General features: G+C 45.9%; 1 protein-coding gene and 1 non-coding gene across 2 annotated transcripts; both read right to left on the bottom strand.

Moving 5' to 3' along the window:
- Positions 1-17,065: 17,065 nt before the first annotated feature.
- Positions 17,066-40,413, bottom strand: Tmem72 (transmembrane protein 72). The gene is made up of 5 exons (XM_032907408.1): positions 40,185-40,413; positions 24,526-24,592; positions 20,954-21,025; positions 19,465-19,604; positions 17,066-18,207 (listed from the first exon to the last, which is right to left on the bottom strand). Exons 1-5 carry the CDS (start codon positions 40,252-40,254, stop codon positions 17,729-17,731), a joined length of 828 nt encoding a protein of 275 aa, XP_032763299.1. The 5' UTR covers positions 40,255-40,413; the 3' UTR covers positions 17,066-17,728.
- Positions 40,414-71,352: 30,939 nt separating this feature from the next.
- Positions 71,353-71,487, bottom strand: LOC116904721. The gene has a single exon (XR_004388414.1). It is a non-coding gene; the product is annotated as a small nucleolar RNA SNORA17 (small nucleolar RNA).
- Positions 71,488-71,788: the final 301 nt, after the last annotated feature.

Genomic DNA, 71,788 nt, shown 5'->3' with positions numbered 1-71,788 from the left:
CTCTGCCCTTTACTTCCTGTGTCACAGACTGTCTATTTTCCTACCTGCAGCCGGCTAAAGATGAGCAGCCTGCAGTTCCTCTTCAACTTAGCCTTTGCCTCTTATATTCTTAGAGAGATCCATTCTGCGCCACCTAGGGTTTCCTGTGGCTGGTGACCTGTTGGAATATACGTTTCTTCCCGCCGCCCAAATGTTGAGCATTGTCAGAACTGAGGTCATTATTTGGGTGCTTCTAAAGGTTTTGACAAACGAAATGCACGAAATTCCACCCTAAGTCCAACTTCTCCAATCCATCCACGCTCAGCGGAAGAAGTAACTGGCCCGTGGGAAGGGTGAGTCTCCCCGGCTCTCCAGCATGAATCATGTTCTCTGCCCCAATTCATGCTGTGGCCTCGCCTGACTTGGGATATAGGCCTCAGGTGTCCCCAACCCTCCTTGTGTGTTTGACATGCGCTGCTGGTCTGGTCTGCTGGGTGAACTGCTTCTATTTCCTCTGGAGAACAAACTGACTTTCACAGAGACTCCAGTTCCTTAAGTAGGAGGGGCCGTCCTGCTGCTCAGTATTGGCTGCCTCTTATGGTGGAGACTGTGGCTACCCACAGTTGCCTACTGAACAACCTCTATCTCCTGTGAAGAACCGAGGGAAGGAAGGAGGGGTAGGGGAGGGAGAGACATTTGAGAGAAGCCCACCCACTAGGAACAGCAGCCTACTAGTGATGGATCACAACTGCCCGTGTTTCCGTGCTACACTCAATTCACAAGAATAGGTAACTGATAAAATATCGGGGCACAGCACACATCGCTGTGTTGTAGCTTGCAGAAGTCTTGCTTTGTTATCTATGCTTCAGCTGTGTGTTAGATTATGGCATAAAATGTGTACCACCGTGGGAAAAAAAACCAAAAACTAGTTTCAGTCAACCTTGAAAATTCTCATCATTGTTTTCCTAGTTACTTTGAAGCTAGAAGTGGTCTTCACACTCACTTCTGGGCATGGAGAGGAGACAGAATTCAGGGAAGAGACTTGAGGGAAGGGTGGAGAAAACTTTAGTTTTCTCAGTAGAAGGAAGAGCTGTCTCCCTTGCCTGCTTGTCTCGTGTGGATATAATGCAGTGTCTGGGGCACTAGCAGCCGATGTGAGAGCATAAGACAGCATGTCACATGCTTTACAGGGAGTGAATTGTAAAGAAAAGGAAACTCGGTCTGTATTAAACATCTTAGAGTTACTGTACTGTCTTCAATAAGGCTTCACAACAATGGTGGAGTAATACGTTTGACCCGTGGCCAGTGTGACGGCTCCTTCCCAGTTGGCCTCGCCTCCTCAGTGTCCTCCTTCCCTTCCTGCCCCCATCTCCCTCCCGTCTGTTCTGGTCACACTGAATGTGGCTCTCAGTCTTCTGCACTTGGTGTTCCTTTGTTCCCAAGTCTCTTCTCCAGACACTGCCAGGCTGACCCCTCACCTCCTTCAGGTCTTGACTCACTGTTTCTTCCAGATCGTCTCCAGCCCTCAGTAGTCACCCCCAACCCACCCATACTCCTCTTTGTCTTCCATATCTTCATCTTGGGCTCCCCTCAGCCGCTGAGCACCCCGGCTATCATGGGGTCACATCAGTACCCAGGATGCTTTTGGTTTTCTCAGTAGATTCAGGAAAGACACGGACTCTCAAAGTCCCAGCTCCACTCCAGGTGAGGCATGGATAGTGTGAGATTGGGGTTCAACCTCTCGTAGCATTTTATTGGGGAGTGTATTTTTATCTCCATGAGCAAGGATCGAAGGACCCCTTCCGGTCTCAGGGGCTGAGGCCTCACAGAAATCTGAAGTACCATAGCAAAGGCGGCTTTGAGGAATTCTTGCAAGGAGCTGGTGGGAGGCCCATTCTTACAGCATGCGGCCATTGGGGTATCTTTAGGAAGTGTCATAGTCCAGGGTGATTTGTGGGATCTGTAAAAAGGCAAATGGAAAAATTCCCGACCTACTCTTTCATGTAGGAGCCAGAAAGAGAGAAGTTCAGCTTGATTTGTAAGTGGGGGAGTTTAAGGTGCCCTGGGCCCTGCTAAAGCCCACAGCATAGACCGAGATGAAGCTGCCTCCCCAGGTCTGACCTGCTCTAGGCTGGCTCGAGGCATCTTGGCACCTGCTCCTGTTCTAAGGTAACTGGGAAATCATCTTTGTCCCTCTGTCCGGGGCCTCACGTGCCGAGATATAATTGATACATGAATTCTGAAACATAGGAGCAACGGTTTGTATATGCTCAGCCAAAGGAGTGACACTATTAGAAGATATGGCCCTGTCGGAGTAGGTGCGCCACTGTGGGCATGGGCTTTAAGACCCTCATCCTAGCCGCCTGGAAGTCAGTATTCTGCTAGCAGCTTCAGAAGAAGATGAAGATGTAGAACTCTCAGCTCCTCCTGCACCATGCCTGCCTAGATACTGCCAAGTTCCTGCCTTGATGATAATGGACCCTCTGAACCTGTAAGCCAGCCCCAATTAAATGTTGTTCTTTATAAGACTTGCCTTGGTCGTGGTGTCTGTTCACAGCAATGAAAGATTTTCATATAAATGACCTAAGATGAAAATCACTTTACTTTTTTCTTTCCTTGTAAGTTTTCTATTTCACATTTATTTAGTGTATATGTGTAGTCAGAGGACAACAGATGTGAGTTGATTCTCTCCACCATGTGGGTCCCAGAACTTAGGTCATTAGACTTAGGGGCAGGTACCTTTCCTGCTGAGCCATCTTGCCTACCCACCCTCCTTTTCTGAGACAAGGTCTTATATAGCTCAGACTGGCCTAGAACTCACTATGACTATGTAGCAGAGGATGGTTTTCTCACCTCCACCCCTCAAGTGCTGGGGTGACAGGAGTGCATCACTGTGCTTGGCTCTGAGAACCGTTTTCAAAGCTGTTCTTTTAAAAGAATAAGTTGAGAAAGGTGGTGGTGGCACAGGCTTTTAATTCCAGTACTTGGGAGGCAGAGGAAGCAGAGGCAGGCAGATCTCAGAGTTTGTAGCCAGCCTGGTCTAGAGTGAGTTCCAGGACAGCCAAGGCTACAGAGTAAAACAAACAGACATCAGACAACCAAAAACAGAATAAGTTGTAATTTTTAGTTAAAATTAGTTATTGACTTCCCTTGGCCTTGGGAAGATGGCTTTGTGTGGCCTCATGTCTCCAACATGAGATTCAGAATAAGCGTCTTTTCTGAGCAATTGTTCAAGAACCGAAGTGTGATCCCAAAGGGACATCTGTGGCTGGTGACTGCACCTGATCTGCTGGAGTCCCCATCACATGTGACTGCCAGTGCTACTTGTTTGGGTTTGGTCCTTGAGCATTGTATTCTCTGACTGTGCAGCAGGTTTTGTGTGGGCTTGGTCTTGTACTTCAGGTAATTGATTCAAAATTCAGCATTCTGCCTATCCACCTGTTTCTCTGTCAAATGGTTTTCAGCAACTCCATTTGTTAAAGTGCAAATAATAACTCTGGGCTGATATGAAATTCTCGATCCACATCAGAATCTGGTTGAAAGGGATCATTTATTCCCCAAATGGACATAAATTTCAATGACATACTCACAACTTGCCTTCTTGGGCTTGTTTTTTCCCCCTTTATGGAAGAAGTGTTTTGGAATTGCCTTTGCACCCCAAGCCCCATAACTTCTTTAATGCTAAGCGAGCACTGGGTTTTCCCATCTTAATGCTAGCTAGCGCTGTGTTTTCCCAGGAGCCTTTACCAGGTCACGTGACAGGAAGTGCAGCTGAGAGCAGAGAGAAGCAGCGCCTGGGAGTCCTTCCTCCCTTAAGTTCTGGAGGAAGAGAACAAAGGTGGAGCCAACATTTGGTCCCAAAACGTGTGGGAGTAAGGGCTGACCTGAAGTTACCTTTGGAAAGCACCTTTGTTAGCTGTTCTTCTCACCTTATCTTCCCGTTCTAGAAATACAACACATTGAAAAGGAAGGTAACGTCATCCAAGACTACCAATTAGAAGGCGGAGGAAGGAAGGGATTGCCTTAGCTTTCTGAGGCTTGCCCAGCCTTCCAAGCTCTTGCCCGACACCATCTGAGATCCTCACCCCCATCCTCCAAACCACTACTTAACACTTGTGCCTCACTAGGCATCCGCACTTCTGTCTCCTTCACCCCAGAGGGTGTGGGTTTCTGGAAGGCTCAGGCAGCGGGGTGGGGGTGGGTGGGGGTGGGACTGTCAAATGCTGTTATCTACATTACCATTGCTGTGGATTGCCGCATCATTAAAAGAAGATGCAGACACTTCGGCATGCATGGGTCCCCAGCCTGGTGCATGTCTATAGAATTCATCTTAGTGACCACAGAAAGTGGCTTCATGTTGATCCACATTTTTTTTTTCTTTTTTCTATTTTTCGGATCTGGGGACCGAACCCAGGGCCTTGCGTCTGCTAGGCAAGCGCTCTACCACTGAGCTAAATCCCCAGCCCTTGATCCACATTTTTATTCCTTCTATAAACCACTGGGCTCAGGGAGCCACAGCAAACAGCTTGAGGGCAGGAATGATTACAGGAGGACACTGCTCTTCACAGAAATCATCAGAGGGGATTGTTCAGGTCCCCACAAAGAGTCTGGGGTTGCCTGCGAGCCCTAGTTCCTAAGAATGGGGAGCTTCTGAGACACAGGAACCAGGATCTTCCCTCAAGCCAGGATGTGAAGCCATCAAAGGAAGCAGAGACCTCCCAGAGGGAGAGACAAGGACCCTGAGGGAATACAGATCACTCGAGTACACACAAGGGCCATCTGTCCAGCTCTGGGTGTCTTTTAACAACAGAGAATCCTGGGGAATTCACCAAAATTAAGAGGCTTCTAAGGAATGCAAAACATTCCTAGGGCTGGGGCAGGCTGGCCTCCAGCCTGTGGCCTTGACATGAAGAAATAAAAGATGTTTCAGTTGCATCAACCTCCCCTCTCTGGGCTAAAGCCCACCCTCAAAGTTGCGACAAAGATTTGTGTGCTGGGGGAAGGCAGAGCCATAGACTTGCTGGACTTTTGATGCTTTCTCTTCACTTTGGAATGGGCACTGGTTTTACATCCCAGAAGATCTCTCTCAGCAAAAAACGATAAACATTGTCATTTCAGCCGGGAGAGCAGAATGACCAGTAGTTCATTAGGATGCACCAGAGCGATAACACAGAAAAGACATGTATACAATCGAGGGTCGGTGTTCTCCACAGCTGACCAAATGGAGCTCAAGTGTAAGCAGGAAAAGCATTGACTGATGTATTTATAAAAGATAAAGAGAGAGGGGATATGTTCTGTGGAGGTGTGGAGGGGGTGCCTCAGTGGGCTCAGGCTGAGGCATCTCATCCTCCTAGGGGACCAGCCCCAGAATGGTATAGCATAAGTTTATTCAGGGAATGGGGAGGGGAGTCAAGAGGGTAGGTGAGGCAGAGAAAGGCAGAGAGAGAGTACAGAGCAGAGAGAGAGAGAGAGAGAAAGAGAGAGAGAGAGAGCACAGAGCAGAGAGAGAGAGAGTACAGAGCAGAGATAGATGAGAGAGAGAGTACAGAGCAGAGATAGATGAGAGAGAGAGAGAGAGTACAGAGCAGAGATAGATGATATATATATATATATATATATAGAGAGAGAAGAGAGAGAAAGAGAGAGAGAGAGAGAGAGAGAGAGAGAGAGAGAGAGAGAGGAGGAGAAGAAAGGCCATGAGAGGAGAGAGAGGGGGAAGGGAAGGCAAGAGCAAGAGAGCAAGGAGGGGAGAAGCAGCCCCTTTTACAGGTCAGACATACCTGACTGTTGTCAAGTAACTGTGGGGCGGAGCTTAGACAAAATGCTAACTGCTAACAGTAACTATGCTAACACTGTAGGATTTCCCGTTATTAGTCCCTATGCTTTACAGTGAGAATCCCTTAGGTTGTGTTCACATTGTTTTATGGAATGAGATCAGTCTGTGTATGGAAACACACAGGTGACTTGCATGGACATACCACACCATTTCATTAAGGGTTTTGGGTATCAGCATCTTTGGGTATACACAGTGGACTGAAACCAGTGGCCCCAGAAAGTGGCTCAGGAGCTTATGGATTGCTGAATGGAAAGCCTGTTAGGCGGGAGATTAAGACAACAGTTATGTTGCAATCTGAAGTCTGCACACCAGTGAGTTTGGAACTCAGCCGACTGCTGAGCAGAATGGCTGGCAGTAATGTGCTTGTGTTATTAAAACCTTAGGTTTTCCTCTGGAGGCCACAGACTGGTCAAGTGAGACCCACCCACACTGCAGAGGCCGATCTCTTTATCCAGGGGCTTATTAAGTTATATGTTAACCTCATCTAAAATACTTCCACCATAGCAACCTGACTGGCATTCGATCCAACAGCTGGGCCTCTGGGCCTATAGGCCAGCCAAGCTGCTACATGAAATTAGCCATCACACACAGTGATGGCCTATTCTGGAGTGTGACCAATAGTCCAAATTGCTTCATGTCCCCATGAGGAAAGACTTCATGCAAAGTATGAGGCTATAAAAGGCCTTCCAGGACTGCTCAGGATAGAACCATCCACTTTTCCTTATATGTCAGTTATGCGGCTCTCTATGTAGCTCAGGCTGGCCTTGAACTCACAATCAGGTAACCATGCGCAGCTTGAATTTCATGCTTTAATGTATACATCTGTGTTATGTGTGGGAACTCAGGGGACCTTTGTGCCTCCTTGGCTTCATAAGTTTACATTATAGATCCCAAACATTTTCTGTGCAGGGGCAATGGATGTTTTTAAGGTGCTGCAACCACTCAAGCAAAAGTAGCCATCAGCCATAAGGAAATAAATGGGTGTCGCTGTTTGACAATAAAACTTTATTTATAAAACAAGCAGAAAGCCCAACTCCATTTATTTTTCTCTCTGCCAAACCTGTGGAAGGACACACAAGCTGCACTGTGGCTTCAGACTCTTTTAGGTATAAAGAAACAAACAAAACAAAGAGGACTCCGTTATCTCACACAATGAAAGGCCCAGACACCATCGTCTTGAGCTTGGCTTATTCAGTGTCTCAAAATTATCTTTAGGGACTATAGTTTGTTTGCCATTGGCCATCTTCAGCATTTTGGTCCAGGAATTCCTGCTGTATCTGAGATTCTGGAAGACACATTCACATTTGGGGGAAGAGGGAGGGAAAGCCACAGCTCCATCCCTGTGGTGCTGGGGGAATCCTTCCAGAGGGGTCCTCTCACTACCTCTGGCCACAGACAGGGATGGTGCCTCTCTGAGGCTGGTGACTATACATCTGTCCAAGGGGCAAGTAGTGCATGGGGGGCTTCAGAATCTCCAGGTAGCAAAGGCTGTTCCTGGGAAGAAGCTCAGCTGGAGACAATGGAGGGGAGTCATGTGCTGAGGCAGCAGGTGAGGAGGAGGAACAGAGGGAACTGGGCCGACAGACAGATGGAAGGCTCAAAGGGTACTGTCTTTGCAGATCACCATGCCCAAGAACCACAGCTCTAGGGAACTGAGAGCCTCCCTGCTAGAGAAAGGCAGTATGACCATGGGGCACAGCGAGCTGCCCATAACCACAGCATTAGGAACTGAAAATGGGGGAAAATGAGGAACAGCCCCTGGGGCTAAGGGGGTTGGGCTGGGGCTGGAGCTTGGGTTAGGGCTGGGGCTGGGGCTAGGGCTGGGGCTGGGGCTGGGGAGAGCCTGAAAGTGCCTGAGCAGGAGAATAGATAGGGTCTTGGAGATGCTGTTCGGGCTGGTGTCGTCTGTCAACTTTACTAGAGAGCCTAGGTGTGGAGGCTGCTCCTTAAAGACACTGGGCCGAGGAAGTCTTGCTGAACCTAGGATTCTTATCCCAAGTTCAGAGATGGCAGTGGAGGGGCCTGGGGTAGTTGTTACAACACTTTCTGCCCAGCAGAGGTGGGGGAGGGGCACTCCAAGCTGTGAGCAGGAGGAGGAGGTTCATCTGGCAGCAGGGGAAGGACTAGCCTCTGCTGGTTGGGGAGTGGGCTAACAGGTGCTCAGTGCAGCAGACCCACAAAGCGACATGAACTCAGTTCCCTAAAAGGCTGCACCTAAGTTGAAGGTTCTACAGGTTGACCAAACAGAACTCCATGATTGTAGGGCTTGGATGCTGCAGACCAGAGCTGAATTTTTCCTATGCTGGCTGTAGTCCGCTCGTTACTGATTTATCTCTCACCTCTGTATCTGGCTTACCATCACTTCCCACCTTTACTGTGAAAGCTGCTTCCCGTCTGTAGTCTACAAAGGTGAAAATACGTTTGTCTATTCTGGGAGCTTTGGCAAGACGGCCCTCGAAACCCCCACCTCCTTCATCCTCCCTGTTAACCATTTCCTGTCCTCTTCTTCGTCCACTCTTTGATAAATGGGAACACAGGTGACTTAAGTAGAAGGGAAAGTGTCTACTCTGGACTGAATGCTTGTGTGCCCACCGGCTACCCCTCTACACTCAAACTCATCTGTTGAAGTCCTGGTCCCCAGTGTGATGGTGTTGGGAGGTAAGGCTGCTGGAAAGTGACTGGGTTATTTGCATGGAGGCAGTGTCACAGTAAGAAGAGGCACAAAGAGATGATTTCTACCATGGAAGCTGCATGAATCAGGAAGCAGGCCCTCCCAAGCCCCTTACCACGCTGGTTAAGCCTCGAGCTGCCAGAACAGTGAGACAGACGCCAGTGTGTGCTGGTTAAGCCTGGTTTGCACTGTTTGTTTGTTTCTGCTTCTCAAGTCAAGTCAGGGTATTTGGTCAAAGCTCTCCACACTTGGAGATGAGGGGAGACAAGAATAAATGTCTGTCCACCTGACATAGGTCACCGATGGCAGACCACAGAAACAACTCCAAGTCCGGCCTAGTAAGCCAGTGAGTTTATAGATATTTTAACTGGAACATGGACTCGAAGGCAGCTAGACCACTAGAAAGTCCAGGCTAGTATCAGTGATGACTCTCAAAAGCTGCATCCCTGGGCTCCCTGCACAACTTTAAGGCAGAGTCTCCCCTCCCTGTGCATCACTGCTCTCACAAGGGGAGGGGCCCATGGATCCTGTAACTCTGGCTTTCTGGGTCTTCTAAGTTTCCTTAGTCTGTGGGTCTTAAGAGCTCCCATCTTCCGGCGGCTAGAAGGGAGTATTCCAGGGGCGACACTTCACAGCAGGAAGGGCTTCTGGGTGGGCTCGAGAGCCAAAAAGTAGGTGAAAGGCACCCAGAGGTGAAGTCTATGGCCAGCCCAGCCTTTGGTCTCCTGCGGGGAAGATGTAGTACTGGGTTCAGCAGCTAATGTGCACATGACGAAATTCTTCATGCTTTGCTTTCCCCATCTCAAGGTGGGATGGAAGCAAGCAGACGGGGACTTCCAGACCACAAGGGCCAAAGGGGATGAAATGTCCTAGGCAGGGCACACACTCAGGGCCAGATTCTGTCAGTGTTTACGGTCCTTATGATCACACCACAGCATGAGGAGCTGTCTCTTGTCTCTGTGGAGGATAATCTGATTGCTTTGGACTATTGCCTTGGGCCACACTCCTCAGGTCTCAGGACAGGTGATGGCGGATCTGACCAGAATTCTGCGCTTACTCTAGAGGGAGGCCCAGGAAACACATGAAAGAAACAAGACCTTTCCAGACTCAGGAAAGCTGGAGTGTAGTAGAGTCCTGGGGTTCCACAGCATGGTTATACAAGCAGTAAATAAGGGGGAACGGGCAGTTGGACAGGGATGGATGACACTCCTGAGATCCCACACCCATAGTGAAATGGTTTTATAGTGATGCAGCCCACTTCTGAATCATGCAAGCTCATGCAAGCAATTCCCTACCTGTAAGTAAAACCAATAAACAACTGACTCATGAGGCTAGACCTGGGTGGAATCCTTGTTTGTCTGTTGTTGGTGGCCGACTAGAGTGAAAAGACTTTTTTTCACATCTCCCCAGGAAAAGCCACACAACAGATACAACCCACCTCTCCTTCCTCCATTTTCAAACTGCCCAAATTCATCAAATATAGCACTTGTGATTAATTGTGAGGCCTTATATGCCTCCTGAGCCACTCTTAGCATACATCTATGGGATCAGGCAGAGTGCTAGACTCAGCTCTTTAACCCGAGTACCTCGTGGAGTACCCAGTCCACACAGTAAGTACTTAGTACCTATTTGTTGAGCTAAACTGACTCCTCTCCTTAACATGGTCTTGGAGCTTATACTGGCTCTGATAGTCTGAGATAAAGGAACATTCTTGTTCCACTCTGGAAAGAGGAACAGCACTTAGGGTTTGAAAATACATCGCCCAGTTTCCTGGAAGCCGGACACTCAAGTGATAGTGGTCTGGAGGGAGTGGGTGTGGCCTCAAACAGAGAAGCTGCTTGGGGACAAATGAGTCATTTTTCACTTATCTGCTCTTTGAAGAGCATTTTGATTTGAGACTTCCTGGCGCTTCTGCATCTGTGAGTTGGTGAACAGCCCCTTTGAAAGGCTGCTCAGTCAGCTCTTGTATGGCCTCTACTTGCACAGGTTGCTTTTAAGAGATTAAACGAAGTCTCAGAAATTCTTGCTATTAAAAAAATCAGTTTATTCTAGATTCTGGATGCCCCCTGGGCTTGCTCTGTTGCCTGGTCACAAGTTCTTTATTAATACGCACAGCAGGGATGCCTCCAGTATCGAAGTGGCAGGACTGTTAGGGAGGTCTCATGGAGGAACAACATAAGGCCTCAAATCTTAGCAGACCTGTGCTACTCGGAGCCTTTTGCCTTTGGGCAATCTAATCTCTCAGCAGCTGTTTCTTTCTTTTGTCAAACTGTGAAACCCAGACTATAATTTAACTGAAATTCCACTTCTTATTTCCATGGGCAAAAGTCATGGCTTAGTTCTTCCCTCTTTTTCCTCCAATGACAAGTTATTTGGTCACTTCAGTAAGTCTCAGGAGAAGCCTCATTCCAGCTATCATGGGCAGTCCTTTACCCCTGAGATCTCACCCTTTCTTCCATTTCTACTCTGTAAAATACCCTACAGTCCAGCAGGCAGGCCAGCTGTTTGAGGATCAGGTGATAGGTTAATCTGTCTACACAGACAGCTTGAGACTGGAGCATACACAGGGTATGAGATGCAGGTTTTTCTTCTTCTGGGATTTCAGCAAGGAGTGAGGGGGGCTAGGACCCAGGAAAAGAGGTGTAGTTACTTTCTCAAGCAAACACACCATTGGCTGGGATAAAAGACCTAAACAGAACTCAATAGAATACCTTGTGGCCTAGAGAGACAGCTGTGGGCTAGAAAACTGACCAAGAAGGGAGAGCATTGTCTCGGAGTGGCTGTAGGCACTCACATCTCAGATATGTGGCAGTTGAGGGCAGAGGGATTCTGTGATGATATAGCTTACATCATTACATCTAAGCCTCAGAGAATCTCAGGGAAAGAGGCTATAATTAATCCCCCTTTACAACAAGGGGAGCGGAGGCTGACAGGAGATCCACAAGCTAGATTACTAGTGAAGAAGAGACGCAGGGCTCAAGACTAGGGCTCGTGTATGTGACAGGAAATCCTCACCAATGTGTGCCATGTTCTCACAGCCATGGAAAGGAATGAGCAAGTGAGCGAGCGAGCGAGTGAGAAAGCCGCAGAGTGAGTGAGTGAGTGAAATGGGTGAAGCAGCTCTCTTGGACTCAGAGTGGCTCAGAAAACCCTCTTCCAGCAGTAGCAACAACAAGAACAACAAAACCAAAAAAAAAATTTAAAAAACCCACAAAAAAGCAAAAAGGTTACTATTTAATAAAATGTACTCCCATCTTGGAAAAAAATGTGAAATACTAGGCACTTAAATCTCTGAGAAAGATAGGGGTGCACAGCAAATGGAGAAATAGTCACAAACGGTCAATGACAGTTGAGGCTTGACTCTTTGGCCATCTGAGGGTCTTCTATTGCTTCCTCCTCCTCTTCCTCCTCCTCCTTCTCCTCCTCTTTCTCCTTCTCCTCCTCTTCCTCCTCCTCTCCTCCTTCCCTCCTCCTTCTTCTCCTCCTCCTCCTCCCTCCTCCTCCTCCTCCTCCTCCTCCTCCTCCTCCTCCCTCCTCCTCCTCCCTCCTCTTTCTCCTCCTCCTCCTCCTTCTTCTTTTCTGAGACAAGGTCTCATGTTTCCCATCCCCATTAGACTGGAAATTATACGAAGACTAGGATGACTCTGAGCTCCTGAGCTCCTGCTCCTACCTCCCTAGTGCTTGCTGTATTGTACTCATGAAGAAATGCCCTGACTTTATGAGGCAGGGGATTGGACCCAGTGCATCATGGCTACTAGACAAGTGTCTACCAACCAAGTTATACCCTCAGTTTCCCCTCTAAACTGTGGTTCTATTTTGAGAGAGCAAGATGTTGTGTCCCTCATGTCTCCTGTCTCTGTGTTTCTGAAGTTCCATTCCAGGAGGCCCAGCAGGATGATGGAGCCTCCACCCGACCCCTCTATACGACTCCAATAGAAGGAGTTCATATCTTTTTGAGTACAAAGCCAGAACAAACACAGCCAAGTCACAGACAGTGGAGAAAGATTTACTACCTACAGCAGGCAATGAGAACATCAGAGTAATTAAAAAAATCAATTCCCCCCTCAAACCAAGAGAGCATAGCACCTCATCTAGGAAATGTATATCCATTAACATTGTGGTGGACTCTTCCTGAGCATGCTCACTTTAAGGTCATGATTTAAGAAGGAAAAATAGTAGACATATTTAGGGCATGTTTGGTTCAAGGTCATGGTAAGGTAGGATAGAAAGACAGGGGAAGACTATGGGAATGTTAGAAGGGAAAAGTAGCCCTCACTTGGAGACCTAGTTGGTGTTTAAAGAAATTCCAATATAACTGATAAAACCAAAACGGTTTACCGGAATGCTGGTTTTCCTGAAGACATCTCAGGTAAAAATGTTATAAAACAATAAATAAAGCATGCATACACAGGGCCAGGGCATTGTAACCCCGAGTTAAACCTTTTTAGTATCCCGTCTCATCCCTAAACCCAAATGATACACCCCATAATCTCACCTTTTCATTTCATATACAGAAGAATACTCTTTAACACATGGACTGCTTAATATTTAAACTTTGCTTAATCATTAAATGTTGCTGTGAATGATATCTTAAATGATACCCTTGGAGCAGTGGGTCTTAGAGAGCGCTGAGTCCTACACACAGCTGTTGTGAAGACACTCAAGTGGGGACTGGAGATCTCCTTTGGACTGACATCACATATCAGTTACTTAATGTCCTTCCCCCTTCTTCTTCTCATCCCCCTCTCTCTGCAAGTACTTACATATACATGGTGTACTATCCTTATCTTTATCTAATCAACTCTATAACTTTATTCCACTCTCAGTTGTCTTGAAGTACTTCATTGCTTTGTAGTCTATCCTCTGGCTTTGCCTCAATGGAAGCCACTGAGGGAGGGAGCTGTTAGGCCACTGACTAGAGTTGCAGCCTCTCCATCCCCAGGGTAGCACCTGTTTAAAGGATAGGAACAGAAAAACTCCTGGGCACACTCAACTTGTATCATAAATCTGCTATACATTGAGATATAGTTGAGAATAAGGAAAAGACGCTTTTGATACAGAACATGTTTTAATATAAGGATCTGCCCTTAATGCTGCTTGCTTCCCTTAGAGTCTCTATGTCCTAGCCCCCAGTCATCTCCAGGAAACTCCACAGCCTTACATATGACAGCCTTGATTGTTCCACCTCATCTGACTCCTCAGGTAGAGGCTCCAGACTGGGAAGGACAAGCTGAAGCATTGAGGCCTGCTCCCTCGTATGCTCACCCAACCAGGAAAGGCATCCCCCAGGAAAGCCGGCTTTGCTATTGAGGACTTGTCCAGAAAGAAAAAAAGGAAAGCTCAGAGATCTTCCCAGGGGAAAGACCTCTTTCAGAACAGGATGAGAAGAGCTCCGTTCACACCGTATTCTCAGGAACATTGTAAATCCATCTCAGGGAGAATAAACCAATAAAAGGGTGTTCAGAACTCCATGGTACTGGTAGCAATAGACAAATTGCCAAGTCCTCACTTAATAGAGAACTAGGCAGAGAGAGCCAAGGAGAATCCTGTGGGATCAGCCTATCTTGGGAGATGCAGCAACTGCTGCTAAGTGCAGGCTATGCCCAATCTGGAGCAGTCAGGTCAGGGTGTATGGAGGCTCAAAATTATTTGACCTGCATGCAAATCTCTTAATAAAGGGTTCATGCTCTACAGGCTCAAAAGGGGCTAAGAGCAGATTCCAGCCAAATACAGATTAGGAACGACTACCCAAAACACAAAACTTAAACCTTAAACCAAGCACTGTCTGACAAGCTAGCACACCAGGCCATGTCCTCTTAGGAGTCAGAGGGAGGCTATGGAGCTGTTTGTCCCTGACTGAAGGCAGGGGCAAACATAAACTAGATGACTCCTAGCCTCTCTTCCCTCCACATTTCAGTGGCAAAGGGTATCTAACTGGTCCAAGGGATTAACCATAATGATTGACCAGTAAATGGCTCTTACAGACCCAGAAGACTCTAGGTAACCATGCTAAAAGATGAAAGGGAGAAAAAAATCTAAATGGGGACATCAAAAGTTGAACACTGTGGAAAGAAATGGATTGAATTCACAGAACTAGTCCAGCCAAGACAGTGAACAATTGGATAAGGAAACCAGATACCAGATGGGGAGGAAGGCAGAACCTGCACCCGGAGATGCAACATGTAGCCACCAAGATGGTCTGGTGCTAACAAAGACGTTTTAGATATACTAAGAAACAAGAAAATGTACCACATGATCAAAAGGAGAGAGCAAGAGACCAGCTTTTAAGAATCCACAGATGTTGGTTATAGTTAGCCAAGACTCCAAATGGTCCATTGTAAATTTGTCCAAGAAACTAAAATAAATCATACTAAAGGTGAAAAAAGTATGATGCAGAAAGAGAGGGAGAGAGAGGGAGAGAGAGAGGGAGAAAGGGAGAGGGGAGAGAGGAGAGAGGGAGAGAGAGAGAGAGAGAGAGAGAGAGAGAGAGAGAGAGAGGGAGAGAGAGAGAGGGAGAGAGGGAGGGAGAGAGAGAGAGGGAGAGAGGGAGAGAGAGAGAGAGAGAGAGAGAGAGAGAGAGAGAGAGAGAGAGAGAGAGAGAAAAAGCTGATGAAGAAGAAGTTGGGAGAGAAAAGGATGGTGCTACAAAGAACTAGACACAGAGACAAGGAGAATCCTGTGGGATCAGCCTATCTTGAGAGATGCAGAAACTGCTGCTAAGTGCAGGCTGTGCCCAATCTGGAGCAGTCAGGTCAGGGTGTATGGAGGCTCAAATTTCATGATTCAAATGATGACGTGCTCAGAACAGTAAAAGTTACAAAGATACCAGGCAGATTAGTGGTTTTATAGAACAGAAACTGGAAGGCGAGGAGTGAGTCTTAGTGGTTACTGGGTTGGATCTTTCTTTGGGGTGGGGTGGGGTGATGAGTATATTATGAACTTGAGATAGATTAGACGAGTATAAAAATCTCAGACCAGAAATAGACTAAGACCCACTTAGCTGTATGGTTTAAGTCGGTCAATTTTATGACAGAGAATTACATCTGAATAAGGATGTTTAAGAAAAGTTTAAGAAAAGCTACTGACCAAGAGCCACCGATTTCTAACACTGTACAAGCTGATGAGAGACTGCAGTGGTTTGGATGAAAAATGTCAGTCACTCATCCAGTTAGTGACACTGTTTGGGGAAGTTATGGGAGCTTTACGGGGTGCAGCCTTGCTGGAGGAAGTGCATCCGTGGGGGTGGGCTTTGAGGGTTCACAGCCTCATGTCACATTGCCCTCCCCACTCTCCCTCATTTCCCGTGTGTGGATGAAATGTGACCGGCTGGCTTCTATCTCCGGCTGCTTGCCAGGTCGTCTCTGTTATCATGGACTCTAGCTCTCTGGAACTGTCAGCCACATACACTGTCTCTTCCTTAAGTGGCTTTTGTCCATGGTATTTTATCTCAGTGTCAGAAAGTAATGAATACAGAGACTCAGAGAGAGTACGTGTCTCCTCTTGGTTAAGGGATTTCTTCCCTCTGGCCCTTGGCCTCAGTCAGGATGCAAGCTCTGCTCCCTGAGTTCCAGCCTTGCAATCTGGAGTTAAGAGTCACCTCCTGGGTCTGCACTGGCCTCGCCTCACACAAATTCAGTGTCATGGTGGTGCTCTCTTGTTCTTCCTCACTGTTAGGTCCCCATAGTAATGGGGGCGTTCTCCTATATTCCATATATTTTATTTTCCCCTGACTGCACTATCCAACATCCTCCATTGGAAAAAAAAAGTCAAAGAAACAGTTTAAATACCCCCGTGGTCATCCATCAGACGTAGATCTTTTGACTCAAGGGATGAGTTGAGTAGGCCTTGCCTACTTACTCCAGGCCCCCTGGCCTGCTTTCCGCGTTCACTCCTCACAGTCTTAGCAAACACATTCTCTATTGCAAAACATGTTCTGTCCATCTGGGTTGCTGGCTGCGCTAAGTACCAGGCTAATACTGACTTCTAGGTTGCCTCATGTCTACATGTTTCCAAAACAAAACCAAGCAAAACAAAACCAAAAAACCTCATAGGCACTGATCATTATACAATGAACACGTTCTTTATCTAGACTATAAAGTGTATGCTTTGAGGCTTACCCATCCGAGGGCTCTGAAACAGGTCCCCTCCTCAGACACAACTCTCAAATCCCTATTGCTCACATGCTGGGTGTTAGCTAGGAAGAATAACATATCTCTTTTTCCTGGCAGTAATCCTGTGGACTAAACATACTATTTAGAATTACAAAGTATCTTGCTAATCTTTTCTCTGAGAAATATATAACTCAAATTCACTGCCACCTCTGTAGCTCCAGGATGCAGCCATACCTGGCTGCCCACAACCCTCTCCCCTTCCCGCTGCTTCCTCCCCTCCTGTCTATTTTGAGAGGTCATCTCCTTAATAGAGGTTCTTCTCCCAGGTATCTAAGCATGGCAGAGGTACTTCCTGTGCCATGTGGCTCTCTGGGGACAGGCTCCCAGATGCCCACAGGCTCTCGGACTCTCTTATACTGAACCATCTACACCATCTACTTGGACTCTGAGCGTTGCCCATACAGTTGGATGGGGGTTAAACGAGGGGAGGGCAGGAAGCTCTGAGCTAGCCTTCTGGAATGAGAGATGCTCTTCTGGTCAGCTTGTCTGGCAGTGAGCACAGAGTGGTATTGTTTTCCTGGGAGATTCTGAAATGCCTGCTGCCCAGCCCAGTCCCAGAGTATGCTGAGAATGTAGCCCACTGCCAGGCTGTTCTCAACTGAGATCCGAGTCTTCCTTTCTCATATGTCCTCTGAGCAATCTCGATTCTGCTGCCAGTATAGCCCTTGGCCTTTGGCACCAGTAGGCTTAATCACAAGCAAAATGTCCCATAGAGTTCTTACTGAAGGCTGAACCCTTTGTTGGGTGCAAGGGTGAACTCATGTTTTCTGTTTCTTCAGGGCTTAGAAAGTTGGGTCAGCAGCCTCGTGGAGAATGAAGCCATGGTCTCTTTCACTACCCCTTGCCAAGAAGGAGCTTGTGTTGATGCCACATGGCAAAGCTTCATTTGTGCCTTGCGGGAGGTCACCACAGTCTTGGTACACTTGGTACACTATGTCACTGTTCTGAGTGCCCAGACACCACGAGGGTGTGAGCAGCTGACCAACAGAGACCCTGAGTTCCCTGCAGGAACTGTGACTATTAGGAATCTTCTGGCAGGTCCGTCCATCTGTAGACCTCTAGCTGAGAAGCTCAGAACAGGTCAGCGGCCATGAGAGAAGGCAGAAAGAGTGGGGTCTGGGAGGGAGGGATGATGGGGGTTGTGTCAGAACTGGTTTCCTCTGGCCCACTGTCACTATCACCTAGACCTTCAGTGAGCGATGGGATGATTCTGACCACACTGTCTTCAAAGTGTACCTGCTTTTTCTTGGCCAAGGAGTCAGCTGGCTCCAGCGCCAGTTCCATTAGGGTGTCTTGGGCCTGCAGGACACGTGGCTTCTTGGTCCCCTTCAGGATGCTCTTCATGTGGATGAGGAATGAGCCGGGCCCCTCCTTGAAGGCCTCGTGGAAAGTATAGGTTTGCTCAGTGTCCCCAGAGCCTGTGGTACTCACAATGCTGCTGGAAGGGTCCCTGTACTGCTCCGAGGGGGGCATCACCTCTGGGGCAGCCTTTTTTTTCTTCCGTTTGCTCAGCAGGAAGTAGGCCAGGCCAGTGATGATTAGCATGGAGCCTAGAAAAGATGTGGAGGTCAAGACACTGCACAGAGATGCCATGGAGGGCAACCAGAGGCGGGGCGAGCCCTGTCCACAGTACCGCTACTGTACCTTACTGTAGTGATCAGCACCCTGATAGGTCAGGCCTTCACACACCCACACCAGACTCGGGCTGACATGATGACACGACAAGGCTAAAGGTTCAAAGAGACTCAGTGCTGTGTGGGGCCAGGGTCCCAAACAAGGGATCCGTCTGCTCTCTATGCCCCATGTCCCCTTCATATGGAGAGTTGGTCTTGGTGCTGACTACATCATTGTCCTCAGCTTCCCTCTCGGGGTGGATTATCGAGGGCAGGTATGTAATGGCTTTGCTAGATATGGATTCTACTGGGGATGTTGAGTTTGTTGGATGTCTTCTCGCTCCCAGAAGTGTGACAGTTCCCCCCAGTCCCCACCCAATAAGCTCGGGGAGGGTGAATCTCTCATGTTCAGTGGCACAGGGAATACTGCCCATGAATCATCTGGGCCAGTCTGCAGGCTCTGCTACGGTCTCCTGTAAAGAGCGCAGCCCATCCATGGGAAGCCAGGAACCTGACACCGCCAGTGCCCACCAGGCCCAGGGTCTCTCCAGTCTGCCATTGTCAGAGGGGTAGGGCTGTGGCTCACTCAATGTCAGGGTGAGTCCTTCTGTGGCTTTCCTCAGGGGCCATGGCACCTATGCTAAGGAAGAGAGCTTTGTCCTCTCCAGTTTAGTCTGGGAATCTTTCGGTCTTTCGGATGGGCTCTGGGAGGGCAGTGTATATATAACTAAGGGGGAATCAAGAGGAGGGTAATAGAACGAAGGTCAGAGACAGACGTGCAGAGGGGAGGATGCCGGTTCTGGGGTTAGAGATTGAGCCGCCCTGCGAGGCGCTAGTGGGAGGAACAGAGGAGAAGCTGACATGTCCATGTACCCTCCTGACACAGCCTAGAGCTTAGAGCTGAGTGGGTAGGTATCCAGGACATGCTGTCTGGGCTGAGGACTAGCCACCTTATTCTTTGAAAGTGGCCAGAGAGAAGACAACCCAGGCTCCCATCAAAGGTTCAACCTCTGGTGTCGCCTCAGGATTTTCCTGCTGCTTGGTCAGCAGAGTGGACATCTGACAGTCATGCTCACATACTGGGTCAGAGAGGGTCGACGGGCTGGCGGGGCTCTGGGAGACAGAACCTGGTCCTCCTACTTAGATCACATCCGTCCAGGGCCCACATATGTCCACTAGCCCTGGTGCTCCTACCTGGTATGGTCACATGCCAGACCAGAACAGGGTGGAGGAAACAGGCCACTGACAGCAGCATGTAGGCGAGGAACTTCTGGAAGCAGCCCAGCCAGTGGGCCTTCTCCTTTGCTCTGTGTGCCAGAGACCCCGGCTGACACCTGGGGGAGGGGGTTCAGCATCATCAGGTTAGTAGAAATCATTACGTCAAAGTCCCAGCTCCACAGAAGGCCATGGGACCTGAGGCGTAGCCCTGCACCCTCTGTGATCGCTGCAGTGGTTCTTGACAGAGTATCTGCAGGGGTTGGAGTCACAGAAGCCCAGGGTCCTCACAGTAGGTTTTATGGTTAGGAGGCTTGCTTGGACCACTCAGAGGGCTCACAGGTTTTCTAAATGCTTCCCTCACCTATGCATTCCTTTAGCCATGGTTTTGACCACCAGGAAAGGAAAGTTGGTGAAAGTCTTTTCGGGGGGAAGTCTTTAATGTACAAGTAACAGTATATTGCAAGAACCATCATCACGAGACCACTGTGTGGACTGAACACTGTACACTGCACACTGCACGAGGAATAAACAGGCTGGGATTCAGCTGTACCGTGCTTACTATGCCTTGTCAGGCACAGGGCAGAACGGGCCTGGAAAAGCTTCATTTTTCTTTTAACTGACGCACAGGAATGACCCAGGGTAAAGGCAGAGCCCTGATGCTGGGCAAGTTTCTTCAGGGACACCGCCTACAGTTTTCCTTACAGGCAAAGTAAGACAATGCCTGTCTCGGACCTCTGATGCTTTTAGAGCATCACTGTCCACAGAACCTTGTCTGGTATAGCTCATTGGCGCCCTCTGGTGTCAGTCTGTGGGTGTACATGTACGTGCACACAGAAAGCGAAAGATGATGCTGAGAGGACTCAGAGACTGAAATATTCCTTCGCATCCCTGCAATATCAAGAATCCTTTGAGGTAGAATTCAGCAGAAAGGGGAGCATGGGAAGCAGTGATTAGCCCCCAGGGTGCTAAGGTCTGGATCTCACTGACTGGGGAACTCACTCTCTGGACTGAGCCCTTGCTACACCGATGGCCATTTTCACACAGTGAGCATTGGCTGGGCAACAGTGGGCCTTTGTGGTCTGAATGCTGGAAGACGCAGAGCCAGTTTCTACACACAGCTCTGCTCCCTGCAAGCTGAGCCTTCCGCAGGGTCCTCAACTTGTCTTTGCAGCCTGGACGCTGGCCCAGAGACTGAATGTCCTGGGGTAGGGAAAGCTGATTTTGCCGGGGAGTCTGGGTAGGGTCAGGCCCTGACTGGATCTGACTTGCTGAGGATAGCAGATAGCAGGTGACTGAGTTGTGCTGACCAAACCAACTCCAGGCCTGGGCTTCCTGCTTCTGGAAGGAGACCCAGTCCACCATGGCCCCAGAAGCAGGGCAGCCTCAGCCATGGCCCTGCAGGTGAGGTATCTGTCTGGGGCTGGACTGGGTAGGGATGTAAAGATTACTCCTGGAGGCTACTCACTTGAAGCAGATGGCCAACAGTTGAGCCACAAAGTAGGTCCCTTCACACACAGAGATGGTGACTCCTGTAAACCTGTGAGGGGGAAACACATGAGGGAGGCCATGCCTGTTGGTCTCCTATGGATTTATCAAGGTTGTCTGTTTGTGTCTCCCCTGAGTTCCAGACACACTGGCCAGGATCCCTGCCCCCATCTATTTGTGTCTCTATCAAACATTCCTTCAGTCCTGCCTGGATGACAGACAGGTCTTGACTAGAGAGGCTGTAGCTAGGAGTAGAGATAAGGAAGAGGCAAGTGAGGTGGCCTGTACTTGGTATTTTAAGTGGACACTGGAAGGTGTGTTCTCTGTCTGCTGGCCCAGTCTTAAATTTGAGCACTTGGTTATCTTGTCAACCTGACATAAGTTACCGTTTTCTGGGGAGAGGGAACCTCAACTGAGAAGATGCCCCCACCAGATTGGCCTGTAGGCAAGTCTGTGAACATTTTCTGGACCAGTGATTGATGTGGGAGGGCCCAGCCCATTGTGGGTGGTGCCACTCCTAGGCAGGTGGTCTGGGTTGTATTAAAAAAAAAATCACAAGCCACGGTGAGCCAGGTAGCAAACGACTTTCCTCCATCGTCTCTGCTTCGGTTCCTGTTTCCAGCTTCCTTCCTGGAGTTTCTGCCGTGACCTTCCTTTGTAATAGATTGTGCATAGAAGTGTAAGATAAACAGACCCATTCCTCTACACTTTGCTTTTGGTTATGGTCTTTATCACAGCAAAAGAAAACGAACTAGGATGGTCCTGATGAAGATCCCCCTCTCTCTTCTATCCACCCAGAGTTGCTAAGTGTCTTTCTAAAATACTTTCAGATACAATTCCATTCTCTCTGGCCTCAGGTTCTGCTCCTTGGCTTTCCTGACTCACTGGGCTGCACCTCCTATTCCTCCATTATCACTACCAGGCTGCCAAGGGCTCTGGGACACCCAGATCTGAAGGTGCTTACTCTGATCCAGAATGTCCATGCTCCAGGCATTCTAAAATCAGAATTTCCTGAGGCAGATGTGAAACCAAAGGTTTCTGTCTGACTTTTCTCAATTTTATACTCTCTCAATTTACATTAGAGAATTACATTTAGAATCCTTGTAAATAACATTTCAACTTTTGTTTGAAGAGCATTCCTGATCCATAGAATTGAAACTACATGCCTTTTAAATCCCTTTATGAGTACCTGTATGTAGCATGGGGCCTTTGCACAAAGTTACCCTTTCTTGGAAGGTCTCTCCTTCCCTCTGTTGCCTGTTTGGTGAACACTTGTTATCACAATGGCAAAGTCACTAGTCTATGAGCTTCTAAAGGATTCCCTGTATAATTAGCTTGTGAGACTTGGGCCCACCCTGGGCAGGTCTTATGGAAAGTGCCCTGGGGTGAAAGGTAGTGAGAGAAGAGGCAATAGGGGGATCAGGACCATTGTCTTCTTAGCGTCATGGGTCTGCCTCTGTCACTCATCAGCTGTGTGCATGGACATAGAGACTTGGCCTTTCTGTGACTCGGTTTCTCGCCAGGGGTAATCATACGGCTTCAGCAATGAAAGTATTACCAATTAGATGATCAGATGTCTACAAGTCCCTTAGAGATGTGCTTAGAATGTAACTACCCTTACATAGATGCTTTTTTCCTCTCTGTGTGATTATAGCATTTAATTTCTCCTCAGTATTTGCCCAATTCTTACCCCTTAATTTTAAAATGATAGGAACATAATGATTGAAATGTGCCAATCACAATGCTAGAAGCCTTATAGAAACCAACTCTTTGGTCTTTGTAATACTTTTATAACCAGCAGATATACTAATGTCAGTTATGAATGAGGAAGCTGAGGGTCAGACCCTTGCCCAGGACTACACAGCTCATTAGTGGCAGGGGCCAGATGGGGACCATCCTCAAACTTTGGAGACTGTGAGAGTCAGAAATACTCAAAGGCATATGCTTTGCAGAAACTCTCAGAAGAGCCATTTCCTATACCCTGGGGCAGAGAGCAATTCAGACTTCGTGTGTAAGTGACTCATTCAGACTTCCTGTAAGGAGTTAGTAAGTTAGGGGATGGGGGATGGCAGGACAGGGACCGGTGTTGATCTGTGAGTGTCAGAGAACAAGGTATGAGTAGAGGAGAAATTTAGAGAGTGTGAGGGGCAGGGAGACTGAGGCTGGGATGATCCAAGAATGACTGCCTGGGCATTGAGTCCCCTCAAGACAGAGCTGGCATTGCAGGCAGAAGGTGTCCTCATTGTCTAACTTGAGGCATACTGGTGCGATACCAGTGTTTGGAGAGGAGGCAGGGTCAACCTTGCTGCAGGGGCCCAGGGAGACAGTGCCTCGAGGGCATTGAGATGTGCTGTGTATACTTGGGTGCTCCATGGGTACACACAGCATGAAGGCCAGGCAATAGATGTCCCAAGGTGCAGCCAAGTGTCAAGAAATAAGTTAGCAGTATAGACATGAGCTCCGAAGGTGAACCACAGCTGGAGGGGGCAGATGTGAGAGTTAGCAGTGTAGACATGAGCTCTGAAGGTAGACTGTAGCTGGAGGGGCAGATGTGAAATTTCTAGGGTAGTAGGGAGCCGACATTGAGGTAGGGGCATAGAATGGCTGCCCAGGGCAAAGGTTAGCCATTATGCATGATAAGTTAATGAGGGGAAGAAAATGGCAGAAGATGCAGCCTGAGACCTTGTGGGCAGAAAGAAGCAGTTGAGACATTGTACTGCTGGGACACAGATCCTTCCTCCAACATTCCTTTAGCTAGTAGTCTAGGGTAGGATCGCAGAGATTCCAAGTCATAGGCTCAGGGACCCCAACTCATTGCTTGTGCATCCCTGCACATCCATTTCTTTCATGCCAAGGTCTATTGGCACAGCTGGTGATGAAAAGGAAGAGTCAGATTGGGAGGCAGAGTCCCATGCCTTAATGTGACACCTATCGCTCACTAGCTTAGTGACTTAGGGTAGCTGTTTAGTCCTGAATTTGACCATCTCTACAACTAGGGCAATGAGCATACTTCTCATGATGCAAAGCTAAATGACATAATGCACACAGGACAATGAACTGTACTTTCCATGCAAAGGAACTATAGGTATGTATATAGTGCATAGAGTTGGTGGGTAAAAGGGTGGATAGATAGTTGTATAGGTAGGTTGGTGGGATAGGTGGATGGATGGATGGATAAGGGTGAGCAGGTGAATAGGAAAGCCTGGAGATGCATGAGTGGGTAGGTGGACATGTTGGTGGGTGGATGGATGGATAGATGGAGGAGTGATTTGATGAGGAATAGGCGCATCTGTAAATGGATGCATTTCGTAGGTAGGATGGATGGACAAGATGGACTCATGGATAGATGATGCATCTGTGAGTGTATGGAAGGATTTTTAGCTGATGTATGGGATCTTCCCAAACCAGGACTTACCTTAGAAGTTTCTGTGGCTCCACCTCTGGATGGGGAGGAATTAGCATAGGAAGTGGGTTACCCTGTGTTACTCTGAGTGGACAGACATAGGTGAGCTGGAACATGCAGGCAGGGAGAACACAGGTACTCATACTCACAGCAGATAGAAGGCCAGGCTTTTGAACCGCCCCCGGAGGAAGGTCTCAGTGCCCACTCCAATCAGCACTGCAAGGGAAGAGGAGACAGGACAGTGGGTCTGGGCAGACCACTCCACAGCGTTGTCCCATGAGGACTCTTGGCTAAGGCCTGAGTTTCTGAGGTCCGAGAGTAGGAAGGTCGGTCCCCTTCCATGTGTATTGACAGCTGTGGCCACATAAAGAGAGCAGGAAGGTTTCCAGGTGGTCCCTGAAAACCCCAGGAAGGGCCCAAAGAATACCTAACCCTATAGTATAGAAGCCATTCAAGGTCCATGTGCCCTAGAAACTGCCTGAACTAAAGTCAACAGCCCCTCGGGTTCATTACTAATCTCTGTGGTGACTTCCAAGACTCTTGTCATCCTGGGCCAAGCCAGTGTATGTTTTATGACTTGCCATGGGTGAAAGTTACCTAGATTTTACTCTCTTGCCTGGATCACTGAGCTTGTGACTGAAATATGGCTTTCATAAACATAAGATAGTTACCCTAAAATTCAGAAGGTGCTCAGCTAAGAATTAAGGGGATGTTCACTCTGAATGTGACTCTCATAATCAAAAAAGCACTCGCTCAGAATTTAAATGGATGCTCACTGTAAATATTGAGAGATATTTACTCCCTGTTGGTCCCCCTGACCCACTAGAAGAGTAACAGACGGTGATTTTCGAGATGCAGTTAGAAGGATTGGACTTCTGGGCTGCTTGTACACTCACAAGGCTTCAAGAAGGACTCCTGATAGGAAAATCAATGAGCGACATTAGACCGTGAGTGGAAGGTCTCTTTGTCCACAGTGAGTATATTTGTTAATGAAATAAAAATATGAAACCAGGCATATTCTTTCCTCTCAAGAGGGTTGGTAAGAATAGATGAGCTCTTAACATAGTTCCCTTAGCCATTGACTATGTCATCACAACACTCCATCAGGTGTTAAAATGGAATGTCTGGGGCCACCAGGACACATGTCTTTGCTTTTTCCAGTACAGGGCAGAGATGTTGAACCTGTTGGTATGCATTCCCTGAGACAATAAGATTTGTAAACAGAGGAAGTTGAGAAGATTCCTAGTATGGCCCAGAAGCTCCCTGTGTGCTGAGGTCCATGCCACAGTCACAGGTGAGCCAGGATGGAGAGTTGGCATGGGAAAAGGTCTGAGTTTATGGTAGAAACTTCTGGAAGAGATTTCATGGAAAACTTGCCTGTTTGGGGAGAATTTCTTCAAGGCAGTAGAATTTACCTATTTTGTACTAGAGTCTTTTCTTTCCCTTTCTTTATTTTCTGTTTCTCAGTGCTGGGGAACAAATCTAGGGCCTTGTTTATGCCATGCAAACTCTTAGCCACTGCCCTATATTACTAGACCCTTACTAGATTCTTTAAATATAACCCATAGATGAAAGACACCATTTGAAGGGACTGTTTTGGCTTTAGCTCAGTAGCAGTTCCTGTGATAGAACGCAATGCCACTGGCCCTACACACCTCTAGATAGCCACACCCCTCATCATATGTCTTAGTCATCCCTTGTCTTTGGCAAAGAGTTGCCTCTTGGCTCAACAACATGACGTTGTCTGAACAATGGGATTGTCTGCACACAATGCAAGTAGAGACATAAAGTGGCTTTGAGACCTTAGCCTCCTCTCTGTTTCTCTGCCACTACCAGTCTTCCGCTGGACTGAGAGACACGTAGAACAGAGTTGTCCTATCATTCCAGCCAAGGCCAGTCTAGATAAGCCATCAGTTGCCTAGCCTCCAGGTAGGGACGCCTAGCCAGCCAACATTAGCAGAGCTGCTTAGCTATTTACCTGGATAGAGAACACCTAGAGCCTATTGTATGTTATTGAGGTTTTCACTGTCTGAGGACATCATTTTATCAAGATTAACATGCACTTTCAGTGATAGTTCTAGTGAGACATTCTTGACCTGTGACAAATGGCACATGTTTCAAGTGCAGTCTGATAAGTACTGGCTGGCACGTGTCTTCACCCATGGAAACATCACTACATCAAGAGAACGGGCATCGTTATCAACCTGAAAGCCTCCAGGTATCACATCAGTGAAATCTTCCACTCCCTTTCTGTGGTTCACCCTTAGGCAGCGAGTGATCCACTTCTATCAGGAGAGACAAGTTTATGCTTCCTGTGAGTTAAGATAGACAGCACTGAATAGTGCGCACTCATCTTTGCTTATTCGTTACACCCAAACCGTTATTTCCAGACTGATTTTAGCTGTAGTGTGCACCAATAGTTCGTACCAAAGCTGGGGCTCACTCGTGATGCTGACTGACGGGGATGCAGCAGCTCAGCTTGTTTATAATTCGCACACTGACAGACAGCTAGGTGGCTTCTAGTTTTGGATATTCTGAACCGAGCTGCCACGGGTGTTTATATGCATTCTTTGCATGGTTCTGTGCTTCTTTTCTCCTGGGTAGGTGCTTGGCAGCGGAATCACCAGGTCATGTGGCAGCAGCATGTACAGCTTTGGAAGAAACTGTCAAGCTGCTTCAAAGTGAGTGCACTGTTTGCATTCTCACTAGGAGCGCATGAGACTCCCACAGCCTTGCCAATGAGTCAGTCTTTTTAATTCCAGCCATCCTCACGCATATGCTTCAGTTCTCAAGGGCCCTAAGGACTGATGATGGGGAATGCCTTTTCACGTTTGCCATCACTTGTGTTTTGTGTTGGCTTCCAATGCTGTATTTTAAAGGGGAATGTTTTAAAATCCTGATGGGATCCAATCAGAAGGGCTTTATTAATTCTTTTACTAGGGACAGAACTTTTCCTATTGATCTAAGAAATCTCAGCCTAACTCAACACAGAGATTTTTTTTTATCCTATTGTCTAGGAGTTTTATTATTTAAGATGTATACTTTAGGTCTATGATTTATTTCACACCTTTAGAGATTAAGATTAGAGATAGGTAATTTTATAGAGATGGATATTTAATAGTTTATGTTTCATGCATTAAAGGTGCACCTTTTATATACTTGTTGCCCTTGTGATTTTCTTCTTTTTACACTGCAAGCTGTACGCTGTTTCTCTTCATTGCATGACAGTGGTGGTTTGAGCCCAGTCACGATGCTGGCCACAGCTCAGTCCTAGTGCTGGCTAAATGTGATAAGGATGAGCATCCTGGACTTGTTCCCACCTCAGGAGAAAAGCATCTAGCCTTTAACCTTCAGAAAGCTGCACGTTTTTAGTTTGCTTGTTTTTAAACGCCCCCTTTTCCCTGCCTTCAAGAAATATAACTTGGGCCTCAGCAGTTAACAGCACCAGCTCCTCTTGCAGAGAATGGGGATTCAAGTGATGGCATCTACATGGCGCTCACAACTGTCTGTAACTTTAGTTGCAGTGGGTCTGACACTCTAACACAGACATAAATGCAGGCAAAACACTCATGCACATAAACATCCCTCATGACTAATGATAGACAGCACTTCATAATAAAATTATGAAAAGGGGTATTCTAAGCAAACGGAACTAAGAAACAAGCAGACTATTATAATATCTGACAAAATGGATTTTAAGCCCAAACTAATCATAAGAGCTAAGAAGGGACAGTTGATTCTCATTAAAGGAAAAATCCAGCAACAGGATATTATGATCCTAAACATAGATGCACTAAACACAGGATCACTCAATTTCATAAAAGAAAGACTATTTCATTTAAAATCACAGTGACTCCAACAGAATGATAGCGGATGATCTCAATACCTTACTTCCACCAATAAATTATGTGGAAAAAAATCTTTATAGAGAATCTGAAGAGTGACATAAATCCAATGGACATTTATCTATCCCCAGAACATCCCACCAAAAACCTGAAGGTTATACAATCTTCTCAGTGGCCCATGGAATTTTCTACAAAAGAGAGCATATTAGCATACAAAACAAGTCTCAACAAATAAAGGAAAATTGACGTCACAACCTGCATTTTGTCTGACAACCATGGGTGCTGGATACTAACAACAGAAGAAATGACAGAAAGTACACAGAATCATTTAAGCTAAACACTCACTACTGAATCAAGATTAGGCTAAGGCAGACATCAAGAAGGAAATTAAAAGATTAAAGGAAATAATGAAATGAAAACATAGCATATGAATATCTGTGGGACAAATGAAGACGTGGCTGAGGAGAAAGCACCTGCATCATGCACCATCATACAGATGTTAGAGAGCTCTCAAATTAATAACCTAATGATGCACCCGAAGCCTTTGAAAAACAAGAACAATTAATAGTAGGTACAAGGAGATAATCAAAATCATAGATGAAATTAATGAAAAAAATGATTAGAACAATACAAAGAATCAATGAAACGAGTCTGACAAACCTTTGGCCAAACTAACTAAGGGGAAAGAAACCAACGAAACTAATCAAATTAACCAAAAGAAAGAGAAAGAGGGTCTAAATTAATCAAATTATAGAAAAATGGATTTATTATAACAGAACTAAGGAAATTCACAGGCTTATAAAGACATACTTTAAAATTGCATGTTCTACCAAACTAAACAAAATCTAAAAATGGATGAATTTATATATATATATATTATATTTAATATTTATACATATATAAATTCACCCCACATATAGATATAAACATATTTAAATTCCAATTTAAATCACGATAAAGTTAATAATGTAAGTAAACCCATAACATCCAGTGAGCTAGAAGTAATTAGAGACCTCCCAAGTTAAAAAAAGATTCCACTAGAAATCTACTATGACTGATAAGTACATTATGCAAAATGAACTACAAAATCAGTGCACAAAAGCAGTAGCCTTCTCCATGCAAATGACAAACTCACAGAGCTAGCAAGCAAGGAAACAGTATCATTCATATTAGTGTCAAAACAAGCCTTGGACTAAATCTAACCAAGGAAGCAGAAAATTTGCATACTAAGAGCTTTAAGATGCTGAAAAATTTTTTTGAAGAAAACATCAGAAGATGGAAAGACCTCCCACTCTCATGGATTGGTAGGATCACTATTAGGAGAATATCCATCCTACCAAAAGTAATCTATAGATTCAACATAATTCCCACCAAAAACTCAATTAATTCTTTTAGAGAAATTGGAAAAATAGAAATAACTTAAAAATTTTCATGTATAGATACAAAAGGCCCAATAGAGCCAAAACAATCCTCAGCAACAACAACAACAACAACAACAACAACAACAACAACAACAACGACAGCAATGACAACAAAACCTGCTAGAGATGCTATCACCCCAGATACTACGTTATTTTACAGAGCTATAAAAGTAAAAATAGTGTAGCATTCATATAAGAACACCCACTGGAAAATGGAATAGAATTGCGAGCCCACATACAGCCCACATTCCTGCAGCCATCTGAGTTTTGATAGAGAAGCCAATCATACAAATTGGAGAAATGACAGCATCTTGAACAAACAGTGCTGGCCAAACCTGATAGCTTCATGCAGGAGAATGAACCTTGCTCTCTCATCTTGGACAAAATACAAATGGATCACAGACATCAACATCAGGCCTAATACCTTAAATCTAATAGAAGGGAAGCAGAGAATATACGGACTCACTGGCACAAGAAAGGCCTCCCTGACTAGAACTATGGTGTGTAGGCATGAAGACTAACGACTTGTAAATGGGAACACATGCATGTAAAAAGAGCACCAGCACTAGACTGAAGAGGAAGCCTATGAAATGGAAAAATTCTTCACAAGCCATATACTGGACAAAGGATTAATATCTAGAACATACAAATAACTCAAAATTAAAGATTAAGAAAGCAAACAACACAATTGAAAATGGGGCAAGGGATGAAACAGAATTCTCAAAAGGCAAAACACAAACAGCCTTAGCCATCAAGGAAATGCAAATTAAACCTACTTGGAGATTTCAGCTCACCTCAGTCAAAATGGCCAAGATCCAGAGAATAAGTGCATCAAATCTGGCAGGAGTGTGAGGAAAGAGAAGCACTTATTTATTGCTGCTGGGAGTGCAATCGGGTGTAGCCACCATGGGAATCAGTGTGGAAACTTATCAAGAAGCTAAAAATAGACCTACCGCAGGAGTCGGCAGCATAGCTTTCGGGCATATACCCAAAGCACTCTATGTCCCACTACAGAGACACTTGGTCATCCTTACTCATTGCTGCTCCGTTCACAATGGTCAGGAAAGAGCATAAAAGTCCAATGGACGATGACATAACCAAAGTGCCATGTACCTTCAAAATGGAATATTACCCAGCTCTTAAAGAAAAACTATGAAATCCACAGGCATGGGGAAAGCTGGAAACCATAATTTTGAGGGAGGTAATACAGACCTAGAAAGACAAATGTTGTATGTTTCTTTCATTGGTTGATGTTAGCTTTAACAACGTTCTTAGTTTCTGGGAGAGAAAGGATCAGTTTTCTCTAAAAGTGTAACCACTGACAAATCAACAATGCTCTAATGAAAGGCCACACATTCATGAGGAATTATGAAGTATAAATTGGCCTTAGTGGGTGAAAAGAAAGATACAATGTTGTCTGTGACAGGACAGGGGCAGTAGATCCGAGAAGAGTTAGGAGGTGGGGAGGTGAACTGACCAAAACACATATGAAATGCTCAAAGATCTAATAACCGTAAAAAAAAATCATAAGGATTTACAAGAGGAGCACAAACAACACATGTCTATTTATAGATGGAGAATTAAAGCTTAAAACAACTTGCAGCAAATTTCTGTCACAAATTTCAGTGGCTTGTGGCGTATTATCCTTCTTATCTATATTAACTTGTTTGCTACAATCGTTCAGGGAGTTAGTCTCTGGTTTTCTTACAACATCTTTGTCTAGTGTTGGCGTCTATGTCGTTCTAGCTTGCTTTCTGTTGCTGTTTTTAAAACAAGACCGGAAAGCAACTTGAGGGGAAGAAAGGGTTTGTTTTGTGTTCCAGTTGATGTACCGTCATCGAGGGAAGCTGAGGCAGGAAGTGAAGCAGGGTCTATAAAGCAAGGCTGCTTACTGGCTCGACTTTAGGCTCATGTTCAGCGGCCTTTCATGTACAGCCCAGGCCTACCTGCCCAAGGATGACACAACCCTCCGTGGTCTGGGTCCTTCTAAATCCATCAACAATCACGAAATTGCCCCACAGACGTGCCCACAGGCCAATGTGATGGAGGCACTTCTTCAAATGAGATTCCCTCTTCGCAGTGTGTCAAGTTGGCAGCTGAGATCAGTTGTGAAATATGTAGACGCCGATTCTAAGCGATAAGTTGGAAATCACTCCGTTTTCAAATTTCTGTAGTTGTTTACGTAGAATTATATCACATCTTCATTGAATGTTGGTAGAAGTCTCCTGGGAAGCAATCTGGGCTGATGTATCAGTTTTTGGCGAGGAGACTGCTGGGTGAGATGCTGTGAGACGCCTTGCACTCCTGAGGAAATCGTCTCCTGTTAGAGCAGCATCTTCCTTGGGAGAGCTCAGAAAACATTGTCTTCTTGCTTTTAGCTAGGAATTGACATGCTTCTTATTCAATCTCAGTGTTCGAAATCAGTGTGTATATTTGCTGTTCTGAAGGACAATTTTCTTGGTGCTGGAGAATAATGTATGTGATTCCACAGCACAGACGCCATGCTTCTTCGCCCGACCTTACCTATCACAAGGGTTCCTATGCTCCCCAAAACCTTGGGTGCTTCTGGGCAGCTCCACACCAGACACCCAAAGGAACGGCCAGCTCAGGAGATGCAAATCCAAAACACATGGACTATGTCACCCCGAGAGAAGACCTTCATCAAGGAAGCAGATGGTACTGATGAGGGTGTGGGGAAAGAGAAAACCCCGCTCACTGCCAGTGGGGCATAAACCAGTAGAGCCGCTATGGAGCCCTGTGTGGAGGTTTCTCCGGAAACCCCGAAGAGAACACCACACGATCTATTCAGACGCACTACCGGGTCTCCTCACAAAGAAACGGAGTTAACATATCACAGAGGAACCCGTCCATGCGTGCCCGTTACTGAACCACTCACAGAAGCCAAGACAAGAAGTCAGCCTAGGTGTCCACCCATAGATGAACGGATAAGGAATGTTTGGTAATATGCACAATGGACTTTTATTCAACTTTAAAGAAGAATTGTGTCATTTGCTGAAGACTATAATGTTAAGTTAAATGAAACAGGCTTAAAGAGAGAAATATGTTGTTTTTTGTATGGGAAATACACACACAGAGAGAGAGAGAGAGAGAGAGAGAGAGAGAGAGAGAGAGAGAGAGAGAGAGAAGACAAGAACAGAGAGGGGAAGACAAGAAAAGACTAATAGGCAGATGGATATATGTATATATAAATATGTGTGTATATGTATATATGCATATATTATATGTATATAGATATATTGTACATACACATATATGCATGTATAAAATGTTAAAATGAAACTCTTATTTTGTGCAATGAGTATATACAAAGGAGATTAAAAAGAACTGTGAGCCTATAAAACTGGATCAGAGCTGCCCTCTTCTTTCTGGTTTGCACACTGCACATGGTATAGCTATGATCTGTGTGTGTGTATGTGGGGGTGTTCATGCCTACAATTCCAGCACTCAGGGGACTGAGTCAGGTGATTGCCAGACATTCAAGTCCAGCTCAGACTACACAGTAAGTTCCAGAACATCCTGGATTACTGAGTGAGATCCCGTCTCAAACCCCTCCCTACTGCAGCCACCACCACCCCAGCTTGAAAGTGACGGGCCTCGTACAACTAGATCAGGCCTTTTAAAGTCCCACCCACCCCCATCCTAATGGGGTCACTTGTTGCCTTCTCCCTTTCCTCTGATTCCTCCTCATCCTTCAAGAGGAGCTAGTTGTTCATGTCTCACAGACCTTGCTTCCTGAGCAGGCTTCTAGAATTAGCCTGCACTGAGCTATAGTCCATTCTGAGTTATTGGTTCCCCGAAGTCTCAGGGGAGAGCCAATGGTTGTCCCTGTTCTGTTGATGGGAAACTGAAGCTTAGTTTATGTGGGAAGGGGCAGTAGAGGTCACAGAAGCACGAGGTGGTGGAATGTGTTTACTACTTGGTCAGATCACATGCAGTGCCCTGTAGTGGAGGTCTTGGCTTCTCAATATATGGGTACATATCGCACAAGATGGAAACACCGAACTTTATCAGAGGTAATGAACCGTAATTAGCTTTCCGTGTTCCAACTGTAAATCTAAAAAGGAAGACGGAGATATAGAGTGAAGAAAGAAAGGTTTGACCGAAAGCTTGTTGTGAAGCCGGAGGGAGGAAAAGGGAGAATAATCAACAGACCAGAAAAAAACAAAACAAAACTGGAAACACTGTAACCTCATTGGGACAAAAATCCCCTGCAGTCATGTTAGAGTACATGATTTCTTCAATGGCAAGAGGTAGTCATGCGGATCTGCATATAAGAGTGGTTGAAATTAGCATATAGTGGAGACAGAGAGGCTGGAGAGGTGGCCCAGTGGTTAAGAACGCTGGCAGCTCTAGCAGAGAACCTGGCTTGGATTCCCAGCACCCACAGCCTCCTGTAATTCTGCTCCAGGGATCTGAGATCCTTTTCTGAACTCCACAGGGACCAGGCACACATGTGGTGAACAGACATAAATGCAAGGCAAAACATTCAGACAGTAAAACTAAATGACTATACAAAATTAGAAAAAAAGGAAATTAGCACGAAGGGCCCTAGAGAGTTACTTAGAAAGCATTTTTTTTTGAAGGCTTTGACCAGGGCTGAGGTGAGACCACACATTTGTTGTACCAGTTAAGAAACGAGAACACGTGGATTTATGTTTGTAAGTCATTAGTGTGTTTGAAGGGTATGTGGTAGGAATGTGGCAACGTATATTAAATAGAGAAGCAGGTTAATGGGATGTAACAAAACAAAGAAACAAACAAAACAAGCCGTAAGTGATCCCAGATTGACTCCAGGAACTTGTTTTAGGAGCAATGGGACACTGGCTTGACAAGTTGCCCACAACGGCTTTGCTTGGACATCACCCTGTTCCTTCAGTTATTCTGCTGTGCAGTCCTTAGGATGCCCTGCACTGTTACGGTGTGCCTAGGCAGACACCCAACTGGATTGGGAGGCCTTGGTTTCTCCATTAAATTCAGTACTACAATCCTCAGGCATTTATGGGTGTAGGAAAGACAGTAACATGGATTTGTGCTATTAGTTATGCGCTTCTGGATGCATAAATGGGAGGGTCCACTGTGATCCTTCTTTCTGGGAACATTTGCAGACAGGACCCAAGAGTGGACTCAGCTGAAGATCTTTAGGATCACCAGATGAGTCATGCATACACGTTATTCGGAGAACCAGCAGACGTCTTAAATGCCAGTGTCTTCAGCCTCACAAGTAAGTGGTGTACTTGACTATATTGTTTGTGACAATACTGTCACACCCATGCTAATCCAGCCCCACCCTGACTAAGCCTGTGCACAGCCAGGACTGACCCAGGGTTGAGTCATAAGAGTAGACTATGGAGTGGCTCCGACTGGGCCTCTCTACTACTCTTTCTGTTTTGTTTTATTTTAAATCTAGCATCTTAGATTCATTCAAATACAGAGGAACATGCCCCTTTGAGATAGAAGACTAAAATTAGTTGGGAAATATCATGGCGCCTTATCTTGAATCACAGCTACTTGTAAAACTTAAGCCTATCAGTGAAGAGAAAAGTCAAGAATGATGCTGTACTGTTTAGCAATATCTCAGGTGACCACAGCTGGATAACTGGGCTTTGGGGAGGATACCCCCTGCATGTCATATGAATAAGTTCTTCTCCTTTTCCACCCAGTGTCTGTGCCTTTTCTGAGCAGTGGCGTCTGATTTCTCCCATTCTATTTCCTGCATAACACTTTCATCCTGACTCAGAGGGCACGGATTAAAAGTAGGGTCTCAACTTTTTTTTTTTTGTTTTCTTTTATTTTTTAACTTGAGTATTTCTTATTTACATTTCGAGTGTTATTCCCTTTCCCGGTTTATGTGCCAACATCCCCCAATCCTCCCCCTCCCCATCCTCCCCCATTGCCGCCCTCCCCCAACAATCATGTTCAGTCTTAGCAGGACCCAGGGCTTCCCCTTCCACTGGTGCTCTTACTAGGATATTCAATGCTACCTATGAGGTCAGAGTCCAGGGTCAGTCCATGTATAGTCTTTAGGTAGTGGCTTAGTCCCTGGAAGCTCTGGTTGCTTGGCATTGTTGAAGAACAGAGAGCCAACAGTTACACTCCACCTCCCTGCTTCCTTGGCAGCAGACTTTGAGTAGAGTGCTTCAATTTACCAAGTGCTCCTTAGTTTCCCTCCTTGGACAATGTTACAGAGATGAGCAGAGTGAGGCCTTAATGGATAGTACAGAGGATAGAATGAGGTTTTGCACTGAAAACAAGGAGCACAGGGTTCAGCCCATTATGATGACTCCAACAGTGATGTTATCAGCCAGCAACTATTAAACAGAGGCTAGAGGAATCAAATAGAGAGGAGAGCACGTGTGTGTGTGTGTGTGTGTGTGTGTGTGTGTGTGTGTGTATACATGTATGTGGGGGGTCAGGGTGGGGGGTGGGTGGGAGCCAGGAGAGTACACAGAGAAACTTCCAGCAAACACCTTTTGTTCTGAGGTAGGGTGGGAGGCACTAGCAAGTACTGATGACATTTTTCCCCTAGGGGACAAATCACTCTTGGGAGAGCCCATGCTTATTTGTATGTAGGACAGCAAGAAAAGGACTTCCTTTCCAGATAAAGGTCCAAAGCGGGATTCTCCTTCTTCCCTCATATCCAGTTATTATCCATTTCCCAGGTCCTTTCTGATGAGTCTGTATTAAAAGCAATCATGAGTTGGGTGAGATGGTCCACATCTATAAACCCAGAGATTGAGATGGTAAGGTAGCAGATTTGAGGCTAGCCTGGGGTAAATATAGAGCCAGCATTAAAACAATAACCCAACCTAACCAAAACAGAATGGATTATAAGGTATCTCATGACTGTACCTCAAGGTCTCACACAGGATAGTTGCAGTGTCTCAGGTGAATGCAGAGAGAGTCTGTTTTCAGTGAGGGATAGCCAGATGCTCTCACACCTGTACAGAACAGGCAGGACCTCATGGTCTGTGCACAGTTTCTCAGTGTGTCTGCTTTGTGGGCAGGGTCTCGTGCTACATCTTGGCAAGAGAACCACTCAGGGATTTACACACACAGCTCTCATGACCCCATCACCTCAAACACCTGGGAAGCACTTTGTAAGATCGTGTTAGAGTAGGGTGTGTGTGCGTGTGACAGAGAGAGAAAGAGATAGAGATAGAGACAGAAAGGAAGAGAGAGAAACAGAGAGGGGGAGAGAGAGAGAGAGAGAGAGAGAGAGAGAGAGAGAGAGAGAAGAGAGAGAGAAGAGAAGAGAAGAGAAGAGAAGAGAAGAGAAGAGAAGAGAAGAGAAGAGAGGAGACCAAGGAACAACATGACTGTTTTAAGGGACAAGATTTGCTCATTTTGAGAATATTCTGGCAAGGTGCTGTCTGTCCCCTGTGGCTTGTTCACTCTGGGCTGGCAGGAGCATCTGTCCTGAAAACCACTTAGAGCAGTAGTTCTCAACATTTTGGATGCTGGGACCTTTTAAATCACTTCCTCCTGCTGTGCTGACCCTCAGCCATGAAATTTTTGTTGCTACTTCCTAATGTAATTTTGCTACTGTTATGAATTGTAAATATTTCTGATGTTCTTAGGCCAACCCTGTGAAAAGATTGTTTGACCCCTAAAGGGGTCTCAACTCACAGGTTGAGAACCATTGATTTAGAGTACAGGGCTTGAGCTCTGTGCAGGGCAGCAAATCCATGATGCTCCACGTCTTGTGTGTCAACTTGACACAATCTGGAGTTATCACAGAGAAAGGAGCCTCCCTTGAGGAAAGGCCTCCATGACATTCAGCTGTAAGGCATTTTCTCAATTAGTGATCAAAAGTGGGCGGGCCCATTGTGGGTGGTTTTATCTCTGGGTTGGTGGTCCTGGGTTCTGTAAGAAAGCAAGCTGAGCAAGCCAGGGGAAGCAAGCCAGTAAGTAGCATCCCTCCATGGCCTCTGCATCAGCTGCTGATTCCAGGTTCCTGCCCTGTTTGAGTCATTGTCCTGTCTCCCTTTGGTGATGAACAGCATTGCAGATGTGTAAGCTGAATAAACCCTTTCCTCCCCGACTTGCTTCTTGGTCATGATGTTTGTGCAGGAACAGAAACCCTGGTCAAGACACTTCATGAATGGAGTGAGGTGGGAGGAAGCAGCATCGTGAGCCTCTCTACAGGGCTTGCTGCAGCCACAGGCACAGGAAACTGTTGTATCATGGGAACACCTGAGCCTTATAGCCCTGAGTCTGTTTCCAGGGTCCACAGAGGAAGTTTCTGGGACAGACGCTGCTGCCTCCCAGGAAGTGCACATTCCCTGCAGGTGACACTCTGGAAGCCCTTGTCCACATCCCTGCCTAGCATCAGGATAATCCGTGCTGTCTATGCATATGGGGCACCTCATATGCCCCACTGCCCTGGGCGTCTGCAATGTGCCAGTCGGTTTCAAGTCTCATTTCCCCTGTAGCAGCAATGTTCCTACAATGGGCCCCAGACTTTTCAATAGAAAAGTTTTCTTTTTTCAAGGATTTCAACAAAAGATGCTTAAGGAAACAAGGAATCTGTAAATCTTATGTACTGGACAGAGGCCCAAAGGCCAGTGATGTCAAGAGAAACCCAAGATTTGCCAGAGAGCATTGGAGCCCCTCTCCAGCTTCCCACTTGCCCCAGCACTCTGGAGAGCCCAAGGGATATTCTTTGAAAGCTTGGCCCTTAGAAGGCAACTGTGGTCTATTTTTAGCTTGGATCTTGTACCACAGCCAAGCAGAAAGGTTCATCTCCTGCATTAACAGCTGGGTCTTAGCAGAGATGAAGGTTGTGGTTAAGATGTGCAATATGCCTTGGTGTGCACATGTGCTGAGGGGCGTGGGACGAAAGGCCATCCTCAGGTTGAGATGAGGTAGACACACTAATCCATTAGAAAGAGAGACGTGAGCTCCTTAAGCAGCTTCCTGGCAGGAAGGAGGCAGTTGCTCTGGGTGGAGTCTGACTGAGTTCTAGTTGTAAGGTTCCTGATAGCCTGAAGGGTACAATGTATGCATTTAAAACTCATGGAGTAGAAGGAACACAGTAGAACACTTGGACTAACAGTGGTAAACAGTACTCACACTCACATTATGGAGATAGATTTAAGATCACCTTTGCGATCATCCCTTACATGTAAAAGGCATTGGGGTCCTGAAGGAAGCTAGAGTTGGTTTTTCCACTAGCCTATCTACACAGGTCTGAGCAGATCAAGTCTTAAGCCTAGGGATGCAGGGGAGAGCTTTGTCCGTCGCTGTTGGGAACATCCAGGAACCAAGATTCCAGAGTACTGTTACTCCAACCCCGTGTGTAACCTTGGCAAGGTCATGGCTTCACTCTGAGTTTATTTGCTCCATTTTATAACAGGAGGGCTGGAATTTGACCTTGTCTGCTCTGATTCATAGCCATGGTGCCAGAAGAGCCCAATAGCTTGACTATGAGCTCAAGCTAGCACCCCAGGAATGTTCTAGATCCACACTGACCATGGATTTATCACAAGGGCATCTACCCAGAACCACCACTCACATGGTCTTCTGCTAAGCACTTCGTCGGCCAGATCCATCCATCACAGAGGTCAGGAAGCACAGCTTCAAAGCCCCTCAGGGCTGGACCAACGTTGTGCATGCATGAGAAGCCCGAGTCTTGGGTCACATTGCTTTGGTTTGAACTGGAGAGGGGCCTTTCAGTTGGGAGAGACTCTTGAGAAAGCTTTTGTCCAGATGCAAAGACGGATTTAATGTGCATATTTTTCATTTTCCCAAGGGATTTGGCGTACAGAGAGCTAAGAGCTCAGAACATTGCTATTCAGTTCCTCAGTCTAGGCTCTGCCTCCTTCTTGGTGGGGCTCAAGGTTAGGGTCAATTCTTTGCTAACTATCTGAAATTTCAGTCAGCTGAGCAGCTCAGGTGATTTCTGGTCCTCTAAACCTCACACCATGCTCCTGTAGATGGCTCATACCAAAGGGGCTGGTTTTCAACCATGCATTTTTTCCAGCAGGGTGCAGGGAAGCTTGCCATCTCTATGCCTATCAGGTCTCCTGAGGGTAAAGCTGCCCTGTCAACGGGATTCTCTCTGCATAAGCTAGGACTATTGCCGGGCAAAGCAAGGTGAACTTAGGTGACCATTTTAATTAGCTACACAATGGTACATTTCTCACAGTTTTTCAGCCTTATATACCTTTACCTCTAGTCCCCACCTCGACCGGCTCTCCTCACAGCTCTCTGAGGGCAAGCCGCAGACCCGTTAGCTCACTGCAGCGCTAGGAATGCTGAAGGTTCTCGAGGTCTTGTGAGGGTGGTCTGCCACTGAGTATCAGCACCGGACTCAAGGCTCACTCTTCTCTCTCTGCCTAAGGCTCACTCTGCACCTGGCATTTTCTCAGAGTTCAGGGTTTCTGAGGGGTTCAAAAGAGGAACGGAAGGGCAGATGTGCTCAGATGTGCCCACCATCTCCTGGCTAGAAGCCATTTCTCTAGTAGCTTTCCCTATTGTGTCTCTGAGCAAGGAGGTGGCAGACGAGAGGTAGGATCTTACCTGCAGCCGTGGTGATGCCCAATAGCCGGCAGGTATACTCCAGTCCAGTCCAGAATACTTGGAGCTTCATGGTGCCAGGGGGTGTGGACAGAGTCCCAGAAGAGCAGGCTGCAAAGATTCCTCTGTATCTGAGATGCTCTGGATGCTCCGCACAAGCGCAGGAGGCTACAGGGGCTGGCTGGGGGCCCCTGGGCCTCTGGGCTCAGCCTCCGTGAACTAGCTCTGGCCTCCACAGCCTGGCTGAGGTGTGAATGGGGCTCACCTCCTTAGTTTAGCAGTGGGTGCCCTTGCCAAGTGCTGCTCAGTTTAATCATTATCTCGGAAGAACGCTCTCCTCTCTCCACACAGCCCTGGCCTAGCCTGAAGCTGCTTCGGCTCCTGTGTGGCTGCCTGAGATCAGGCCGATTAGGGTTGGGCAGGAGGCAGTCTGCAGCTGGCAATTAACTGTTTCTGGCTGGGAGGAGGGAGCAGGAGAGCGAGAGGCCAAGCCCTTCTGTGCCAAGAAAGTCACACCCGCACCTCACACCTGCTGGGGTCCTAGAGGAGACCGGGCACACTCAGATCTGGGCAGGGGGTGGCGGTGGAGGAGGGAGAGTAGAGATAGAGACAGAGATGGAACAACCGTGTTTTTAAATCCCCGCTGGAGCAACTTTGTACCTGAGTTCCAGGCTTTTCCCTTCTGTGTATAGGTGGACTGAAAAGATTTCCAAATCCGGTAGATTTGACCTTCTTAGTTCAGACCACAACATGTCGAGTCCCTCTTCTATTCCTTACAGGCATCTAGGATACGAGAGGTGGGAAATCGTGCCTGCTGTGTGACCTTGGGGAAAACTGAAGGTGTCTGGAGTCTCGGTAACTGTGGCTGAAAGTACAGAAGAAATGTAGCTGTACTTGGAAGAGTGCCCGAGGACCCCTGACACGCCCAGTCTCTGAGGCTGGCCCTAGGTGGGTTTTGCGGCTCTTACTCTCCAGCTGATCCAGTGGATTAAACAGTATTGTGCTTTGGTTTTCCTATCAGGTGTTTTCCGAAATCTCTTCCTCGTCTGCTCATGTGGGATGAAAGACAACAACCAAATGAATGGGAAAAAATTGGCCGACCCTAATAACAGCAGAAACTGCCACGTAATGCTGGATCCTTCTTTGCTGCTTAATGAAGGGACATAGTTTACTATTAAGATTATTATGGTTTGACCATTAGTTTGTTGTATTCCATAACCCACCCTCTCTTGTAAGAACCTCTGTGCTCATATGATACTTAAAATGATGTCTAGAAATGTATCGACTTGGCTTACTTTCTGCTTCCCTGAACAGGCTGTATTATCAGGTTATTTGTCTATTAGCTGAGTTATCTATTTTAACTTCCCTGAAACGTGACATTTCTGGGCAGCCAGCTCTTGTGTACTAAATGCAGGTTAGGGTGTTCCTGTGGTACACATTGAATTGATCTGAGGAAGGAGCTGTGTCCTGGGCCACAATAGCTCTGTGGCTTACAGTTTTCTTTGGGAATTCTTTCTCTGAGTAGACTAGGAAGACCTCATCACATCATAGTTGTCACTTGCCTTTCCTGAGCTAAGGTGGCTTATTTTCTTTGTGCCTCATACCCCTATGCTCAAATGCTCAGAAGACTTGGACTCCAGAAGACATGGCCATGGCTTCCGTTCCCCAAACCAAATCTTTGGGAATGACCAGGCCACTCAGCTTTGGGCTAAAAGCCCAGAAGGGGCACATACTTCTGAGCTTCTGGGGCAGTCCACCTTACTTCTACCAAGGGACTCAAGAACAGGTTGAGCTTTTCCTGTATGGATCTCCTAGTCAGGATGAGGAATGGCATGGGTTGGGTCTGACTCCTGAGACGACAAGCTACAGTGAGATGACTTTGGGGGCTGCTAAACTTTCCAGATGTGCTTTGTCATGTTGTCACAGCAGGCTTCCAGGCGTCACAGGAGTCACAGTAGGATTCAGGCCACAGCAGAATGCATTTAGCCTGACAGAATGGGTTCAATTCCTAGCTTCTTTCCTTATCAGGATTTTCTCTGTGCTCTAAGCTCACAGTGGGACAGGTAGAGAACTAAGGATCATAAAGTTAGGGCATTCCTCAAAACCCAGGGCTGCCCTGTTTCACTGAGCTGCCCTTTACAGAGATCTGGAAAATGGCGTAGAGCTGATGGTGTGAGGAAGGCAGAGTCCATTTCAGAAGCAAATTGAAGAGGAATCCCAGTGTGAGCCCCTTTAGAAGAAACCACAAAGAGGGCATAGGACCATTAGCCCCATTTGTAGAGTCCCAAGGGGCAGAGAAAAGTCTGCCTTGGCCAAGTTCCCAAGATATCTTACAGTTTAGAGAAAAGACTGCCAGGAAGCAGTGGCTAGACCCTAAAATAGGACTAGGAGGAGAAGGAAGTGAGGCCCTAGACATGCTCAAAAACAGAGCACTTAGCGGAAGGCCCAGGAGTTTCACTTTCCATAGGCTATGGGGAGGTAGACGAGGGAAGGACAGATGGAAGGCAGCAACCCTGAAGTGGGGAGGATTCAGAATTCCGTGTAGAGCCTGGCAAAGTCTTCCAGGCGGCAAAGAGTCTTATTACAGCAAGGAGTCATGTGGAGTGTGTCAGGTCGGGACCCCACTTCTCAGGACAGTGGTAGCATGTAAAAAAAAAAGTCCAATGCCAATTTCGATTTTGTCTGTAAAATACAATGAATAGATGTTGAAATGGAGAGCTTTGAGCTTTGAGCAGTGAAATATGTTCTAGTTACCGATCACCCAGGAGTAGGTAGGCCTTGTGCCATGTGATGCATGGCCTGAAGCCCCCCTGAAACCTAGGGTAGAGACATGTGGACAATTCCTCTCTGGATCCCTCGCAGTGAGAAATCTGTGATTCTAAGCGACTGTTCATCTGTTTCCTCACAGGCGAATGCTGTGAGGACTTCCATAAGGTCCTTTTGTCAGGGCCCCTGGAATAGTCCAAGGAAGAGATCTGGGGCTTTCTATCTCATGTCTTCTCTCCTGATCTCCCTGGATGTCAGGCCAGGAAGAAAAGTGGTGTGGTGAAGTTGCGCCATGGTAGTTATAGATTTTAAAATCACTCTTGTAATCTAAGCACTTGGCAAAAAGGCTGTCCTGGCTCCAGGGCTGGTGAAAGTGGCAGCGGTGTTTGTCTTCATTGTGGGAGCCGATGCTTACACGATGCGCTCGCATTCCAGAGTGTCAGTGCTGTGCACCTGTGCAAGCCCATCTTACCCTCAGATTTGTGTCGGACTCGGGGAACCTACTCACTGTCACAGAGGACGGAAATGAGGGGGCACTGAGTCTGCTCAGGCCTCTGGTTCGGACCCTCTGCTGCTTTCTCAGCATTTGATTTATAGATGCTTGGTCATGGAGCTGCCTTGTGAGAGGGAGCTCTTCACAGAAGAGTGGAGGTGATTCAGAAAGATTTTGTCCGGAATCAGCATCCGGAGAGAGCCTCTCTGCTCCTACAGCTGAGTTGTTGGAGGTTGATTCAGGGGGATTCACATCTTCTCTGGAGGTGGTCCACAGGAATAATGTCCCAGAGGTCAGGACGGGGTTTCCTCATGGCTTTGTCTGGGGCTTCTGTTTGTTACTATACAGGGGTGTTTTTCAGACATCCCAGCCATATGGGATGGACATAAATTACACATCACTGACAGGGGCACAGAATTTCCAGATGTTAGGAATGGCTCTGGGGATCTTAAGGAGTGAGGAGAAGACAGAATGTATGTGCTACTCATTAGCCACTAGACTTGAGGAAGCCTCCGGAAAACAGTGGGAAGATCACGGGCATAACTCAAACCCAGAGATGTCCCGGGGGTGGTGTCTAGGCTGATGTAGATAACCCCTTGATATTTCATATCCTTCCTCGGGTTTTATTTCCTGGACCCATAGCTGGGTGTCAGTAGAAAAAAGTGGGAGTACAGCGCAAGCCCAGTAGCTGAATCACGTGTTCATTTGGCTCCTCCTCCTTTCGACTTATTAGCATATGGAATCTCCCGGTCTTTCTGGAAAATCGCCTCCATCACACTGTCCTTTTGTGGTTTGTTTTTTGGTCTTATCTGAACATTTGGTGTTCATTATGGAGTCGTCTTTGTTGTGTCCCAGTCCCGTGCTCTGTAGTTGGCTATCTCCAAATATCCATGGCCCCGTCTCTTATTCTGTGCCAGGATTGTGTGCTGTGTGACCCATATGACAGAAAGAAGATTGTGATGCATAAGTTAGCTGTTGTTATGTGATCCGTAGTTTATCAACCCGGGCAGGATAGAAATGTCCCTCTCTCCTCCCCTCCCCTCTCCCCTTTCCCCTCTCCTCTCCCCTTCCCCCTCTTCCCCCGTCCCTCTCTCGGATGGGGGTTGCCTATGCCTGCAGCTCTGACTCCCTGCACACCATTGCTGCTTTCAGAAACCCTGGAGCAGTGGTTCTCACCCTTCCCAATGCTGCAACCCTGTAATACAGTTCTTCCTGTTGTGGTGATCCCCCAACCCAAAATTATTTTCATTGCTTCTTCGTAACTGCAATTTTTCTACTGTTATGAATTGTAATGAGAATATCTGATATTTGACCCCCAAAAGGGGTCACAGTCCACAGGTTGAGAATCGTTGCCCTAGAGGCAGAAGGAGGAGCAATCCTCTCAGAAGGAAGCCAGAAGTAGTGTGCCCGCATGAAAATCTGAAGCCTCTTCTCCCCAGTGACTGCCGGAATGAGTTCTAATGTGACTCGTGGCCCTTGTTAAGCCTCAGATGAATCCAACCCCTGCCAACAGCTACCTCTCCAGAGACTGTGAGCATGGACCAGCCAGGCTACTGGCTCTCAGACATACCCAACCCCCGGAAATTGTGAGATAGTAAATGTCTATTGTTCCAATTTCTAGGCTTTAGGATGATCTGTTACACAGCAACTGCTAACTGATACATCAGACAATCTTCGCCTCTCTTTCTGCAGCTCTCCACCCTGGTGGCTTTCCTTTCCCACGGCCGGAACAGCTGGGACATGACAAACATGAAGAGAATCCCCAGGGAAAGCCTCAGATTTCACCGCCCTCTTCTGGAGTACGGCACTAAAATTTCCCCTGTCTTTTGGTTACTACTGTGTCAAAGTCAGTATGTCCCAAGCAAACTCATCTGTCCCTCTCAATCCCTTCCTATTCTCTTTCCATTATGTCCTAGAAGCCAGCCTTATTACTACTGTAGTCAGAAGGCTGGAAACTCTGGAGTCAGGACCACAGCTCTTTGTCTTTCTTGGTTCTGTTAATTCTGTATTGATTCCTTGTTGGCCACCTTCCCGTGTCTGCAGCACTCTTCATCCTGTCCTATCTCTTGCACAGTTTGTTGTGCCTATCTCCTAAGGGGTCTTTAACCTCTGACGGTGCTCCCCTATATCACCTGCTACCCCAAGTTATGTTGGGGGGTGGTAGATATTCATAAATTACTCCCTACCTTAACTCTTTCAAAGGGTCTCCTTTCCCAACAGAATGAAGCCGTAATGTCTTAGTCTAGAATCCCAGGTGCTGCCTCTTCTCCAGGCTCCTGCACTCCTCTCCTGGGATCAGAATTCCCTTCATCAGTGCTGGCATCTGCCTCAGCTGTCAGGATTCCTAGGCTCAGAAATGGTGGATACTGGAATAAAGAAGAAAAGTTGAGGACCCGGGTGCTTTAGGTTTTTAGGATGAGTTTAGTTGATTTACAGAGAGTAGCTAGGCCTCATGTCCAGTGCTGGGACAGGGAAAATGGCACATTTCCAGGCTGAATGCCTTTGTACCTCATCTTTTCCTCCTGAGGATGCAATCCACCTCAGCCAAGAACAGAAACGTCTGAATCCAAAGTCTGTATAAGACTTATGTTTCCAGAATTAGAAGAGATGCCACATTACTGAATGTGGCTGCCCCGAGATCTGTAGCACCATTTGTTTTTGCCTCTCAGGGCTTTGTTCTCTTCACATGTCTCCTGGTGTTGGCCTGTATGGAGTGCGGTCTGTATGGTGTGATGATGTAATCTTCTTCAGTGGGGCCAAAGGGAATTATGGGACAGTTATTTACCACCCTGGTCTCAGTGGTCTAGTCATGTTCCAGCTGATGCTAGCTGTCAGTGTGAGAGTGGACCGCCGTGTCTTTTGTATGTCAGCTGTTCAGAGTTTACAGAGGACAGCTGGGCCCTTCAGGTCCATGTGAAGCTAAGGTCTCTATTACCACATTAAACAATTAATATTCCAATTAAACAATCTTGACAGAGAAGACTCAGGGTGACTGTCAGGGTACAGATTTGACAGATTTCAGCATTCTCTAGGCCTGACCCTCTGGATGAAGGTAGGTGTTTGGCAACTGGTGTCTGAACTTCGGACTTCGGGAGGATGTAAGGACTAAAGAACTGCGCAGGGTCGTAGCATGCAGGCTATTTAGTCCCCAGTGAGCAGGAGTAGATTCCAAGACGAGGAGGAAGCAATATTTCAGTGAACGATAGCAAGTCACTGTGGACAGGATGCCCCTTTGCGGGCGCTAAGAGGAAAGGACCTCTTCATTAATCAGAGACTTGAGGGAAACAGGAGTCTGACTCAGGAAAAAGCCCAGGGTGTTACATGCAGGTCCTGGACGGATTCTCCAGGAAGGTATGTGGCTCTGGAATTGAGGACCAGAAGGTAGGATGTGGGGCAGACACTTTATGCCACTGTTTCCTTAATGCGGATTCCTATTAGTCTCAATTTTTGATTTAAATTAACATGAATATAATTCTGTTATATATCTAAAGAAAAATGAGATTTCCATTAGCAAATTTTGGAAAGAAGTCAACCTAAGAGCTAAAACCTTATTTCTCTCAGTTCATTCAGCCACCATTCTCCACATATGAATAAAAGAAAACCTAGCATAACGAAAAACAAAATCAAAATTAAGCTTATTTTGAAAACACAGGGGCATATAGATAAATGTGGCTGGTTTGGGGTAAGTATGTTGTCTCTTCCCCAGTGGAAAGGTGTGGAGGGTTAAAGGATGGGTGCCTTCCAGGGGCACAAATGATGGTGGGGTAATCCTGGCTGGTGAGGATGGAAGAATGATACCAGGCTATGTAACACTCTGGAGCGTCCTTCACACAGCCTGTGTGCCTTGAGGGCTGTACCTTGATGCTGTCATGTATGCTCTGCCTTCCTGGAGACTTTCTGAAGATGAAAATCCAGCACTCAACATTTGAATAGATTTCAAAGCAAGTGTCTTGGTGTCCTTCTCTCTTTCCACTCAGAGGATCTATATGGCCCACTCAGAGGAAATGCTGGCCAGGTGTTTAAAGAGCAGCTGTGACACCACTTGATTGACATATTGAAGGGTCTGAGTGAACAACGACTTAGGAATTGCGCAAGCACCAAGCTGAAAGTGGCCAGGAGCCAAGGAGGAGGAGAAGGAAGAGGAAGAGGAGGAGGGAGGGAGAGGGGAGAGGGGGAGGGGGAAGGCCTTCATTACTGGACCTGGGAAGGAGACAAAGCAATGATATACACGGCTGTTTGAAGTGAAGCAGTAGCTTCATTTAGAACACTCCAGCAGAAAGTTCCTACTTCCAGGTTTCTGAGTAAACAGAATACCTTTGCTAATGGACTGTTAGTCTCTGGTGGGTCTAACAGATCCCTTTTTCATATGGAGTAGGTATGTCAGCAGCCCTTTCTCACTATAGTAATGAAGCTGATATAATTAACCGGAAAGCCTTTAGTTTTGCTCACAGTTCTGGGGGCCTTATTCTGCGCCTGGAATCAATGCTTTTGGGCCCCGTGACAAGGCAGCACACCATGGACAACTCCTATGTGCTGTGCATCCAATTAGGTGCTCATCCTGGGAAATGCTAATTCTCTACTCTCTGAAACCATTAGCTGCCTGTAGTTCTTTGTCTAGGGAGGGAACCCCATGAGGATTCCCTCTCCCACATTGATGTGTCGATACTGCCATTGTTTGGATTTTGGTTTCGTAGCAGACATCCCAGTTCTTTGGCTCTTAGAATCTTTCTGCCCCTCTCCCACAATGCTCCCTGAGCCTTGGATACAGAAGTTGTGCTGTAGATGTGTCCCTCTGGGGCTTGGGTACTCATGTTCTGTTGATCTCTGCTTTGTGTCCAGTTGTGGCTTTCTAGCACAATCTCTATTTCCCATAGAGAGGCTTCTTTGATGAGGGGTGAGAGCTACATTTATCTGTGGGCATAAGAATAAAATTTAGAATGTAGTAAGAGATATTCTGGTCTAGCAAAATGGCTCCTTGTTCGCTTGTAAACTAATGGAGGAAGATACCTGGAACTTTCTTCTTCTCAAACCTCGCCCAGCAGCTACTGTAGTAAATCAGGCTAGGCTACTTGAGAAAATACCTTTCTGTCACTGTAACAAAAATACCCGAGGTAACCACCTTAAAAGGAAGAAAGGTTTGTTTTTGCTTACAATTGTAGAAATTTCGGTCGGCGACTACTTGGCCCATTGTTTTGGTCCCGTAGCAACATAATATCATGGTGGAGATGTAAGGTGTAGGAAATCTGTTTACTCCACAGCATCTAGGAAACAAAATGAGAGCGGAGGAGTCTAAAGTTTCAAGATCCCTTTTAAAGATACAGCGCAAATGACCTAACTTTCTCCCATTAGTCCCCGCCTATGGAGTGTGTCACCACTTCCCAATAGTGACAGAGCATAGGGACCAAGCCTTCAAACCCAAGGGATGGGGAGAGGTATTTAATATACAAGCTGTATCATAAGAGGAAGCAATGAGCTCGCCCTTCTGTGAGCTTATCCTGGACTCTCCAAGCCTGTGCTGACACTGATTGAGCAGCAGATCCTGCAGGAACCACTGCGCAGCTGAGCAAAGCTAAGCTCATCAACCGCAGAATTAAGAGTGAAAGTGTCCCTTAGCATCCTTGGGAAATTGGCTGTAAAACGTAGACTCTCTGACGATCTCCAAATCTCTGGGGGGCAAAAGTACCTTTGACGTGCTTGACTCTGACCTACGCACATCCTCCCGAGTCTTTGCATCACTTGTAGGCTATTCGCAATCCACAGATGATATACGGTCGTACACTGCATCATTCAGGGAGCAACAGTAAGAACGTCTCTGTGTTCAGCACAGACTCGAGTCTTTGGAAGGGATGCATACTGTTTAATGCACAAATGTAGAGTCTGAGGATACAGACCGCTAATTATAGCTGTGTTTTAAATCATACAGCTTTAAGTGTTTGTTACTGAGGCCGGACAGAGGGGCTTCTACCTCTCCAGGGTTTGCATGGGAGAGATTCTCTAGCTGCTAAGCCTTGTAGAGAGAAATCCCATCTACCCACAGAAATGGGTGTACCCCCATTCTTTTCTTTATAGGACCCCTTGTTTACTCTCAGTCTAGCTTGCTGTTGACAAACTGAGAGGTGCTGCCTTTCTTCTGGATTTTATAGGGCTTTGTTGTTCCCTGGTCAGAGTAGGAGGAGTGACTGCCCTCTCAGGGTAAGGGACATCATAGTGCTCATACCCTGTAGTCCTACTGTGTTAAATAAAATACAATTGTTGCAGATAAAGCAGGGCACCGTGTCTGTGTGGGGTCGGTTATAGTGAGGTGTGACTGTTCTGGGGACATGTGACTCAGGGCTTTTGTCCTTCTCCTGTTGCTTTTCTATACAAGATTTCCCAGGGCTCCTGGCTGGTTCCTCAGTGACAGGAAACAATGTAGTCTCCCTCTCCCATCAGATAAATAATGAGCCGGGCTCAGGGACTTATGCCCAAGCTAGGTCCAAAAATCACTTCCTGAAGGAGGGTCCCTAGATTCTTGGGGAATAAGTGCTTATCTATGTCACTGACTCAAAATAATTCTTTATCACCTCCAGATAAACTGAGGTACACCCCTAACCCCAGTTGGGTTTGGAACATAGTAAAAGCCATATACAGCAAACCAGTCGCTAACATTAAACTAAATGGAGAGAAACTTGAAGCAATCCCACTAAAATCAGGGACTAGACAAGGCTGCCCACTCTCTCCTACTTATTCAATATAGTTTTCGAAGTCCTAGCCAGAGCAATCAGACAACAAAAGGAGATCAAGGGGATACAGATCGGAAAAGAAGGAGTCAAAATATCACTATTTGCAGATGATATGATAGTACATTTAAGTGATCCCAAAAGTTCCACTAGAGAACTACTAAAGCTGATAAACAACTTCAGCAAAAGTGGCTGGGTATAAAATTAACTCAAATAAATCAGTAGCCTTCCTCTACACAAAAAGAGAAACAAGCCGAGAAAAGAAATTAGGGAAACGACACCCTTCATAATAGACCCAAATAATATAAAGTACCTCGGTGTGACTTTAACCAAGCAAGTAAAAGATCTGTACAATAAGAACTTCAAGCCTCTGAAGAAAGAAATTGAAGAAGACCTCAGAAGATGGAAAGATCTCCCATGCTCAAGAATTGGCAGGATTAATATAGTAAAAATGGCCATTTTACCAAAAGCCATCTACAGATTCAATGCATTCCATATCAAAATACCAATCCAATTCTTCAAAGAGTTAGACAGAAAAATTTGCAAATTCATCTGGAATAACAAAAAACCCAGGATAGCTAAAACTATCCTCAACAATAAAAGGACTTCAGGGGGAATCAGTATCTCTGAACTCAAGCAGTATTACAGAGCAATAGTGATAAAAACTGCATGGTACTGGTACAGGGACAGACAGATAGACCAATGGAATAGAATTGAAGACCCAGAAATGAACCCACACACTTATGGTCACTTGATTTTTGACAAAGGAGCCAAAACCATCCAATGGAAAAAAGATAGCATTTTCAGCAAATGGTGCTGGTTCAACTGGAGGTCAACATGTAGAAGAATGCAGATCGATCCATTCTTATCACCCTGTACAAAGCTTAAGTCTAAGTGGATCAAGGACCTCCACATCAAACCAGATACACTCAAACTAATAGAAGAAAAAGTAGGGAAGCATTTTGAACACATGGGCACTGGAGAAAATTTCCTGAACAAAACACCAATGGCTTATGCTCTAAGATCGAGAATCGACAAATGGGATCTCATAAAACTGCAAAGTTTCTGTAAGGCAAAGGACACTGTGGTTAGGACAAAACGGCAACCAACAGATTGGGAAAAGATCTTTACCAATCCTACAACAGATAGAGGCCTTATATCCAAAATATACAAAGAACTCAAGAAGTTAGACCACAGGGAGACAAATAACCCTATTAAAAATGGGGTTCAGAGCTAAACAAAGAATTCACAGCTGAGGAATGCAGAATGGCTGAGAAACACCTAAAGAAATGTTCAACATCTTTAGTCATCAGGGAAATGCAAATCAAAACAACCCTGAGATTTCACCTCACACCAGTGAGAATGGCTAAAATCAAAAACTCAGGTGACAGCAAATGCTGGCGAGGATGTGGAGAAAGAGGAACACTCCTCCATTGTTGGTGGGATTGCAGACTGGTACAACCATTCTGGAAATCAGTCTGGAGGTTCCTCAGAAAATTGGACATTGAACTACCTGAGGACCCAGGTATACCTCTCTTGGGCATATATCCAAAAGATACCCCAACATATAACAAAGACACATGCTCCACTATGTTCATAGCAGCCTTATTTATAATAGCCAGCAGCTGGAAAGTACCCAGATGCCCTTCAACAGAGGAATGGATACAGAAAATGTAGTACATCTACACAATGGAATATTACTCAGCTATCAAAAACAATGCCTTTATGAAATTCATAGACAAATGGTCAGAACTGGAAAATATCATCCTGAGTGAGGTAACTGAATCACAGAAAAACACACACGGTATGCACTCATTGATAAGTGGCTATTAGCCCAAATGCTTGAATTACCCTAGATGCCTAGAACAAATGAAACTCAAGACGGATGATCAAAATGCGAATGCTTCACTCCTTTAAAAGGGGAACAAGAATACCCTTGGCAGGGAAAAGGGAGGCAAAGATTAAAATAGAGGCAGAAGGAACACCCATTCAGAGCCTGCCCCACATGTGGTCCATACATATACAGCCACCCAATTAGACAAGATGGATGAAGCAAAGAAGTGCAGGCCGACAGGAGCCGGATGTAGATCTCTCCTGAGAGACACAGCCAGAGTACAGCAAATTCATAGGCGAATGCCAGCAGCAAACCACTGAACTGAGAACAGGATCCCCCGTTAAAGGAATCAAAGAAAGGACTGAAAGAGCTTGAAGGGGCTTGAGACCCCATATGAACAACAATGCCAACCAACCAGAGCTTCCAGGGACTAAGCCACTACCCAAAGTCTATACATGGACTGATCCTGGACTCTGACCTCATAGGTAGCAATGAATATCCTAGTAAGAGCACCAGTGGAAGGGGAAGCCCTTGGTCCTGCTAAGACTGAACCCCCAGTGAACGTGATTGTTGGGGGGAGGGGGTAATGGGGGGAGGATGGGGAGGGGAACACCCATATAGAAGGGGAGGGGGAGGGGTTAGGGGGATGTTGGCCCAGAAACCGGGAAAGAGGAATAAAAATCGAAAATGTAAATAAGAAATACTCAAGTTAATAAAGAAAAAAAAAAGAAAAAAAAAGACCCCCACCTAAATCTTTAGACAATATAGAACCCAACACATGCTATGATTTTCCCTATACATACATGCATACATACATACATGCATACATACATACATACATATAACATTTAATTTATAAATACTCAAGCAGTGCAAAACAAAACATTAATAACAACATACTAAAATAAAATAGCCAACATGGCAATTATTCTTTATGGCCTAGAAGTACTAATAGGTAAAATGAAACTTACTTGAACTAAAACAATAGTACTATGACAGTCAATCTGATACCTAAGATGGCTGCTAACTGACTCATGGGGTAGGAGTGCATACATGTGGACACACAGGGCAAGGGGATGAGTATTTTTCCTTAGGAGGAACTGATAAGGGTGGCTAAGACTTCAGGATATAACTCAGAATAGCACATGATTTACTGGCCAGGAGTTGCTCATTTCTGGAATATTCCATTTACTATTTTGGCCTGTGGTTAACTATGGGTAACTGAAATCATGGAAAGGGGAACTGTCTCTAGAAGCCCACAGCTTGGCAAAGGGAGAACCCGGGTCTACGTGGGCTTATTATGGGGTGATGGGGAGTTTAACCAATGAGCTTCCTCCTACAAGGCATAGCAATAGGCATGGTCCTCCAAGACCATGGGGTTCACCATCAGCCCTCCTGGGACCTTCATGATTTGATTGGAACAAAGTGGACTCACAGAGCAGAGATGGGGTGCTGCCTGTGTGGCTATGAACCTTCCCTTAGGGCTATGCCACTTCCCATGTGCAACAAACTTGAGGTGTGAATATGTATGTGCACAGGTGAGCAGGGGCTGTCTGTGACTTCTTCAGGGGAAGTTTCTCACGCCTTGTTAATCCTGCCTGACTTTCCGTTGAGGTCACCACATTTGGTTTCCCTTTTCAAGACTGCTGGGACGCGATGGTGTAGTTCATATTTCTTCTGCAGGGGAAGCACAGATGAGTCCCTATATTGGCAGACCTACGCTTTGTTTCTGCTAGGTAAATAAGCTGGGATTCAGATGTCAGTCCGTGAACAGACTTGTCGATTGAAATCTCAAAATAAAGTCTCACATTTGAGGAAGGGCAGGCGCAGTCCTCCGTGTGGAAAGATGAGACCCACGGGTGTGCAGTGGAACTTACAAGTGTTCTTCAGCCCTGACCCCTTTCAATTATAAAATTAAGGTGAACACTTACTAGGTAGGACAAATAATCCATTAGCAAGGCTCTAGCAACTTTCTCCGAGTCCCCTCTGAACCTTTACTTGAAGTCCCTGTGCGCCCTCCTTCATGATATTTTGAGGTTTGCTGGCATGTAACTCATTAACCAAGGGAAACACCTTCTTGCTTATTCTTTTCAGATGGTAGAACGTCAACATAAGAATGAGCTGGGATTTATGTCCACAGTGTTGACCGCCGCTTGGCCCTTGCTTGAATTTCACATTATAAATTATGCTATTGAGTACGTCCTGCTCCAGGAGTTAGGTGATTTATTGTTTTAGGTTATGCTATGTGGAAGATCTGATGTGGGGGACTATATGAGTCTGGTCAGGGTTATTTTACAGAGCCTGGTGTTCTTAGCCTTATTATCCTCCTTGGCTCTGTTAGGGTCTTTTGGTCTGGGGTGCATGGGGTATAGCAGGTCGAGATAGGTAGGCTAGTGTAGGATTCACTGTTGGGCTTCTCTGGTAACAAATGAGTAAGGTTTGTAGACAGACTGGCAGCTTCTCACGTTCTCTGTTTCTAAGGAAGGAGGCATATAGACAGCTATATATTTATTGAGACTATATTTGGCAATGTCAACAATTTTCCATAGATGGCATGGTCTGGTGCGTGGTACAGAAATGTTCACAGCACACAAATGTATATGATACGTGGGCAATGCAGAGAGTTGATGGATATAATTTGCCCTTGAAGGTTCATGTGCTAGAAGCTTAGTCTGTAGGGTGGTATTGGGATCGTGGGGACTTTATGATGTGGAGAATACTGGGAAGCAATTAGCTCCTGGGGGCTCTACACTGTAAATAGAGTAACATGTTCTCATAAGTTAGCTGTGAAAATTCAGGGCCCTACCTCTCCTGTATGTGGACATACCATTGAGATCTCTCTGATATAGCCAGCTCAACAATATGACAGTGTTGTAACATGTAGTCATTATCAGAAAAAAAATGGGAAATAACACATGTGGGTGAGAATATGGAGAAATCAGGGCTCTTGTACATTTGTGGGTGGGAATGAAAATGGCATAGTCACTATGAAAGAGCATGGTGGCTCCCCCAAAAGATAACTGTAGGATTACCATGGCCCCTAGCAATTCCACACCCAGGAGAAGCTAAGTGAGAAATGCTGTAGACATGAAGGGGCAAACACTGTATGAGCACACTTACCTGACTGATCTAGGAGAGACATTTACAGAGACAGGAAGTGAAGTGGGGTTTGCTAGAAATTTTAAGGCAGGCTTTGGTCTAGTGGGCACAGAGATCCTTTGAGAGCAGAGTTCTGGGCATGGGTGGTGTAATGGTGTAAAGGTAAAATGGTGGAATGGTGGGATAGGTGTTGTAATGCAGTTGCAGTGTTCCAGTGGCACATGCAGTTTTCTCTGTGAACAGACACGGTGACACTGCACATGTTAAAATGCTGACTGTGAGGTTGAGACGACACATCTTATGCTATTTTGCCCCAGTATTTTCCAGAAAAGTCAAAGTGCATGGGCTCACTCACCAGGCCTTGTAGCAGTCTCTAGCTCATTCCATCTGTGCTTTCCCCACTGACCTTTGGATAGATAATGCTCGGTGATGCCATTGGCTACATTTTACAGAGAAGTTAATACAGGCCCAGGACTCTGCCTCTTAGTCTATCATCTCCATTTCCTTTCTTTATGGCATATGCATTAATTACTTTATTTGTCTCCTATTACTTGTCTTCCAGTGGAATATGCAGTTTTCTCTGGGTGAAAACCTGTGCTCCCTTTCATATCAGTATTTCTAAGGCATGGCACATGCAAAATATGTCTCACTGCATGAGAACAAATGACCTTCGTCACCCAGCTAGCTTTTTGAACTGGCAAGTAGCAGGTCTGAGTCATCCTTCTGCTCCTTGACTTCAGGGTAAGTGGGGAATCCCACAGATGTGAAGATCCTTTAAGCTCCAACCCAGGGCAAATGGTCCCTGAACATCTGTGGTTGGAGCAGTGGGGCCCCTCTTGAGACCACCCTATGTTCTTGGTTGGAACTCCACTTAGCATCTCACCTACATCTTAACTTTACCCTGATTTATCCCTTGCCCTGGAATCAGCAGGGGAACCTGGGCAGGCATTTCTCAGAAAGATGTTGCACCCTGGGTCTATAGTCCCTCTTCATCTTCCATCCACCTCTTCAGCACACTGTGCTGGCACGAATAAGCTTCTACAAGGAGCACAGTGTGTGGACACCCTCAGGGCCCTGTGCTGCCTGATGCAGCATTTCTCCTGCCCCCTGTTCCGGCAGAGCTGGTAAGCAGAAACTCTGTACGGTGTCTAACAGCATGAGCAGGACATCTGTGTCCTGAGCTCAGTGCCTTGTGGCATCCTGCACATGGCACCCATGATACCTGACCTCATTGAACTTGTTTCTCAGAAGGAACGGGAAAAGAACACCTGACGTAAAAACCAAACTCACCCGAAGAAAAGAAGCATTGAGTTGGTCCATCAGGACAGGATGTCATCCAGGAGGCCAGGAAGTTGGAGAAGGACAGAAAAATGAATGGCTGGAGAGGTGGAAGAGGGAAGGAGAGGACCATTCCCACCATTACACCTGTTTATGGCGTCATCTTCTTGGAAGAAAGTTATGCTTATCTGTGGAGTCAAGATAGATGGCCCCAGTGACCATTTAAGTTCAAGTGGATTAAATCCTTAAATCCTTTAAATAGCACAGCTTCCTGATCTACCTTATGTTTGCCCACATGTGGGGAAGCTACACTTTGCTACACTTTGATTTGGATCCAGGACACACACACACACACACACACACACACACACACACACACACACACACACAGAGGGGGAGGGGGAGGGAGAGAGGGAGAGAGAGAGAGAGAGAGAGAGAGAGAGAGAGAGAGAGAGAGAGAGAGAATCAGGGGAACACCTAGAGTCTGAGACTCCACAAGAGACCATCTTCCAAGGTCAGAATGAAGATAGCTCTCCATAGAGTCGAAATTGAGATCACCACATGCTCCACGTTTTTTCTTGAATCCAGGCATCTTTTTCACTTAAAGAAGCCAGAGAACAGATGGCTTTGGAGAGCTCCTGGAGTCTGATAAAATGTCATTCAATAATCTTCCTTTGGTTTTCCATCATGAGAAATCTGAGGAATTACTAAGATTTATGGTAGACAATATGAAGATCATTGCCAAAGAGTTTTTCTTTGTAACCAATTGACTGTCTCTGTTATTCATGTCAAGGACACAGAGTTGAAATGGAACAGGGTATCTTGCTGGAGGAAAAAAAAACCACACAGGTTTTTGTTTTGTTTTAAGAGTGAGGCTGACAGTGTAACCCAGTGGCTTGTCTTGACCTTGGGGCCAGGGTTGAGTCTTCAGCACATCTCCTCAGTGCTCCAGAAGGGTTTTGACCCTTAGGAGGCTTTGCAATCTCTTTGCTTTAAGGTAGGCACATCCCTTTCCTCTGTATTTTGCATATTTGCCCACTAACTGGACACCCCCACACCTCTGAGTCCTTCTCAGGGATTCCAGAGTATTTTATCTTCTGTGTTACCAGAGGACTTTGTCCATAGTCATTTGCTTACTTATCTCATGGGAGGTGTACTGGTTAGGCTTTGTTTGTTTGTTTGTTTGTTTTTGATCAACTTGGCACAAGTTAGAGTTACCTGTGAGGAGGGAACCTCAATGAAGGAAATATCTATCAGATCTGGCCTGTAGGCAAGTCTGTATGGCATTCCCTTGAATATTGATTAGTGTAGGAGGCCCAGTTCGCTGTGGATGGTGCTATGCCTTGCCAGATATAAGAAAGATATCAATATAAGACAGGGAGCAAGCCAATAAGAAGTGTTCCTTCATAGCTCCTGCCTCAGTTACTGCTTGAATCTCTGCCCTGATTTCCCTCAATAATCAATGTAACTGGAACATATAAGTCAAACAAACCTTTTCCTCCTCAAGTTGATTCTGGACATGATGTTTAGCACATGAGTAGAAAACAAACTAGGATAACAGCCTGCTGTCTACCCAAAGGACAGTAGTAGCAGAGACACTAATATTTCTAGATACAAGCAGCTAAACATAGGCTCAGTGGTTCTGTGTGCCTTTTTCTTTTGTTCTCTGAGCACATGGTGGGTAGGGATCATGTTTAATACACCTTATTCCACCTTGTTCACAAGGTTCAAATTAACAGAAGTTTGATTTGTGATTAGTGTTCCCGAGAATACTCAGAAGAAGTTGCATAAATGAATCTATAAGCATAGAATTTACAAAAATCAAACCATTGAATTAAATTTATCTTTTGTAAGTCCACCTATATTTCTTTTGGAAGTCTGCCCCCACCCTCCATAATAAATGAAAAATATCCACAGGACACTTGTTTAGGTTTTCAGTTCAACTCATCTCCCCTTGCTTTTCTGTTGGACTAAGAATAGAAGACGCATTAGACAGATGTAATCAGAAGCTCCTTCATATACACTGACCTCCCTGACCCAGGGAACTGCCATTGGGTGTTTCTCCTGCTCACATAGGCTCTTCTTCAAGCAGCTCATGTTTAGTCTTGTGTAATCACCATGCTAAGTGGATAATTAGTCTATTCCTGTTGTCATAACAAAGTACATTTGACCGGCTATGTAATAAAGAACGAACTTTATTTTTCATAGTCCCACATGCTGTGAAGTACAATATCAAGATGTGGGCAGATTCAGTGTCTGGCAAGACCTACTGTCTACTTCCAAATGATACCTTTCAGCTTCACGCTCATGTGGAAGAAGGAAGGTGGAAGAAGGAAGGAAAGAAGCTTGTGCCCTCTCATGGTGAAGGTAACACAAGGTGCTAACAAGGTCCCTCAAATAGCTTAAGGTTTCTAACCCCATTTACAAAGGTGGCCCTCTCATGAACCAAGCACCCCCAAAGATCCCTTTTTAATGGTATGAATTAAGTTCCAATCCGATTTTTGGAGGGACATAAGTGTTTATATCATGCGTTGGATATCATAAGTAGGAGCCCAAACTGCAGAGATTAGGTTTAAATAGATTAGAAAACTATCTCCATATATCTCCCCAACCCATGTGGAAGAAATAATCTTTTACTTCCTGACTGAAAATTTACCCCGTCTCTGCTCTTCCAGCCCTAAGCAACTCTATCGTGTTTTTAAGCTTTTCGTGTGCATTGTCGATTCTCAGAGAACTGGGGTCACTTGGTGCTGTTATTAGAGATTACTGCAGACTGTGATTAAGAACAGGACTGTATTTCTTTGGTGATAGAGAAGTCCAAGGTGGAACTGACAGCTGTTTAAAACACAGTCTCTGCTTTCAAGGTGCTACTTTGTGTTATGGGAAAATCTCATCCCAACCCGGGGTTTCTACTTTGCCTTTAATTATTTAGCTCCTAGATAAAAGACACACAACTCTTATTACCTACAGTAAGCCTTAAAGAGCACTAGAGCGGGGCAGGTATCCACTCTGTATGCTGCTAGAATCCATTTTCCTATCGATAACTGAGTTATTCCTTACTGTGTTTTACCTGAGCTGCTCTTAACTCCAATTGGCCAATCCTCAGGGCCACATTTTCTTGACTCCATGGAGCCTTTCTCCTCTTTTCACCTCTTCTCTCTTTCCTCATGGTCTCCTCTGACCCCTCAACCCCCTATCTTGGAACACCAAGCACTGCCTATCTCAATTCTTCCCAGCTATAGGCTGTAGGCATCTTTATTTACCAATGCAAAATAACGTTGGGGCAATGTCACATAGTGGGTCTACATACAGACTCTCTCTGGGGCAACCAGGTCTTGGGGGCCTACACTTAGCATTACAATACAACTTTGTCTCTGAGTTGTCTAGAGGGGGGGCATTATGTCCTCATGTGGGAGAGCAGAGCCCTATCTTACTAGTCCTTCACAGAGGCAGAAGAGTAATGACTGAAGCACCTCCCCAAGGCCCTGCCTCCAACACCCTAATTTTGGAAGGAACACATTCAAACCAGCCATAGCAAAAGCTGGGGATGTCTGTCACTACATGTTTCTCCTGCCCCAAAGGGTCTTCTTCAAGTTGTTAAGGGCTGCTGGGACTCACAGGGACTGCCAACCTTGACCTGTGTTAGAGACTTTCTAGGGTCTGATGAACAGGTCTTTCGATCCATGTCTTTGAAGCAGGAATTACAACCTTCCTACTTCTCTCTCCTCTCTGCAAAAGAAATGCTAGGGAAATTATTTACTTAAAATTCAAAAAAGAGAACTTTATGTAGATGTTTAAGTAAATAAATTCACCTAATTCCATATGTGGCTGTGATTTTCTTACAGGAAGGGAAAGGGGAAAGATAAATGAGAGAATGGAGAGGAAGAGAGAAGAGTGAAGAGACAGAATTAATTATTCTGATGGCTTCCTCGTTTCTATACTTTTCACACTCCCAAGAGTGCTTTGGTGTTTTCCCTTCATTTCATGGTGAGAGAAGTCCACTTCTTCCCTAGCACCATTGTCTTAGAACATTCTTTTCTGACCCCTCTTGTCCTGTATTCCCTAAGACTTAGGAGGAATGCAATACCTATTTCCTGACTTAACATTCAACAGACACCTGTTTTTAGTAGTTTGACTAACTAGAGCCTTTGCACTAATCACTACTCACTGCAAAAAGAAGCTGATCTGATGAAGGCTGAGAGTAGCACTAGTCCATTGACAACAACATAAATATTTAGAAGGCAGGTCAACTCCATGTCCATTTAGCAGAGCTTCAGTGGCAAATTCCCTCCATGGTTGATAAACCTTTTGATCAGGTTTATCATACCAAGGAATCCTCTCATGAGGTGGGCCTCATATCCAATCAGAAACTGGTTGATTATCTCCCGAGCAGTCATGCCATGATTGCATGAGTGACCTTATCTTGCCCAGCAGTTCCAGCTTGTTGCACATAGGGTTCATAGTTGGGTAGAACTATTAATGGCTTTTCTCTTCCAGTAGCTTACATAGCATCTTTAGACATTAAGAACACTTAGCCAGGGCTGGAGAGATGGCTCAGCAGTTAAGAGCACTCACTGACGGCTCTTCCAGAGGTCCTGAGTTCAATTCCCAGCAACCACATCGTGCCTTACAACCATCTGTAAGGGGCATCTGATGCCTGCTTCTGGTGTGTCTGAAGACAGTGACAGTGTGCCCACATACATGAAATAAATAAATCTTAAAAAAAAGAAACAAGAAAACTTAGCCAACTGAAAACAGCTAGTTACAGCTTCATTGTGTGTGTGTGTGTGTGTGTGTGTGTTGTAACTGAAGTGTGTGGTGTCAAACATTTTTATCACCTAGTTCTAGTGGGTAGTGAAGAGCCTGTACTTGAGATCCTCTGAGGCCTCCCTATGATTAGTGTTATTAAGACAAAAGCCTGGACTCCAGCATCGCCCAAAAGTTAGGCTCAGCCACTTTTCCCCATACACTAATTACAAAAGCAAATAACGGTGAGAAGCAGAGAGATTTATTTAATGCAGCCATTTTGGGAAGAGGAAAAAATAAGGAAGTCTAGTGTGCCCCAAGTCTATTACTGTATCACTAACATGAACTTTGGCTCAAATAAAAGGAGAACTGAGGCAGGGGGCAAAAGGTGTCCATAATTGTAGTCTTGCTTGACCTACCCACAATTGCAGTCTTGATCTACCTGCTATCTCTTGATCCTTGTGCCACATCTGGGTCCTGCAAGGTCTTGAAGGTGGTGTTGCTTTAAGAGGCAAGGTACTTCTCTGGGACGATTACTAGGGTGCGGTCTCAAGCCTTGTGGATAACTGTCCTTACATGGGAGATAGCATATGTCCTTTGAAGTTGGACTGTTCCAGGAACCCAAGGTTGCTCAAGAGGGAAGGTTTAGGGAAATATTATGCCTATACCTTTAGTTAAAATAAAGGAGGCAGAAAGACTCAAAATGAAGGCAATTACCTTGGCCACAAGTGAGGAGTCAATGCATTTTAGCAAAAGCAGCTTCATAACGTGTATTTCAAGCACTGGAGATAAGGGTCCATTCACAGCGATTTCATTAATCACAGTGATCCCATAAGCCTAGTCTACACAGCTCATCTGGGTTGGTGAACATGTCTGTGTGTAGAAGGTCCTTTCCGGGGAAGCTGTGGTGCCAAGGGAGGGCATCAAAACTCTGTGAAAATACCTCCCTTTCATAACCCACTGTGCACGTATAAACTGATAACATGACTGTTTTGTGTTAGGGTTTAGGGAAAGGTTTTTATTACATACATGAGAGAGATAGAACAGCTAGAGGCATCTAGAAAAGTCTAGTGCAGGGAAAGAAATATAATAAACATGGCCAGCAGACTGGACATGACAGGGCTGTCTGTGAGAGAGAGGAGAAGAGCAGGAGATAGAAAATAGAGAAAACATGGTGAGAGAGTGAGAGCAGAGCCGACACACACACACACACACACACACACACACACACACACACACACACACACACGAGAGAGAGAGAGAGAGAGAGAGAGGCAGAGAGAGAGAGAGAGAGAGAGAGAGAGAGAGAGAGAGAGGCAGAGAGAGACAGAGAGACAGAGAGACAGAGAGAGAGAGACAGAGAGTAGCAGGGGTATAAGGAGAATGGGTAGCTGGGGGAAGGAAAGTCCATGAACTGGGGGGAGTTTAGGGCGAGTGAGGAGTTGGAAAGGGCTAGGATGCTAGTAGCTAGCGTGGACTTTGAAATGTACATGTACGTGTGGTTCTGAAGAAGCCTGGAGGCCAGCATGAGCTTTGACATGCTAATAGGTATCAGAGTTAGCCACATGTCCCTTCTGCCAGAGGTAAGGGAAATAATTCCTTTTGGTAAAGGGGAACCAGCTTCATAAGTTCCTGAGAAATATGTCTTTTATCTACCCATCAGAAGACCTCATATACTCAATGTTGAGCTCATTTCTGGATATTTGGACCGCCTACTGGAGTTTCCTTTGTTCCTGGCAATGTATATCTCTCCCAATTGCTTGTTCATTTGCACCCTCAAAAGTAAAGCTATTATAATTAATTGTAGTTATTGTATTGAAACCTTTTGTTTCTCTAGCAAATTGTCAAACTTAAGAAGAGTAGAAGCACCTAAATTCATAGTCAGCTGAGCAAAAGTGCACGTCTGTCTAGGGAACCCTTTACGTCTGAAGTGGGAGCAGTCTTGTGTTCACTTCCTATAACATGGGTTCTCTACAGTCTCTGAGCAATTAGTGTCGGTATACAACTAAAGATACTCATTTAGAACTGGTGTTTGCATCAAGGAAAATTTGTGAATTGACTCTGAGCTATAGGTTTCTCCACCATTCGTGAATTGACTCTGAGCTATAGGTTTCTCCACCATTCTATTCCCGTGGGACTATAGCTGTGTTGTCCTTTCTTTGTCCCAACACAACAACCACCATTAGGGCTTCAGAGACCACAAGAAATGTGCTGGTGCTCCTGGGGGTGCAACTGCTTTGGGATGTGAGCTAGGAGTCTCTGTGTTTGCTAACAGACACACAAAGTCTGAATTCCAAAATGTGTCAACAGAGTCAAAGAGATGGAAGCAGAAGATAGATTTTGCCAGCCGTGAGCAGAAAGATGCGACACGGGAGAAGTCCTGAGCAAAGACTAACGAATATGTAAATCTCAGAAATGAGCAAGACTAAACGTTCCTGGAGTGATAATTGGACACATTTAATGTTTCGTTTGTGTGCTTTACAGTTTCTATTTAGGTCTCATTATTTAGGCAGAATAAACATATGCATTCTGGTCATGTGGAAATTTTGGCATATGTTTTCTAGAGATAGTTTGCTGGGTCCAAGGTCTGTGAGCAGCATGACATCCAGCTGACTTCAACAGGGACACTGAGCTCCTAACAGTTCTTTTTCTGCTCTGCTCTAGAAAGCAGCAGTGAGAACTCAGGGCACTGAGCCCACCCAGAAACACAGCACCGGTCAGGAACTGCTGGAGGCTGGGCATCTGGGGCATCCAGTTCCATAGACTTTTGTAAGACGGATCTCTCCACTGTCTGTTTCATCACTTGTTGGCAGATGAGAAGCTGAGGTCCAAGCTTAAATCTTTGCATAAGCCAAGCTGATCTCCAGTTTAAACGTGAGAACCACGTCTCTTTGGGTATTTGGTGCCTAATGTCACAGGGTTAAAAAAGCACCTGTACAAAGAAAGGAAAGCTAGGATGTCACTGGAAGAGAAATATCCCATGGGATAAAGAAAACCAACCTGGGTTCAGTGAAGAAGGCTCTCTCTGCTCAAGGCCAAACTGGCGGGAGACTGGGGAGGGCAAGCCTGTGGTAAAGTCTGCAGTACATTCTGCCTTACTTTGGGTCCAGGTGGTTGGCATTAGCCTTAGTGTCGAGGCGATGACCCACTTTAGATCTTTGCCAACTCTGGTGTTTCAAACTACTGGCGTCTCTATTTTGTGTTAGTCTTTGATCATCCAGGGACCATATTCCCTTTGTTCAGTTGGAGAGATTCCAGCCAGCTCTGGACTGTGTGCTGCCATTTTCTACACTCTTCACTGGGGGTTAGAAAAAAAGAATCTCACAATTGAACACTTCTGTCCCAGCAAGGGAATATGGCCCTCGGAGTACTGGGAGCCTCACCTTGCTCTGGACAGTGGTGTCATTTCCAGTGATGCCAGGAGCAGTTGACTCTGTATTAGTGCATGCCCTTTATCCCCTGTATGACATCTGCTATACTGGGGTCTGAGGACTCTCCCTGATTTAGAAGAGACCATCCTTGATCTATTAATTAGCTGCTCTTGAGGTCACTTCATTGCTGTCCTGTCTTTCTCAGTCCCCAGACTCAGGGATCAGAGCATGCCTGCCTATATTTAGACTTAGATTCACATCTGAATTTCTGGAGAGAAAAAAAAATGGGTCTCTGAAAAGGAATAGGAGACAAAGCTGAGTGCTAATGTTTTTGTATAGCTAGAAAGAGAAAGACATCTGTCTGTCCCAGGTCTCAGAATGTGCTGGTTTTGCTGTTCAAGGAAGGTTTTCATAGGTGATTAGTAAAACTCAGTACCCAGGAAGGACCTCAGTTTCTCCTTTTCCTTCCTGGAGATCCAGCAGTGATGTACACACGGACCCATATGACCTGCCTGGCCTTTGGCTGCTAATCTATGCTATCACATTCATCAGTTTCTCTGATGCCCAGGGAAGTGTTTTCCACTCATTTCTGTAAGTGGGCAGGCAAATTGTAAGGATTAAAGTAGCAGAATAAACTCTATTTTGTTTTTAAAAACTCCATTCTAAGTTAATTTGCCCTTAGAGAGGCATGCCCCCCCCCCATCCTTGAGTTCTGAGAAAATCAGAAATGTTCCTGGCAGTTGCAAAATAGACACAGCAGCTGCAGCTAGCTGATAACAACAGAGTGGGCTTAGAAAACATAAGTTGTTCCCAGGTTAGGATGCTCCTCTTTGGTGCATCTCCCTCCTTATGGTTTAACCAGTGCTGTAAACCAATTAGCTGGAAGACCAACATCCCTTTACCCATCTCGTGTAATGCCAACGTTTGGAAACGCCACTTGTGGGTTTTTCCTTTTTAAACCTCCTTCCCCTAGAACTCAGGGCTACTCTCCTTTCCTGTTACGTCAGGAAGGTGTGTGGCCCAAACTCCAGCTTGAATAAAGACTCTCATGGGCTTGCATTGGAGTTGTGGTTCTTGGTAGTCTCTTTGGGGTTTCTGTGATCTGGGCACAATATTTGGTGCATTGGTGGGAAACCCCCAGACTTCCAGGACCCCCAACCTGGAGGGCCTGGCACTGGCTGGTAAACGTCTAGGGTCTTTGTCTTCATGCATTGTCTGTATCTGTTCTTACTTTCATTTTTGTAAAGAGCAGCAGCAAAAGCAACAACAACCAAAAGCCTCGATGAGGTGCCCACCCGTCGGTTGAAGGAATTTTCGGTGAAAGACTGAGAGGTCCTTTCTACCACCTCTGGTCGATGGTGGGCTAGAAGGGAGGGTGAGGCATTTAAGAACCCTGGTTAGAAGTTGGTTTTGAAAAAAATTAAGCCTACACATTCATAGTTCATCTTTTATGTCTTAATAATGGGTTTCTGTTGCTGTGATAAGATCAAAAGCAACTTGCTAGGAAAAGGTTTATTTATCTTACAGCTCCATATCACAGTCCATTCATGATGACGTCAGGGCAAGAACTCAAGGCAGGGGCTGATGCAAAGGCCATGGAAGAATGTGGTTAATTGGCTTACCCCTGGTTTGCTCAGTCTGTGGTCTTATACATCCCAGGATCTTCTGTCTCAGAGTGGCATAGTCCATAATGGATTGGGCCCCCCTACATTAATAATCATTAAAAAATACCCTACAGGTCAATTCCATGGAGGTATTTTTCTCAATTAAAATTTCTTCTTTCAAGATGACCCCCAGCTTGTGATAAATTAATATAAAAATTAACTAGCATAGTTTGAAAACTCTTTGTTTAGTTTTTTTTGCCCCATATCATAATTGGGTTGTTTCTTTTCTTGATATCCAGTGCTTTGAGTTCTTTGTATATTTTAGATATTTTTTGTCAGATGTATAACTGGTCATTTTTTTAACATTTGGTAAGGCTGCCTCTTTAGGTGACTACAAGACTCCGTGGGTGTATTTTGCTGTGCAGAAACTTATTTTTAGTTCCATATGGCCCCTTTGTCTATTGTTGGTCTTCTCTTAAAAATCAACTTTCAAAAATAATGACACAAGGCTGGGAATTGTAACCTTGTTTACTGAGGAGGAAACAAGGTTCTAGAAAGAATTAGCTCTGGCCAAATGACAGAGCCCTCAGAGTGTAATCGAGAGACCTCCTCTTTTCTGGCTTCAAGTTGAAGGTTACATTTTTAGTACTTTAACTCCCAGATAAGTACTGAGTATTGGTGTTGACCTCTTAAGTCCTGACTGATTCGATGCAAATCAGTTTCACGGCATATAAAGGCGATTTGTTTTGTGATACCAATGGGTGGCCTTTCTTACTGATGGAAAGATGAGCAGGGCCTTTGAGCTTCTGACCAGTGACCCTCTCCTTACCTGCACCATCTGAGCTCACATTCAGTGTGCTCTTTGCTCTGAGATGGCTGATTCTCCAGCACCCAAAGCTGCTTTCCTTCATGGAATGCAAACCATCCCTTGCATGGGGCCCTGCCAGGCCTGGAAGAATTCAAGGTGACATTCAGTTCCAGATTAACTGACCTGGAAACAGTTTTGCTGAAGTTGAAGAGACCTTCCGTTTTATTGTTTGTTTATTGATTTATTCATTCATTTATTTTCTGAAACCACAAAATAACCTTAATGACACAGCTCGGGGATTCTGCGCATAAGCTACCTGAACACTGTGGTATTCTTCACACAACCGATGTTCATAATACTTATCCTGGCTCCGTCACGTATTTCTCAATTGAGAACTTACCACAGTTTAGCACTTATAGAACTTCACAGTTGGGCTCAAAGTCTGCACACTGTCCATGAGATCCCCGCTGAGGCCTTTCCATCACAGATCACACAGCTGGTCTTTGACTCCTGGACAGCACTGTCTGCATGTTCTGTGTGGAGCTGAAAGATGCTGTGTTAGTTACTTTTCTGTTGCTGTGACTAAACCCTATGGCCCAAAGCAACTTGCAGAAGGAAGAATACATTTGACTCATGGCTCCCGAGGGATTTGAGTTCATCATGGTGGGAGGCATGGCGGCAACGGGCAAGCATGGGAGCACAGGCAGGAAGCTGACAGCCCAAATCTCCACGTGTAAGTCTGAAGCAGAGAGGGAACCGGAAGTAGAGCAAGGGCATGGAATATTGGAGCCTGTCCTCAGTGGTACGCGTTGTTCTGTAAAGCTGGACCACCTGAATCTCCACAAACAGCACCACCAATTAGGAACCAACTTTCCAAATACCCAATTCTAGGGGGACATTTCTCATTAAAGCATCACAGGGGCTCAAGCCACTTATGTAAAATGATGTCATATTTGAAAGTAACCTATGCCAATTCTTGTGCATATTTAAAATAATCTATGGATTAATTAAAGTCGTAATTATAATGTAATGTGATACAGGTGCCAGGCAAATAGTTGTGCTCTTATTAGGGAAGGAGATCTGCAAATACTCAGAGCATACACAGTTTTCAAATACATATTTTTAGTACACACTGGGTTAAACATGGATGTAGGGGGCTTACCACCCTGTCTTCCTGGTCTCTGATAGCATGATAGTTAATTTTATGAATCAAAATGGCTAGCACAGGATGTCCTGGTGATTGGTCAAACACTGGTTTTAGGTTGCTGTGAAGATATATTTACAAAATCTGAAGAAGAGTACTTCGTATACTGCAAGCAGCCTCCTCTAGTCCACTGCAGGACTTAAGAGAGGTGAGGTGGTTCTCTGGAGATTCCACATCCAGACTGCCCTGGAGTTCAAGCCTGGAGGGTACGTTCCTGCCTGAGCTTCTGGTCCACTAGTCTGCCTCACAAGGTCACAAGTGCATAGCCCCTGCCTCCATCTCCATTCTTCTCAGGCATACAAGAATTTCCAAGGAGCTCTGTTTCCCTGGAGATCTCTGGAGACAACATGAGAGACTCTGATTTCTGAGGTCTCCTTACTTGCCTAAGCTGAAATGTGTGACACGAGTCTAGCTGGGCCCCAACTGGCTGCTGTCCACAAGGAGGAATTAGTGAAAACATGAAAATTAATTCCAACCTAGGGCTTAGAGAATTAATAAGGGATTTGGCATTTCATAGACACAACTGATTTTCAACAGTCATTTGGTTGTAGATCGTTCCTTTTCTTTAAAGGCTCTTTATTGAAAAACTCTAGCTTTCAATGTGCAGGGGAAAACCAGATGGGTTTTAATGGAAATCCTCTTGCTGTTATCCTCTGTATGGCTTCAAGGAAGTCAGTTAACCCACACCAACTATGTTTTCCCTCTCAAAGAAGCTATGGTTTTTCTTTTTCTGGCTTTGTTTCAGAGAGTACCTTGCTACTTGTTCAGGCAGGCCTTGAACTTGTAGTCCTCCTCCCTCTGCCCCTGAGGGCTGGGACAACAGGTGTGTAGCACCATGCCCGTGTTTCTAGGTGGCATGTTCAAAGTGCCAAACCCTACAAGATTCATGGTATGTGCCTAGCAAGTGGTGCCCATCATTACTGTGGCTTCACTCACTCATGGAGGCTTGCCGAGAAGATAGTATGGCTAACTGGTGTTTGGGTGAAAATTAACCATTTTCTGGTTAATTTTGAATTCATGGTAATGTAGCAGAGAGAACACAATCAACTGTAGTCAACATGTCAGTATGATTATTTCAGGAAGGAGCTAAGTACAGACTTCCGGAGACACTCTAAAGAAAGAAAGGGAGGGAGGAAGGAAGGAAAGAAGGAAGGAAGGAAGGAAAGAAGGAGAGAAAGGAAGAAAAGGAGGAAGGAAAGCCTTCAAGGGGACACAGAGGCTCTACAGTCTGTCGGACACACTAGTAGCTATGTCCAGTTCCAGGGATATTAGAAAGTGTGGTCGAGCTGCAGTTTTCTGTTTCCTGCTTGGCAGAAAACTGCTTACTCAGGTCGGGAGAGTGGAGTGTGAGCAAAGCCAGAGGCGCCAGCCACCTCCTACTACACCCTTGAAATGTGCAATTCTGATACCTTTGAAAGATGAGCAAAATGAATGAGTTTGGACCAAGCTGATGTCCTAGACCCTTCAGCAAGACTTTAAATAGAAATCGTGTGCGACATTCTCACCTCATTCTTCTGCTTAGAGGAAAAGCATTTCATTTTTAATAAGTAATTATAATTTGTATAGATCCTTCTTAGAAACCACTAGGTTCATAAAGCTCTAATTCTAGTTTTTTAAAAAGCTTTTTATAGGTTCTTCGTGAATTTCACATCATGCCCCACATTTCCACTTAGCTCCCACCCGCTTGTACCTGCCCTCCACCCTTGCAACCTTCCCGGAAACAGAGAAAAGAACATCTCATTGTGGAAATTATAGTGTGTCCCAGAGTATATCCCTTTGTCCAAACTGCTTTGCTTGCAAATGTTCATTGCAATGGCCTGTTGGTCTGGTACAAGGGCCCTAGCTTCTGCTCCTCTACCAATACTGGAACCTTATGGAGACACCTCTCAGATATCCTGTTGTTGCCCCATGTCACGGAGATCTTGTAGCTTTGGCTCTGCAGGACTGACCCTTTCATGCACTCCAGTGGTTCATCAATGGGGTAGATGTTGGGCTGGGCCAATTCAAAGTCCTGGATCCGGGCCCGAGAGGCATTTGAGATGGTCAGCCTGGTTAGCCTGGTGGCTCTCCCACCCTGCTCACCAGCAGTTCCCATTACTAGAGTCAGTTCTATACTCTGCTGCTCAGGTGCGGGGCCGAGCCTACAATCCCACATGCCGAGGTGAGGGACAGAGCCAGCCCTCTGCTCTGATGACCTGGGGCCAGCTCTCCTGCCTGCCATAGGTGGCAAGAGGCAGGGGGTAGGTGGGGTTCATCTCTCTCTTCATGTCCACGTCAGACCACATGGCAGACGAGTGGTAGAGCCAGCTTTCCCAGCCTTCAGGGTTGGCTTGCCTGTCACCTCCTCCCGTCTCTGTGTCCCAGTGTGTGTTTGTCCATATACACTCCCACCCCCATGCAGGGGGTTCTGCCCAGGGCAGGTGCAGGGCCCCTCTCCTGTGTACTGCAGTTGACTAGGGGCAGGCTCAGCTCTCCTGTTCTCACGTCCCTAGGACCAGCTCTCCCAGGATGCCCAAGTGAGGGGTGGGGCCAGTTCTGCAGAGTCCACAGACGTTGCCATGTCCCCAGGTAGCAGCCTAGACCAGGGATATCCACCTGCCTTTTGGTGGTAACAGACCCCTGTTGCTTTAGGGTCTGGGACCTAGATGCCCTCCCTATCCCAACCCTAGTGGCAGCACAGGCCAGGACCCCACCGTGGTCCCAGCGGCATCGCCGGCTGCTCACATCAGGCTGCTCCTCAGTATCCTTGAGTCTCTAGTTCTGCCTCTTCATTGTGTCCACGCCCTTCTCTTTCTCTTTCTCCTCCATCTCTCCACACTTGCTCGCTCTTCTTAGAAGTACTTAGGGTCTCTGAGTGCCTGGGGTCATCTCAAGAGTGGTTTCAAGAGTGCTATACACCCTGCAGGTGTCGTCTTGGGCATGGTTCGCCCCTCCCCCCCAGGCCTTGTGTGGTGGTTGTCTTAGGCTAGCTCCCTGTTCGGTTCCCATGGCGCTGCTCTGGTGGTTATCACTGGCTTCTTCATCATGCAGCCTGCCCAAGTGGCCTCAAGTGAGGGTCATCTGTCTTGGGCTCACTCCCTCCTGAGCCCTCAGTCCCAGGCAGCGTCCCTTAGGTCTCCAGCTTGCTCCCAGTCCTGGGTTTGCATGACACCAGGCTGGTGGTCATCAGGCCAGCTCCCTGTCTGAACCCCGGGCAGTGGACTCTGTCTCAGGGTTTTGGTTTGCTCACCCCCCCCCAACCCCCAAGGAACTGTTAGGCTCCTAATCATTCAGATGTTCATAGGTCAGAACTCTGAGCACAGACATAGCCTCTCTCTTCTCTGCCACCTACTGATGATGTGAGTGTGACACAGCCACCATACCAGCAGTGTTACTAGGGGTAACTCTAGAGGTGACTATGGAAAAGCTTTTAATGGTTTAAAGATGCTTTTCTTCATCTTCAAATGTACGATTGTGATTCTTGTGGGTTTTCCTTAAGCAGAAGAACACAGGGAAAAGCACTGGTAGGATTTTAGATCATTAGTGAACCAGCTTTGCGTTCTTGGGACATGCCCCAGCTTGTCCTGATGCATTGTCTTACACATTGTTGGATTTGATTTGTTAAAATTAGGCTTTAAGTGCATATGTGTGTGCACATGTGTTTATGCCTGTGCTCACAGAGGTGTCTGTATGTAGCTTCCGCTAC

The sequence above is a fragment of the Rattus rattus genome, chromosome 6 (assembly GCF_011064425.1).
Source record: "Rattus rattus isolate New Zealand chromosome 6, Rrattus_CSIRO_v1, whole genome shotgun sequence".
Taxonomy (NCBI): domain Eukaryota; kingdom Metazoa; phylum Chordata; class Mammalia; order Rodentia; family Muridae; genus Rattus; species Rattus rattus.
Note: the sequence above shows the minus strand (reverse complement) of the source record. Positions and strands in the feature narration are given on the sequence as shown.

Bases quoted from the DNA above. Each gene is read 5' to 3' on its own strand.
- Tmem72 (XM_032907408.1), bottom strand. From the start codon at position 40,254: ATGAAGCTCCAAGTATTCTGGACTGGACTGGAGTATACCTGCCGGCTA. The intron at 19,605-20,953 runs GTGAGTAGCCTC...CCCCTCCCCCAG, and splicing joins CTGTTGGCCATCTGCTTCAA to GTGTCAGCCGGGGTCTCTGG. The intron at 18,208-19,464 runs GTAGGAGCACCA...CATCTTTTCTAG, and splicing joins CTGGCATGTGACCATACCAG to GCTCCATGCTAATCATCACT.